This window comes from Salvelinus namaycush, chromosome 13 (assembly GCF_016432855.1).
Source record: "Salvelinus namaycush isolate Seneca chromosome 13, SaNama_1.0, whole genome shotgun sequence".
In the NCBI taxonomy this organism is placed as follows: Eukaryota; Metazoa; Chordata; class Actinopteri; order Salmoniformes; family Salmonidae; genus Salvelinus; species Salvelinus namaycush.
The window spans coordinates 36,583,827-36,655,915 of NC_052319.1; the positions used below are offsets into that span (position 1 = coordinate 36,583,827).

General features: G+C 45.0%; 3 protein-coding genes across 3 annotated transcripts in view; 2 read left to right on the plus strand and 1 right to left on the minus strand.

Annotated features, from left to right (window-relative positions):
• LOC120058485 (SPRY domain-containing protein 7) overlaps positions 1-3,433 on the plus strand; it is a 10,035-nt gene extending 6,602 nt beyond the window's left edge. Inside the window, exons 4-5 of the mRNA XM_039007178.1 lie at positions 748-850; positions 2,082-3,433. Of these exons, the coding sequence (XP_038863106.1) occupies positions 748-850; positions 2,082-2,179 (201 nt within the window). The 3' untranslated portion in view covers positions 2,180-3,433. The remainder of the gene's footprint in view (positions 1-747; positions 851-2,081) is intronic.
• An 18,788-nt stretch (positions 3,434-22,221) lies between these two features.
• On the plus strand, positions 22,222-52,727 carry LOC120058486 (importin subunit alpha-4-like). Its single transcript, XM_039007179.1, has 17 exons — positions 22,222-22,340; positions 24,562-24,606; positions 32,113-32,202; positions 34,368-34,397; positions 34,498-34,550; positions 34,854-34,949; positions 35,334-35,419; positions 38,015-38,101; positions 39,050-39,219; positions 39,410-39,454; positions 39,575-39,706; positions 41,126-41,254; positions 41,420-41,524; positions 44,851-44,922; positions 45,133-45,295; positions 45,393-45,487; positions 49,469-52,727. The coding sequence occupies exons 1-17, from the start codon at positions 22,272-22,274 to the stop codon at positions 49,562-49,564; spliced, it is 1,563 nt and encodes a 520-aa protein (XP_038863107.1). The 5' UTR covers positions 22,222-22,271; the 3' UTR covers positions 49,565-52,727.
• Positions 52,728-55,417: 2,690 nt separating this feature from the next.
• Positions 55,418-55,951, minus strand: LOC120058116 (ADP-ribosylation factor-like protein 11). The gene has a single exon (XM_039006590.1). The coding sequence runs from the start codon at positions 55,949-55,951 to the stop codon at positions 55,418-55,420; it is 534 nt and encodes a 177-aa protein (XP_038862518.1).
• Positions 55,952-72,089: the final 16,138 nt, after the last annotated feature.

Here is a 72,089-nt window from a genome sequence, read left to right on the forward strand (position 1 = left end):
GGTCGGAGATGAGACCATCTCAATTATATATTAATTAGTATCTCTGTTCCAATCCATTAGGTTGTCACACTTATGGCTACTTAAGGTGTTTTGGAGGAAGTCCCACCTCTATAGAGGTAGATTGGATTGGGCTAGGCCAGAGATCAAATAAAATTGTATTAGTCACATGCGTTGAATAGAACAGTGAATGCTTACTTACGAGCCCCAACAATGCAGTTAAAAAAAATACGGCTAAGAATAACAAATAAAAGTAACAAGTAATTAAAGAGCAGTAGTAAAATAACAATAGGGAGACTATATACAGGAGGCACCAGTACAGAGTCAATGTGCGGGGGCACCAGATAGTTGAGGTAATATGTACATGTTGGTAGAGTTATTAAAGTGACTATGCATAGATGATAACAGAGAGTAGCAGCGGTGTAAAAGAGGAGGAGAGGGGGGACAATGTAAATAGTCTGGGTAGCCATTTGATTAGGAGTCTTATTGCTTGGGGATAGAAGCTGTTTAGAAGCCTCTTGGACCTGTACATAATGAAGAGATGCTCATGTCTCTGCCCAGTGGGAGTCGCTGTCCCAAAGTCAGGAAGGCAGGCGACAAGCTTAGGTCCAAAATAAACCCATAGAAACACATTGGGCTTATTTTGGCAAGAGTGAAATCTTTCGATTTACCTCTTCCTCTCTGCACAGGCTAAGGGGAAATTCAGTCAGAAGGTGTACAGGGAATCTAATCAGTTCTTTTTCATCTCAGGGCATCACATACGACCACGTGGAGCTGAATCTCTATCTCAATGGGAAGAATATGCACTGTCCAGCTTCAGGGATCAGAGGCACCGTGTTCCCGGTGGTTTATGGTGAGTGTGTGTGTGTGTGTGTGTGTGTGTGTGTGTGTGTGTGTGTGTGTGTACACAGCTGCATGCACAGGGACATTCATGGTCCAAACATGCCAAGACAGTCGTGAAGAGGGCACGACAAAACCTTTTCCCCCCTCAGGAGACTGAAAAGATTTGGCATGGGTCTCCAGATCCTTAAAAGGTTCTACAGCTGCACCATCGAGAGCGTCCTGACCGGTTGCATCACCGCCTGGTATGGCAACTGCTCGGCATCTGACCGTAAGGCGCTACAGAGGGTAGTGTGAACAGCCAAGTACATCACTGGGGCCAACCGTCCTGCCATCCAGGACCTATATAATAGACAGTGTCAGAGGAAAGCCCATAAAATTGTCAGAGACTTCAGTCACCCAAGTTATAGATTGTTTTCTCTGCTACCGCACAGCAAGTGGTACTGGAGTGCCAAGTCCAAAAGGCTCCTCAACAGCTTCTACCCCCAAGTCATAAGACTGCTGAACAATTAATCAAATCACCACTGGACAATTTACATTGACCCTCCCCATCTCTTTTGTACACTGCTGCTACTCGCTGTTTATTATCTGTGCATGGTCACTTCACCCCTACCTACATGTACACATTACCTCAACTAACCTGTAGCCTCGTTATTCTTATTGTGTTACTTTTTATTAATACTTTTTACTTCAGTCTACTTGGTAAATATTTTCTTAACTCTTCCTGACCTGCACTGTTGGTTAAGGGCTTGTAAGTCAGCATTTCACGGTCAAGTCTACACTTGTATTCAGCGCATGTGACATGTTGATTTGATTCTTACTTTCTCAGGAGGGAAAACCACCAATATCAAAGTTTTATTCATATTTTATTATTTCTCTTAACTTGTATTAACATAATATATATTAACACTTGCTCTCCATTTTGTTAATGCCCTGTGGGAAAAAAACAGGCTCAAACGCCTAGTAAATCTGCCCCAAAATGATTTATGGTGGTTCTATTTTTCTGCCACAAGAGGGCAGTAAGTACAAAGCTGAAACTGACAGCCTTCCTTTTTGTAGCATACGATGTTAAGGTAATTTAATACTACTGTTTATTTGTTGTTGCTTGCACACAGGATTTCCCATGTGGTTACTAACGATGAAGTGCTAAATTGAGATCCAGTCAGTGAGTTATACCTGCTAAAGTATCCTCATGAAACCCTGACTTGAACCCATGTTGATTTGATCTTTCTCTTCTGTCCCAGTGGATGACAGCGCCATCTTAGACTGCCAGTTCAGTGACTTCTACCATACGGCGCCGCAAGGCTTTGAGAAGATTCTGTTTGAGCAGCAGATTTTCTGACCAGCACCTCCTTATACCTCCAGGCCTTTACACACACACACACACACACACACACACACAACCCTCAGCGCTCCTTGTTGCTCCGCAGAGATCTGTGACCCCCACCCTCGTTCCATCTGGTTTGAGTGTCCCTCTGTATGTGTTCTGGTTACTCTGCTTTAAAGCTGTTCTGGGTCCAGTTGGTTTAGCTCTTGGTTGATGCCAACACTGGAGCAGTAAGAAAATGGATCCCAAGTCAGCAGTGAAGGGCATTGAGTAGCCAAAGTGGTGTGTGTGTGTGTGTGTGTGTGTGTGTGTGTGTGTGTGTGTGCGCATTTGCAGCTGAAAGACAGTCAAGTTAGTCAATATTGCTTTGCTTCAGTTGTAATCATCCTGCATTGCCACAATTTGTTATGGTTGCTGCTTCTTTCTGAAAAGAGTTTAAACAATGTTTAGGTGTTGAGTCTGACAGTATTGTTGTGCAATCACTACACATGTCCATTGGTCTGGACCAGAAGCCATGTTGAGTGTTCTTTACTGCTACCTATGTATGGTTTGATTATGGAATCTCAATGAACTCTTAATGCCATATTGATATGTGGGGGCATACACACCCCAAAATATATATACACATTTTATTTGTTTATAGCTGACACTAATGTTCAATGTTTTGTTTCCCTAACAATTGATATTGATTTAATTATTCGTATTTAGAGTTTTCATATTTTGACCATGATCTGTCTTTAAAAGTAATTTGTCACGGCTCTGATGGTTATTCCAAATTGGGGTTGGGTAGGTTACTTTTTGAATGTAATCCTTTACAGTTACTAGTTACCCGTCAAATTCTAATCAGAGTTATAACTTTTGGATTGCCCAAACTCCGTAACGTATTCTGATTACTTTTGGATTACATTCCACTTAAGAGGTGTTAGAAAATGTGAAAGTAATCCAAGAAGTAATCTAGTTTTTCTAAATTTTCTGTGATCTTATGACAATTTTGCTGTTAATGTAACTGATTAGTATTTTTGGGGCGGTTATCAGATTACATGTAATCAGTTACTCCCCAACCCTGTATTTGTGGATGTGACATTGTCCTACCCTATTTTATTTCAACCATCAGATGAACACATTTCTCCTTTTGAAGTGTGAAAACTGTCTGAAATGTTAAAGGCTTGTTTTAGTTTGCACTAATGAGATGTATGTTGAATATTAACCCACATCTGAATACTTATTGTTGATTACAATAAAGAAACTGTTGTCTCTAGAAGCATTAACTATTTTGGAACTCATTGGTTTAATAGTATGTGGGGGGGTATTGTGTTTGTTTTAGAGAAGGTTAAAAACATTCAGCTTAAACAAATTGTGGCTAAGCTTTTGGCACAACACCTAAGGGTGCTTTCACACTTGGTCACTTTCTGACAATTTTTGTGAACTCAGTGCGGTTCGCTTATTTCTTTGTACAGCTTGAACACTCCAAAGGAACTCAGACCCCTCAAAAGAGCCACTGAACTGAGACCATCTAGAGATGTGGAGATGAGTTTGGTTCGCTTGAATTCCGTGGTCCGGTTCCTTTTTTAGGACAATGTGAATGCAAAGCTCCCCAGGTTCATTTGTCATTATTCCTACACTACACACTAGACTACTGCAACACCCTTTCCCCTGCCATAAACCCTGACACACTAGACTACTGCAACACCCTTTCCCCTGCCATAAACCCTGACACACTAGACTACTGTAACACCCTTTCCCCTGCCATAAACCCTGACACACTAGACTACTGCAACACCCTTTCCCCTGCCATAAACCCTGACACACTAGACTACTGCAACACCCTTTCCCCTGCCATAAACCCTGACACACTAGACTACTGCAACACCCTTTCCCCTGCTATAAACCCTGACACACTAGACTACTGCAACACCCTTTCCCCTGCCATAAACCCTGACACACTAGACTACTGCAACCCTGTTTCCCCTGCCATAAACCCTGACACACTAGACTACTGTAACACCCTTTCCCCTGCCATAAACCCTGACACACTAGACTACTGCAACACCCTTTCCCCTGCTATAAACCCTGACACACTCGACTACTGCAACACCCTTTCCCCTGCCATAAACCCTGACACACTAGACTACTGCAACCCTGTTTCCCCTGCCATAAACCCTGTCACACAAGACTACTGCAACACCCTTTCCCCTGCCATAAACCCTGACACACTAGACTACTGCAACACCCTTTCCCCTGCCATAAACCCTGACACACTAGACTACTGTAACACCCTTTCCCCTGCCATAAACCCTGACACACTAGACTACTGTAACACACTTTCCCCTGCCATAAACCCTGACACACTAGACTACTGTAACACCCTTTCCCCTGCCATAAACCCTGACACACTAGACTACTGCAACACCCTTTCCCCTGCCATAAACCCTGACACACTAGACTACTGCAACACCCTTTCCCCTGCCATAAACCCTGACACACTAGACTACTGCAACCCTGTTTCCCCTGCCATAAACCCTGACACACTAGACTACTGTAACACCCTTTCCCCTGCCATAAACCCTGACACACTAGACTACTGCAACACCCTTTCCCCTGCCATAAACCCTGACACACTAGACTACTGCAACACCCTTTCCCCTGCCATAAACCCTGAGACACTAGACTACTGCAACACCCTTTCCCCTGCCATAAACCCTGACACACTAGACTACTGAGGCACCCTTTCCCCTGCCATAAACCCTGACACACTAGACTACTGCAACACCCTTTCCCCTGCTATAAACCCTGACACACTAGACTACTGCAACACCCTTTCCCCTGCCATAAACCCTGTCACACTAGACTACTGCAACACCCTTTCCCCTGCCATAAACCCTGACACACTAGACTACTGTAACACCATTTCCCCTGCCATAAACCCTGACACACTAGACTACTGCAACACCCTTTCCCCTGCCATAAACCCTGACACACTAGATTACTGCAACACCCTTTCCCCTGCCATAAACCCTGGCACACTAGACTACTGCAACACCCTTTCCCCTGCCATAAACCCTGACACACTAGACTACTGCAACACCCTTTCCCCTGCCATAAACCCTGGCACACTAGACTACTGCAACACCCTTTCCCCTGCCATAAACCCTGTCACACTAGACTACTGCAACACCCTTTCCCCTGCCATAAACCCTGACACACTAGACTACTGCAACACCCTTTCCCCTGCCATAAACCCTGACACACTAGACTACTGCAACACCCTTTCCCCTGCTATAAACCCTGACACACTAGACTACTGCAACACCCTTTCCCCTGCCATAAACCCTGACACACTAGACTACTGCAACACCCTTTCCCCTGCCATAAACCCTGACACACTAGACTACTGCAACACCCTTTCCCCTGCCATAAACCCTGACACACTAGACTACTGCAACACCCTTTCCCCTGCCATAAACCCTGACACACTAGACTACTGCAACACCCTTTCCCCTGCCATATAACCCTGACACACTAGACTACTGCAACAACCCTTTCCCCTGCCATAAACCCTGTCACACTAGACTACTGCAACACCCTTTTACCCTGCAATAAACCCTGACACACTAGACTACTGTAACACCATTTCCCCTGCCATAAACCCTGACCCTAGACTACTGCAAACAACTTTCCCTGCCATAACCCTGACACACTAGATTACTGCAACACCCTTTCCCCTGCCATAAACCCTGCACACTAGACTACTGCAACACCCTTTCCCCTGCCATAAAACCTGACACACTAGGACTACTGCACAACCCTTTCCCTGCATAACCCCTGGCCACATGAGACTACTGCAACAACCCTTGCCCCTGCGCATAAACCCTTTCACACTAGACTACTGCACAAACCCTTTCCCCTGCCATAACCCTGACACACTAGACTACATGCGAACACCCTTTCCCTGCCTCAACCCTGACACACTAGACTACTGCAAAACCCTTTCCCCTGCTATAACCCTGACACACTATACTACTGCAACACCTTTCCCTGCCATAAACCCTGACACACTAGACTACTGCACACCCTTTCCCCTGCCATAAACCCTGACACACTAGACTACTGCAACACCCTTTCCCCTGCCATAAACCCTGACACACTGACTACTGAACACCTTTCCCCTGCCATAAACCCTGACACACTAGACTACTGTAACACCCTTTCCCTGCCATAAACCCTGACACACTAGACTACTGAAACACCCTTTCCCCTGCTATTAAACCCTGCACACTAGACTACTGCAACACCCTTTCCCCTGCCATAAACCCTGACACACTAGACTACTGCAACCCTTTTTCCCCTGCCATAAACCCTGACACACTAGACTACTGTAACACCCTTTCCCCTGCCATAAACCCTGACACACTAGACTACTGCAACACCTTTCCCCTGTAAACTGTCCACCTTCTTATAAACCCTGACACACTAGACTACTGTAACACCGTTTCCCTGCCATAACCCTGACACACTAGACTACTGACCCTTTTCCCCTGCCATAACCCTGACACACTAGACTACTGCAACACCCTTCCCCTGCCTAAACCCTGACACAATAGACTACTGCAACACCCTTTCCCCTGCCATAAACACTGCACACTAGAACTAACTGCAACAACCCTTTCCCCTGCCATAAACCCTGACACACTAGACTAACTGTACATAAACCCTTTCCCTGCCATAAACCCTGACACACTAGACTACTGTAACACCCTTTCCCCTGCCATAAACCCTGACACACTAGACTACTGCAACACCCTTTCCCCTGCCATAAACCCTGACACACTAGACTACTGCAACACCCTTTCCCCTGCCATAAAACCCTGACACACTAGACTACTGCAACACCCTTTCCCCTGCCATAAACCCTGACACACTAGACTACTGCAACACCCTTTCCCCTGCCATAAACCCTGACACACTAGACTACTGCAACACCCTTTCCCCTGCCATAAACCCTGACACACTAGACTACTGTAACACCCTTTCCCCTGCCATAAACCTTGACACACTAGACTACTGCAACACCCTTTCCCCTGCCATAAACCCTGTACACACTAGACTACTGCAACACCCTTTCCCCTGCCATAAACCCTGACACACTAGACTACTGCAACACCCTTTCCCCTGCCATAAACCCCTGTCAACACTAGACTACTACGGCAACACCCTTTCCCCTGCCATAAACCCTGACACACTAGACTACTGTAACACCCCTTTCCCCTGCCATAAACCCTGACAACACTAGACTACTGCAACACCCTTTCCCCTGCCATAAACCCTGTCACACTAGACTACGGCAACACCCTTTCCCCTGCCATAAACCCTGACACACTAGACTACTGTAACACCCTTTCCCCTGCCATAAACCCTGACGCACTAGACTATTGTAACACCCTTTCCCCTGCCATAAACCCTGACACACTAGACTACTGCAACACCCTTTCCCCTGCTATAAACCCTGACACACTAGACTACTGCAACACCCTTTCCCCTGCCATAAACCCTGACACACTAGACTACTGCAATCCCTGTTTCCACCTGCCAAAAACCCTGACACACTAGACTACTGCAACACCCTTTCCCCTGCCATAAACCCTGACACACTAGACTACTGCAACACCCTTTCCCCTGCCATAAACCCTGACATACTCGACTACTGTAACACCCTTTCCCCTGCCATAAACCCTGACACACTAGACTACTGCAACACCCTTTCCCTGCCATAAACCCTGACACACTAGACTACTGAAACACCCTTTCCCCTGCCATAAACCCTGACACACTCGACTACTGTAACACCCTTTCCCCTGCCATAAACCCTGACACACTAGACTACTGCAACACCCTTTCCCCTTCCATAAACCCTGACACACTAGACTACTGCAACACCCTTTCCCCTGCCATAAACCCTGACACACTAGGCTACTGCAACACACTTTCCCCTGCCATAAACCCTGACACACTAGACTACTGTAACACCCTTTCCCCTGACATAAACCCTGACACACTAGACTACTGCAACACTGTTTCCCCTGCCATAAACCCTGACACACTAGACTACTGTAACACCCTTTCCCCTGCCATAAACCCTGACACACTAGACTACTGTAACACCCTTTCCCCTGCCATAAACCCTGACACACTAGACTACTGTAACACCCTTTCCCCTGCCATAAACCCTGACACACTAGACTACTGAAACACCCTTTCCCCTGCCATAAACCCTGACACACTAGACTACTGCAACACCCTTTCCCCTGCCATAAACCCTGACACACTAGACTACTGCAACACCCTTTCCCCTGCCATAAACCCTGTCACACTAGACTACGGCAACACCCTTTCCCCTGCCATAAACCCTGACACACTAGACTACTGTAACACCCTTTCCCCTGCCATAAACCCTGACACACTAGACTACTGCAACACCCTTTCCCCTGCCATAAACCCTGTCACACTAGACTACTGCAACACCCTTTCCCCTGCCATAAACCCTGTCACACTAGACTACGGCAACACCCTTTCCCCTGCCATAAACCCTGACACACTAGACTACTGCAACACCCTTTCCCCTGCCATAAACCCTGTCACACTAGACTACGGCAACACCCTTTCCCCTGCCATAAACCCTGACACACTAGACTACTGTAACACCCTTTCCCCTGCCATAAACCCTGACGCACTAGACTATTGTAACACCCTTTCCCCTGCCATAAACCCTGACACACTAGACTACTGCAACACCCTTTCCCCTGCCATAAACCCTGACACACTAGACTACGGCAACACCCTTTCCCCTGCCATAAACCCTGACACACTAGACTACTGTAACACCCTTTCCCCTGCCATAAACCCTGACGCACTAGACTATTGTAACACCCTTTCCCCTGCCATAAACCCTGACACACTAGACTACTGCAACACCCTTTCCCCTGCCATAAACCCTGACACACTAGACTACTGTAACACCCTTTCCCCTGCCATAAACCCTGACACACTAGACTACTGCAACACCCTTTCCCCTGCTATAAACCCTGACACACTAGACTACTGCAACACCCTTTCCCCTGCCATAAACCCTGACACACTAGACTACTGCAACCCTGTTTCCACCTGCCAAAAACCCTGACACACTAGACTACTGCAACACCCTTTCCCCTGCCATAAACCCTGACACACTAGACTACTGCAACACCCTTTCCCCTGCCATAAACCCTGACACACTCGACTACTGTAACACCCTTTCCCCTGCCATAAACCCTGACACACTAGACTACTGCAACACCCTTTCCCCTGCCATAAACCCTGACACACTAGACTACTGAAACACCCTTTCCCCTGCCATAAACCCTGACACACTCGACTACTGTAACACCCTTTCCCCTGCCATAAACCCTGACACACTAGACTACTGCAACACCCTTTCCCCTTCCATAAACCCTGACACACTAGACTACTGCAACACCCTTTCCCCTGCCATAAACCCTGACACACTAGGCTACTGCAACACACTTTCCCCTGCCATAAACCCTGACACACTAGACTACTGTAACACCCTTTCCCCTGCCATAAACCCTGACACACTAGACTACTGCAACACTGTTTCCCCTGCCATAAACCCTGACACACTAGACTACTGTAACACCCTTTCCCCTGCCATAAACCCTGACACACTAGACTACTGTAACACCCTTTCCCCTGCCATAAACCCTGACACACTAGACTACTGTAACACCCTTTCCCCTGCCATAAACCCTGACACACTAGACTACTGAAACACCCTTTCCCCTGCCATAAACCCTGACACACTAGACTACTGCAACACCCTTTCCCCTGCCATAAACCCTGACACACTAGACTACTGCAACACCCTTTCCCCTGCCATAAACCCTGACACACTAGACTACTGCAACACCCTTTCCCCTGCCATAAACCCTGACACACTAGACTACTGCAACACCCTTTCCCCTGCCATAAACCCTGTCACACTAGACTACTGTAACACCCTTTCCCCTGCCATAAACCCTGACACACTAGACTACTGCAACACCCTTTCCCCTGCCATAAACCCTGACACACTAGACTACTGCAACACCCTTTTCCCTGCCATAAACCCTGACACACTAGACTACTGCAACACTGTTTCCCCTGCCATAAACACTGACACACTAGACTACTGCAACACCCTTTCCCCTGCCATAAACCCTGACACACTAGACTACTGCAACACCCTTTCCCCTGCCATAAACACTGACACACTAGACTACTGCAACACCCTTTCCCCTGCCATAAACCCTGACACACTAGACTACTGTAACACCCTTTCCCCTGCCATAAACCCTGACACACTAGACTACTGAAACACCCTTTCCCCTGCCATAAACCCTGACACACTAGACTACTGCAACACCCTTTCCCCTGCCATAAACCCTGACACACTAGACTACTGCAACACCCTTTCCCCTGCCATAAACCCTGGCACACTAGACTACTGTAACACCCTTTCCCCTGCCATAAACCCTGACACACTAGACTACTGCAACACCCTTTCCCCTGCCATAAACCCTGACACACTCGACTACTGTAACACCCTTTCCCCTGCCATAAACCCTGACACACTAGACTACTGCAACACCCTTTCCCCTGCCATAAACCCTGACACACTAGACTACTGAAACACCCTTTCCCCTGCCATAAACCCTGACACACTCGACTACTGTAACACCCTTTCCCCTGCCATAAACCCTGACACACTAGACTACTGCAACACCCTTTCCCCTTCCATAAACCCTGACACACTAGACTACTGCAACACCCTTTCCCCTGCCATAAACCCTGACACACTAGGCTACTGCAACACACTTTCCCCTGCCATAAACCCTGACACACTAGACTACTGTAACACCCTTTCCCCTGCCATAAACCCTGACACACTAGACTACTGCAACACTGTTTCCCCTGCCATAAACCCTGACACACTAGACTACTGTAACACCCTTTCCCCTGCCATAAACCCTGACACACTAGACTACTGTAACACCCTTTCCCCTGCCATAAACCCTGACACACTAGACTACTGTAACACCCTTTCCCCTGCCATAAACCCTGACACACTAGACTACTGAAACACCCTTTCCCCTGCCATAAACCCTGACACACTAGACTACTGCAACACCCTTTCCCCTGCCATAAACCCTGACACACTAGACTACTGCAACACCCTTTCCCCTGCCATAAACCCTGACACACTAGACTACTGCAACACCCTTTCCCCTGCCATAAACCCTGACACACTAGACTACTGCAACACCCTTTCCCCTGCCATAAACCCTGTCACACTAGACTACTGTAACACCCTTTCCCCTGCCATAAACCCTGACACACTAGACTACTGCAACACCCTTTCCCCTGCCATAAACCCTGACACACTAGACTACTGCAACACCCTTTCCCCTGCCATAAACCCTGACACACTAGACTACTGCAACACTGTTTCCCCTGCCATACACCCTGACACACTAGACTACTGCAACACCCTTTCCCCTGCCATAAACCCTGTCACACTAGACTACTGCAACACCCTTTCCCCTGCCATAAACCCTGACACACTAGACTACTGCAACACCCTTTCCCCTGCCATAAACCCTGACACACTAGACTACTGCAACACCCTTTCCCCTGCCATAAACCCTGACACACTAGACTACTGTAACACCCTTTCCCCTGCCATAAACCCTGACACACTAGACTACTGAAACACCCTTTCCCCTGCCATAAACCCTGACACACTAGACTACTGCAACACCCTTTCCCCTGCCATAAACCCTGACACACTAGACTACTGCAACACCCTTTCCCCTGCCATAAACCCTGACACACTAGACTACTGTAACACCCTTTCCCCTGCCATAAACCCTGACACACTAGACTACTGTAACACCCTTTCCCCTGCCATAAACCCTGACACACTAGACTACTGCAACACCCTTTCCCCTGCCATAAACCCTGACACACTAGACTACTGTAACACCCTTTCCCCTGCTATAAACCCTGACACACTAGACTACTGTAACACCCTTTCCCCTGCTATAAACCCTGACACACTAGACTACTGCAACACTGCTTCCCCTGCCATAAACCCTGACACACTAGACTACTGCAACACCCTTTCCCCTGCCATAAACCCTGACACACTAGACTACTGTAACACCCTTTCCCCTGCCATAAACCCTGACACACTAGACTACTGTAACACCCTTTCCCCTGCCATAAACCCTGTCACACTAGACTACTGCAACACCCTTTCCCCTGCCATAAACCCTGACACACTAGACTACTGCAACACCCTTTCCCCTGCCATAAACCCTGACACACTAGACTACTGCAACACCCTTTCCCCTGCCATAAACCCTGACACTAGACTACTGTAACACCCTTTCCCCTGCCATAAACCCTGACACACTAGACTACTGCAACATCCTTTCCCCTGCCATAAACCCTGACACACTAGACTACTGCACCACCCTTTCCCCTGCCATAAACCCTGTCACACTAGACTACTGCAACCCTGTTTCCCCTGCCATAAACCCTGACACACTAGACTACTGTAACAGCCTTTCCCCTGCCATAAACCCTGACACACTAGACTACTGAAACACCCTTTCCCCTGCCATAAACCCTGACACACTAGACTACTGCAACACCCTTTCCCCTGCCATAAACCCTGACACACTAGACTACTGCAACACTGTTTCCCCTGCCATAAACCCTGACACACTAGACTACTGTAACAGCCTTTCCCTGCCATAAACCCTGACACACTAGACTACTGAAACACCCTTTCCCCTGCCATAAACCCTGACACACTAGACTACTGCAACACCCTTTCCCCTGCCATAAACCCTGACACACTAGACTACTGCAACACCCTTTCCCCTGCCATAAACCCTGACACACTAGACTACTGCAACACCCTTTCCCCTGCTATAAACCCTGACACACTAGACTACTGCAACACCCTTTCCCCTGCCATAAACCCTGACACACTAGACTACTGCAACACCCTTTCCCCTGCTATAAACCCTGACACACTAGACTACTGCAACACCCTTTCCCCTGCCATAAACCCTGACACACTAGACTACTGTAACACCCTTTCCCCTGCCATAAACCCTGACACACTAGACTACTGCAACACCCTTTCCCCTGCCATAAACCCTGACACACTAGACTACTGCAACACCCTTTCCCCTGCCATAAACCCTGACACACTAGACTACTGTAACACCATTTCCCCTGCCATAAACCCTGTCACACTAGACTACTGCAACACCGTTTCCCCTGCCATAAACCCTGACACACTAGACTACTGCAACACCCTTTCCCCTGCCATAAACCCTGACACACTAGACTACTGCAAAACCCTTTCCCTGCCATAAACACTGACACACTAGACTACTGTAACACCCTTTCCCCTGCCATAAACCCTGACACACTAGACTACTGCAACACCCTTTCCCCTGCCATAAACCCTGACACACTAGACTACTGCAACACCCTTTCCCCTGCCATAAACCCTGACACACCAGACTACTGTAACACCCTTTCCCCTGCCATAAACCCTGACACACTAGACTACTGCAACACCCTTTCCCCTGCTATAAACCCTGACACACTAGACTACTGCAACACTGTTTCCCCTGCCATAAACCCTGACACACTAAACTACTGCAACACCCTTTCCCCTGCCATAAACCCTGACACACTAGACTACTGCAACACCCTTTCCCCTGCCATAAACCCTGACACACTAGACTACTGCAACACCCTTTCCCCTGCCATAAACCCTGACACACTAGACTACTGCAACACCCTTTCCCCTGCCATAAACCCTGACACACTAGACTACTGCAACACCCTTTCCCCTGCCATAAACCCTGACACACTAGACTACTGTAACACCCTTTCCCCTGCCATAAACCCTGACACACTAGACTACTGCAACACCCTTTCCCCTACCATAAACCCTGACACACTAGACTACTGCAACACCCTTTCCCCTGCCATAAACCCTGACACACTAGACTACTGTAATACCCTTTCCCCTGCCATAAACCCTGACACACTAGACTACTGTAACACCCTTTCCCCTGCCATAAACCCTGACACACTAGACTACTGTAACACCCTTTCCCCTGCCATAAACCCTGACACACTAGACTACTGCAACACCCTTTCCCCTGCCATAAACCCTGACACACTAGACTACTGCAACACCCTTTCCCCTGCTATAAACCCTGACACACTAGACTACTGCAACACTGTTTCCCCTGCCATAAACCCTGACACACTAGACTACTGCAACACCCTTTCCCCTGCCATAAACCCTGACACACTAGACTACTGCAACACCCTTTCCCCTGCCATAAACCCTGACACACTAGACTACTGCAACACCCTTTCCCCTGCCATAAACCCTGACACACTAGACTACTGAAACACCCTTTCCCCTGCCATAAACCCTGACACACTCGACTACTGTAACACCCTTTCCCCTGCCATAAACCCTGACACACTAGACTACTGCAACACCCTTTCCCCTTCCATAAACCCTGACACACTAGACTACTGTAACACCCTTTCCCCTGCCATAAACCCTGACACACTAGACTACTGTAACACCCTTTCCCCTGCCATAAACCCTGACACACTAGACTACTGCAACACTGTTTCCCCTGCCATAAACCCTGACACACTAGACTACTGCAACACCCTTTCCCCTGCCATAAACCCTGTCACACTAGACTACTGTAACACCCTTTCCCCTGCCATAAACCCTGACACACTAGACTACTGCAACACCCTTTCCCCTGCCATAAACCCTGACACACTAGACTACTGCAACACCCTTTCCCCTGCCATAAACCCTGACACACTAGACTACTGCAACACCCTTTCCCCTGCCATAAACCCTGACACACTAGACTACTGCAACACTGTTTCCCCTGCCATAAACCCTGACACACTAGACTACTGCAACACCCTTTCCCCTGCCATAAACCCTGACACACTAGACTACTGTAACACCCTTTCCCCTGCTATAAACCCTGACACACTAGACTACTGTAACACCCTTTCCCCTGCTATAAACCCTGACACACTAGACTACTGCAACACTGTTTCCCCTGCCATAAACCCTGACACACTAGACTACTGCAACACCCTTTCCCCTGCCATAAACCCTGACACACTAGACTACTGCAACACCCTTTCCCCTGCCATAAACCCTGACACACTAGACTACTGCAACACCCTTTCCCCTGCCATAAACCCTGACACACTAGACTACTGCAACACCCTTTCCCCTGCCATAAACCCTGACACACTAGACTACTGAAACACCCTTTCCCCTGCCATAAACCCTGACACACTAGACTACTGCAACACCCTTTCCCCTGCCATAAACCCTGACACACTAGACTACTGCAACACCCTTTCCCCTGCCATAAACCCTGACACACTAGACTACTGTAACACCCTTTCCCCTGCCATAAACCCTGACACACTAGACTACTGCAACACCCTTTCCCCTACCATAAACCCTGACACACTAGACTACTGCAACACCCTTTCCCCTGCCATAAACCCTGACACACTAGACTACTGTAATACCCTTTCCCCTGCCATAAACCCTGACACACTAGACTACTGTAACACCCTTTCCCCTGCCATAAACCCTGACACACTAGACTACTGTAACACCCTTTCCCCTGCCATAAACCCTGACACACTAGACTACTGCAACACCCTTTCCCCTGCCATAAACCCTGACACACTAGACTACTGCAACACCCTTTCCCCTGCTATAAACCCTGACACACTAGACTACTGCAACACTGTTTCCCCTGCCATAAACCCTGACACACTAGACTACTGCAACACCCTTTCCCCTGCCATAAACCCTGACACACTAGACTACTGCAACACCCTTTCCCCTGCCATAAACCCTGACACACTAGACTACTGCAACACCCTTTCCCCTGCCATAAACCCTGACACACTAGACTACTGAAACACCCTTTCCCCTGCCATAAACCCTGACACACTCGACTACTGTAACACCCTTTCCCCTGCCATAAACCCTGACACACTAGACTACTGCAACACCCTTTCCCCTTCCATAAACCCTGACACACTAGACTACTGTAACACCCTTTCCCCTGCCATAAACCCTGACACACTAGACTACTGTAACACCCTTTCCCCTGCCATAAACCCTGACACACTAGACTACTGCAACACTGTTTCCCCTGCCATAAACCCTGACACACTAGACTACTGCAACACCCTTTCCCCTGCCATAAACCCTGTCACACTAGACTACTGTAACACCCTTTCCCCTGCCATAAACCCTGACACACTAGACTACTGCAACACCCTTTCCCCTGCCATAAACCCTGACACACTAGACTACTGCAACACCCTTTCCCCTGCCATAAACCCTGACACACTAGACTACTGCAACACCCTTTCCCCTGCCATAAACCCTGACACACTAGACTACTGCAACACTGTTTCCCCTGCCATAAACCCTGACACACTAGACTACTGCAACACTGTTTCCCCTACCATAAACCCTGACACACTAGACTACTGTAACACCCTTTCCCCTGCCATAAACCCTGACACACTAGACTACTGTAACACCCTTTCCCCTGCCATAAACCCTGACACACTAGACTACTGCAACACCCTTTCCCCTGCCATAAACCCTGACACACTAGACTACTGCAAAACCCTTTCCCCTGCCATAAACCCTGACACACTAGACTACTGCAACACCCTTTCCCCTGCCATAAACCCTGACACACTAGACTACTGCAACACCCTTTCCCCTGCCATAAACCCTGACACACTAGACTACTGTAACACCCTTTCCCCTGCCATAAACCCTGACACACTAGACTACTGTAACACCCTTTCCCCTGCCATAAACCCTGACACACTAGACTACTGTAACACCCTTTCCCCTGCCATAAACCCTGACACACTAGACTACTGTAACACCCTTTCCCCTGCCATAAACCCTGACACACTAGACTACTGTAACACCCTTTCCCCTGCCATAAACCCTGACACACTAGACTACTGCAACACCCTTTCCCCTGCCATAAACCCTGACACACTAGACTACTGCAACACCCTTTCCCCTGCCATAAACCCTGACACACTAGACTACTGTAACACCATTTCCCCTGCCATAAACCCTGTCACACTAGACTACTGTAACACCCTTTCCCCTGCCATAAACCCTGACACACTAGACTACTGCAACACCGTTTCCCCTGCCATAAACCCTGACACACTAGACTACTGCAACACCCTTTCCCCTGCCATAAACCCTGACACACTAGACTACTGCAAAACCCTTTCCCCTGCCATAAACCCTGACACACTAGACTACTGTAACACCCTTTCCCCTGCCATAAACCCTGACACACTAGACTACTGCAACACCCTTTCCCCTGCCATAAACCCTGACACACTAGACTACTGCAAAACCCTTTCCCCTGCCATAAACCCTGACACACTAGACTACTGCAACACCCTTTCCCCTGCCATAAACCCTGACACACTAGACTACTGCAACACCCTTTCCCCTGCCATAAACCCTGACACACTAGACTACTGTAACACCCTTTCCCCTGCCATAAACCCTGACACACTAGACTACTGTAACACCCTTTCCCCTGCCATAAACCCTGACACACTAGACTACTGTAACACCCTTTCCCCTGCCATAAACCCTGACACACTAGACTACTGTAACACCCTTTCCCCTGCCATAAACCCTGACACACTAGACTACTGCAACACCCTTTCCCCTGCCATAAACCCTGACACACTAGACTACTGTAACACCCTTTCCCCTGCCATAAACCCTGACACACTAGACTACTGCAACACCCTTTCCCCTGCCATAAACCCTGACACACTAGACTACTGCAACACCATTTCCCCTGCCATAAACCCTGACACACTAGACTACTGCAACACCCTTTCCCCTGCCATAAACCCTGACACACTAGACTACTGCAACACCCTTTCCCCTTCCATAAACCCTGACACACTAGACTACTGCAACACCCTTTCCCCTGCCATAAACCCTGACACACTAGACTACTGCAACACCCTTTCCCCTGCCATAAACCCTGACACACTAGACTACTGCAACACCCTTTCCCCTGCCATAAACCCTGACACACTAGACTACTGCAACACCCTTTCCCCTGCCATAAACCCTGACACACTAGACTACTGCAACACCCTTTCCCCTGCTATAAACCCTGACACACTAGACTACTGCAACACCCTTTCCCCTGCCATAAACCCTGACACACTAGACTACTGCAACACCCTTTCCCCTGCTATAAACCCTGACACACTAGACTACTGCAACACCCTTTCCCCTGCCATAAACCCTGTCACACTAGACTACTGCAACACCCTTTCCCCTGCCATAAACCCTGACACACTAGACTACTGCAACACCCTTTCCCCTGCCATAAACCCTGACACACTAGACTACTGCAACACCCTTTCCCCTGCCATAAACCCTGACACACTAGACTACTGCAACACCCTTTCCCCTGCCATAAACCCTGACACACTAGACTACTGCAACACCCTTTCCCCTGCCATAAACCCTGACACACTAGACTACTGTAACACCCTTTCCCCTGCCATAAACCCTGACACACTAGACTACTGTAACACCCTTTCCCCTGCCATAAACCCTGACACACTAGACTACTGTAACACCCTTTCCCCTGCCATAAACCCTGACACACTAGACTACTGTAACACCCTTTCCCCTGCCATAAACCCTGACACACTAGACTACTGCAACACCCTTTCCCCTGCCATAAACCCTGACACACTAGACTACTGCAACACCCTTTCCCCTGCCATAAACCCTGACACACTAGACTACTGCAACACCCTTTCCCCTGCCATAAACCCTGACACACTAGACTACTGAAACACCCTTTCCCCTGCCATAAACCCTGACACACTCGACTACTGTAACACCCTTTCCCCTGCCATAAACCCTGACACACTAGACTACTGCAACACCCTTTCCCCTTCCATAAACCCTGACACACTAGACTACTGTAACACCCTTTCCCCTGCCATAAACCCTGACACACTAGACTACTGTAACACCCTTTCCCCTGCCATAAACCCTGACACACTAGACTACTGCAACACTGTTTCCCCTGCCATAAACCCTGACACACTAGACTACTGCAACACCCTTTCCCCTGCCATAAACCCTGTCACACTAGACTACTGTAACACCCTTTCCCCTGCCATAAACCCTGACACACTAGACTACTGCAACACCCTTTCCCCTGCCATAAACCCTGACACACTAGACTACTGAAACACCCTTTCCCCTGCCATAAACCCTGACACACTCGACTACTGCAAAACCCTTTCCCCTGCCATAAACCCTGACACACTAGACTACTGCAACACCCTTTCCCCTGCCATAAACCCTGACATTGTTGCCACAAAAGAGAAGCTGATCTGCAGTTTTGCAGATTTTTTGTTGTTGCTGTTTTTGGATATTGATTAGTGATTGTCAAGGATGTTTTTAGTTCAGATTATTTGTTTGCAATATGTGATATAAAGGCTAAGAGAGCTTTAAGCTATTATTTGATTGTGGGGTTTGAATAGTGTGAGTAGACAACAGATTTGGTGAGAATCACAACAGGGCACAATATCTATTCTAGCTCTTAAAGGAGCAGTAGCCTACCTTGGGTGTACAATTTTCAATTACAGCATTATTTATTTTGCAGTTATTCTATTGGTTACAGAATAAATAGCAATCAAATGTTAATAGTATCTACGGATTACAATTATTATGTCTCATATTTAACTAAATGCAGTCTATTAGCTTCCAAAATGTAAGTAGGTATATCTAGCTGTCCGATAATGCATTCTGATTGAATGGCTTGTCCTACACTTTGTTAAAACACAGAGTGCATGTTGGAAAAAGATATTGGTTCCTTTATAAATAGTTGAAGTGAACTGGCAAAAGAGTTGAGTCCTCATTTAAAGGCAAGGGCAGTATGAATACAAAGAGAACTGAGTTATTTAGCTTTTTCTTTACCCCAGAGTTCACTATATCCCTGTGGCGCTAGGCTATGCTAGTCAGCTTTTTTGATGAGGATGATCCGGGATGGGTAGTCCAGAAAGGTTAAAGAGGACTGACAATGTGAAAACACCATAAGGCATGCTTTGATAAAGGAATCATACAAACCTTGCCATGCATTTCATAATGGAGATGGTTTTTTATAGAAACTACATATAGTAGACAAATATTTTTTATTGTTTTCCCCTTTTCACAATTTGATGTGAATAGTAAGCACACAAACGAACACTGTTTTGTTAGCACAGACTGGAATATGTTCCGGGATTCATCCAATGTCATTGAGGAGTATACCACCTCAGTCATCGGCTTCATAAATAAGTGTGTCGACGACGTCGTCCCCACAGTGACTGTACGTACATATCCCAACCAGAAGCCATGGATTACAGGCAACATCCACATCAAGCTAAAGGCTAGAGCTGCCGCTTTCAAGGAGCGGGACACTAATCCGAACGCTTATAAGAAATCCCGCTATGCCCTCAGACGAACCATCAAACAAGCAAAGCGTCAATACAGGATTAAGATTGAATCCTACTACACCAGCTCTGACGCTCGTCGGATGTGGCAGGGCTTGAAAACTACTACGGACTACAAAGGGAAACCCAGACGCGAGCTGCCCAGTGACGCGAACCTACCAGACGAGCTAAATGCCTTTTATGCGTGGACCAACTGGCAAGTGTCTTCACTGACATTTTCAACCTCTCCCTGACCCAATCTGTAATAGCTACATGTTTCAAGCAGACCAGCATAGTCCCTGTGCCCAAGGAAGCGAAGGTAACCTGCCTAAATGATTACCGCCCCGTAGCACTCACGTCTGTAGCTATGAAGTGCTTTGAAAGGCTGGTCATGGCTGACATCAACAGCATCCTCCCGAATACCCTAGACCCACTCCAATTGCGATCTTAATCGCACTCCACACTGCCCTTTCCCACCTGGACAAAAGGAACACCTATGTGAGAATGCTGCTCATTGACTACAACTCAGCGTTCAACACCATAGTGTCGATGAAGCTCATCACTAAGCTAAGGACCCTGGGACTAATCACCTTCTTCTGCAACTGGATCCTGGACTTCCGCCCCCAGGTGGTAAGGGTAGGCAACAACATGTCTGCCACGCTGATCCTCAACACTGGGGCCCCTCAGGGGTATGTACTTAGTCCCCTCCTGTACTCCCTGTTCACCCACGGCGGGGTGGCCAAACACGACTCCAACACCATCATTACGTTTGCTGACGACCGACAACGATGAGACAGCCTATAGGGAAGAGCTCAGAGAACTGGCAGTGTGGTGCCAGGACAACAACCTCTCCCTCAATGTGAGCAAGACAAATGAGCTGATCGTGGACTACAGGAAAAGGTGGGCCAAACAGGCCTCCATTAACATTGACTGGGCCGTAGTGGAGCAGGTCGAGAGTTTCAAGTTCCTTGGTGTCCACATCACTAACAAACTATCATGGTCCAAACACAAGTTTGATTTGATTTTGATTTGATTCACAGGCCTCTCTTACTGATGCCTTTATGACACTGTGTACCATGTAGTGAATAGGTCAAAATCCTGATGGGAAAATATTTATTGGCTAAGCCAAGGTACATGATTTACTGAGGTGTCTGCAGATTTTCAAAATGTTTTAAATTAATGATATTTTAAAAATAACCATGGTGATGGCCTTGGGAGCCATTTCTAAAACATCCCATCAAAAATAGGATAGCCCGTCACCGAGCTCCTCCCTCATACTACCGATCTGAATTACGTCTAGTCGCCTCTCTGTACTCAGCAGTATATTTACAGTGCTCTGCCTTTCACTGGAGATCAAACGCCGGAGTACTCACGAACCAAGCAAACAGACATGGCAGAAAACGCCGACTTGGATAACCACCGTATCAAGAGCTTCAAAAACAAGGGACGCGATGTCGAGGTATGATGCATTTGGATAGAGCGGTTTACCAGTGATTCGTGTTGGATTTTACTTTAGACACCGGCTATCTTCACCGGCCTTGTCTGACAAGCTGTTGATGAAGCCTTGTTAGCAAACTAGCTAGCTTGCAAGCAAAGATTGTAACGTAAGCTAGCAATGTGCTCAGACGGCTTCGCTAACGACGAACTATTACGTAGCTGATTACCTAAGCAGTTAACTTAGCTACCACCTGTTTTGAAAGCAGAATATAGTTGACAGCCCAACTCGCCAAATCCAAAGACGGTAGTTAGCAAAAGCATGTATTAGCTACATAGACTAACTAACTGAACCCTGTTCAGAACTTACAGTAGCTCGATATCTTTTTTGGTTAGTACCATTGCCTTGTCGAACAATAATGAGCTAGCTAACGTTAACTGTGACCAGCTAAAATAGGCATTTTTGAACGACTGCCTGTGCAGTAAATGATCTTATAGTTGTTTATATAAGCTAATTAGCTAGCTCGGTTAATATGTCGATTGAATTATTATGTTAGGACTGCATGCTAACGTTAACTTGAATCGGTTTACTTGCTAGTTCCACCACACACCAACTTTTTATTCCCATAATGTTAGGTCGGTATCTTATGGCCGAGCTGTCAATGTTAACTATGGCATACTGACTTCACGTATTTATATTGGCTAGCTATGGTATCTTTGACAATAACGCACACACTCTGTTCTATATCTTTACAGAGTTATACAAATAGTCATCTTTCAGACATCCCCAGTGTATGAAGGTTCCCATTGGAACGAGTTTTCTAAATAGTAGATGAAGTTAGGAGTTGATTTGTCTTTGGGAGCCATCTAAAACCATGGGATGTGGACCAGTCCCATAAGTGGTTGTTTTGAAACCGCAAGCTAACGCTACAAACACATGGCTACTATGATGGACAGGCAGACATTGCAAAGTGCGTCACTAGGGCTATTTTTGGCATCCTAGATGTCTAGCTTGGGTTCTCCCAGGAGGTACAACCTGATCTGGGGCCTAGTGGAGGGGCCAGGAGGTAGAATAAGCCCTAAGAAGCACTGATCTGGGACCAGAGAGTTGTGTGTTCCTGCAATGGTTGATTACTGAAACAATTTGGCACACACTCTCTAGTAGTGGGGTGGGCAGTGGGAAAATAATTCATTGGGGTTTGGTCGAGGTTAAAGTTTCCCATAGCCACAGATCTAGGATGAGTTTGGTTAACCCAAATCCTGACCTTAACCACTAGGATGATCTGACCCTGCTCTAGCAGAAGGGTAAACTTTGGCCAATTCCTCCCAGTTCAACTGTCTCTCACTAAACAGCCTTATGGGACATCATGTGAGATGCAGCCAGCATTACTTATCAAATATCTGCTTTGCTCTGTAAAGTCTAACATGTTTGGACTTGCTCATTCAGTGTTGTGGCCTTGGACTTAATTGTTCATCCCAGGTCACTGTATCCAGGGGGGAACACTCACCATTGGCTCAGGACACTGCCCGCTGGTCAAGCTATGTTTAGTCTACAGCCTAATATATGTATAAACTAATCATTGTCTTTAATCTGAATCAGATGTGTTAGTGCTTGGCTAGAACAAAAGCCTGCATCGACCCACTACATCTGCTGATGTAGTCGATGCTCACACCGATGCCCTGACTGGGACACTGTCTGGTTGTTAGAGAGAGGAGAAGGTGTCTCACTCAGGTTCTCTGCACCTCAGCCTCCCTAGACAGGGGTAAGACCAGACCAAGGCAGTGTATGATGTTACTGACCCACGTGACGTAAGGGGCTATTTAGGATGGCAATATGAACCGCATCGAAAGTCACAAGATCTGAGACCAGCTCACAGCAATGAGTGGACTACGAACACACCGGTTAGGGCTCGGAATTGGCAGGGACCTCACGATACGATATTATCATGATACTTAGGTGCCGATGCGATTCTATTCCGATTCAATGTTTCAAACACATTTCTCACCATATCTCTGCTGCAGAGGGACACGCTCACTAATACTGGTACACAAACACATTGATTAACCTGAACCGTAACCACATCCAGTGGTGTTACTGTTATGGTGTTAGCCTATAGTTTACATATTAGTCCCCTCAATTCCTATGTTCTGACCTGAGTCCAGAGAGATGTTATGAATAACTCTCCTTAAAAATGTTTTTATAAATGAATGATTCTCTTTCTCATATTGCTTCGTTTGTGTTCCAGACTATGAGAAGACATCGAAATGACGTGACAGTGGAACTGAGAAAGGTGAGTGAAGAAGCCTGATTTTTGTATTTTTGGTGACGCACGACTCTGTGCTTCTACTGCTCCCTATATTAATGTATTAGTATTCACCTCTCTGCTTACACAGACCTTTAAACAGGCTGTTTCTTTCTCACCCTGTGTCTTGCCCCAGACAGACTGGTATTCCTCTCCGTCCATACATATGTCATGCAAAAAAATGCAAATTAATTACTTAAAAATCATACAATGTGATTTTCTGGATTTTTGTTTTCGATTCCGTCTCTCACAGTTGAAGTGTACCTATGATACAAATTACAGACCTCTACATGCTTTGTAAGTAGGAAAACCTGCAAAATCGGCAGTGTATCAAATACTTGTTCTCCCCACTGTATATAGTCAAAAATAATATCCAGATATGTAACTGTATAAATTCCCCCCCCCACCCATCACTAACTCCCGGGGATCTCATGGGAATCCCAGTTTGGATGGAGCCCTTGACCATAACTGACCCCTGAAACTGTTAGCCCAATTCTTATTCACCTTAGTCATTTAGCCACTCCCTCCACATCACCTTGATCTGCAGACCTGTGTACTGTATCTGTATACTCTATCAGACTTAGTGATGAGCACTAACACACTACATCCTAGGGATTAACAGAGATTTAAAATGATTTTCAGATGTAATCTATCCTGAGATGCTTGGTGTGCTTGCCTGTTAAAAGGCGCTACATGGTCAATCTGACGCCTGCATTGGCCTTGCAGCATTTACAGTGATACGGCTTCTGCAGAAGTCAGGGCATTCGTACACTACATGATCAAAATTATGTGGACACCTGCTCTTCGAACATCTCATTCCAAAATCACAGGCATTAGTATGGAGTTTCTCCCCCCTTTGCTGCTATAACAGCCTCTACTCTTCTGGGAAGGCTTTCCACGAGATGTTGGAACATTGCTGCAGGGACTTGCTTCCATTCAGCCACAGATGTTGTGAGATTAGTCCTGGCTCGCAGTTGGCGTTCCAATTCATCCCAAAGGTATTTGATGTGATTGAGGTCAGGGCTCTGTGCAGACCAGTCAAGTTCTTCCACACTGATCTCGACAAACCTTCCCCAAACTGTTGCCACAAAGTTGGAAGCACAGAATCATCTAGAATGTCATTGTATACTGTAGCATTAAGATTTCCCTTCACTGGAACTAAGGAGCCAAGCCCTAACCATGGAAAACAGCCCCAGACCATTATTCCTCCTCCACCAAACTTTACAGTTGGCACTATGCATTCGGGCAGGTAATGCTCTCCTGGCATCCGCCAAACCCAGATCAAATCAAATCAAGTTTATTTTATATAGCCCTTCGTACATCAGCTAATATCTCGAAGTGCTGTACAGAAACCCAGCCTAAAACCCCAAACAGCAAGCAATGCAGGTGTAGAAGCACGGTGGCTAGGAAAAACTCCCTAGAAAGATTCGTCCATCAGACTGCCAGATGGGGAAGTGTGATTCATCACTCCAGAGAACCTGTTTCCATTGCTCCAGAGTCCAATGGCGGCGAGCTTTACACCATTCCAGCCAACGCTTGGCATTGCACATGGTGATCTTAGGCTTGTGTGCAGCTGCTCGGCCATGGAAACCCATTTCATAAAGCTCCCGATAAACAGTTCTTGTGCTGACGTTGCTTCCAGAGGCAGTTTGGAACTCAGTAGTGAGTGTTACAACAGAGGACAGACAATTTTTACGCGCTTCAGCACTCGGTGGTCCCGTTCTGAGCTTGTGTGGCCTACCACTTAGAGGCTGAGCCGTTGTTGCTCCTAGACGTTTCCACTTCACAATAACAGCACTTACAGTTAACCGGGCAGCTCTAGCAGGGCAGAAATTTGACAAACTGACTTGTTGGAAAGGTGGCATCCTATTACACTGCCACGTTGAAAGTCACTGAGCTCTTCAGTAAAGCCATTCTACTGCCAGTGTTTGTCTATGGAGGTTGCTTGGCTCTGTGCACAATTGTATATACCTGTCAGCAACGGGTGTGGCTGAAATAGCCCAATCCACTAATTTGAAGGGGTGTCCACATACTTTTGTATATACAGTACCAGTCAAACGTATGGACACCTACTCATTCAAGGGTTTTTCTTTATTTTTACTATTTGCAGAATGGAATAATAGTGAAGACATAACTATGAAATAACACACGGAATCATGTAGTAACTAAAACAAAATATATTTTGTATTTGAGATTCTTCAAAGTAGCCACCCTTTGCCTTGATGACAGCTTTGCACACTCTTGGCATTCTCTCAAACAGCTTCACGAGGAATACTTTTCCAACAGTCTTGAAGGAGTTCCCACATATTCTGAGCACTTGTTGGCTGATTTTCCTTCACTCCAACATATCCCAAACCATCTCAATTGGGTTGAGGTTGGCTGATTGTGGAGGCCAGGTCATCTGATGCAGCACTCCATTACTCTCCTTCTTGGTCAAATAGCCCTTACACAGCCTGGAGGTGTTTTGGGTCATTGTCCTGTTGAGAAACAAATGATAGTCCCACTAAGCTCAAATCAGATGTGATGGCGTATCGCTGCAGAATGCTGTGGTAGCCATGCTGGTTAAGTGTGCCTTGAATTCTAAATAAATCACCTACAGTGTCACCAGCGAAGCGTCATCACACCTCCTCCTCCATGCTTCACGGTGAGAACTACACATTTAGAGATCATCCGTTCACCTACTCTGCGTTTCACAAAGACACGGCAGATGGAACCAAAAATCTCACATTTGGACTCATCAGACCAAAGAACAGACATCCACCGGTCTAATGTCCATTGCTCACGTTTCTTGGCCCAAGCAAGTCTCTTCTTCTTATTGGTGTCCTTTAGTAGTGGTTTCTATGCAGCAATTTGAACACGAAGGCCTGATTCACGCAGTCTCCTCTGAACAGTTGATGTTGAGATGTGTCTTACTTAAACCCTGAAGCATTTATTTGGCCTGCAATCTGAGGTGCAGTTAATTTAATTGAACTGCAGCGGAGGTAATTCTGTGTCCTTTCCTGTGGCTGTCCTCATGAGAGCCAGTTTCATCATAGCGCTCAATGGTTTTTGTGACAGCACTTGAAGAAACTTGTCTTAAAGTAATGATTGACTGTCGTTTCTTTTTGCTTATTTGAGCTGTTCTTGCCATAATATGGACTTGGTATTTTACCAAATAGGGCTATCTTCTGTATACCACCCCTACCTTGTCAAAACACAACTGATTGCCTCAAACGCATTAATTTGTGGAATTTCTTATCTTCTTTTAACAAGGCATACCTGTTAATTGAATTGCATTCCAGGTGACTACCTCATGAAGCTGGTTGAGAGAATGCCAAGAGTGTGCAAAGCTATCATCAAAGCAAAGGGTGGCTACTTTGAAGAATCTCAAATATAAAATATATGTTGTGGTTACTACATGAATCCATGTGTTATTGCATAGTTTTGATGTCTTCACTATTCTATGTAGAAAAAATAAAATAAAAACCCCTGAATGAGTAGGTGTGTCCACTTTCAACTGGTACTGTATATAGTGTACTTGTGTTTCGCAGAGCTGTTGTGAAGGAAGTTCTCAAGGAAGTGAGTTTGTTTATACAGGACCTCCCTGCCCCCACCTACCCGTCAACCAATCATGTCAATGCGGAGCTATACAGAGCCCTCCGCATTTGTTTAAACATTTGGTACAGAGCTCAATTTGGCCTCTGCATTCCTCCAGAGGCTCCAAAATTGCATCACACCCTCCATACGGAGCTTCCGACCACATTTTCAGATCAAGCAAAAATTGGCTTTAGTCTGAATACTTTAATATACAGGTTGTACTGTGTTGGATACAATACACCCAATTAGTATGGTAGTCATGCAGCTGCTCTGTTTACACCTTTGTAAAGAGCCAGAGACTGAAGGGTTGCTCTGACCCCCCTCCTGTAATACGTAGCTATCTCTGTCACTCATATGTCTGACAAACCGCTGCTCTCATGTTGACTCTGTGATCTCTCTGATGCAAAAGCGTACCCTGTTCATGGCTTTGAATCTTACTTCCTCCCCCCTACTATCTTCCTCTGCTAGACCCCCCCTCTGGGCTTTGACACACTCTTAACTCTCCTTCCACTTCCTGTTTTTTTTCTCAGACGTTGAAACAATCCCCCTCGTCAAGGCTTCTGAGTCTGTCGCTCACTCTTTTTAATTCATGATGCTGATTGGGATTTGCTGAGTCACTTGGTTGAGGAAGGGAAATTGAGTGAAATTACCACTGATACAGAGAGTGAGACATAGCCGTTGATGGGTGATAGCGGGTGAGGGAGAATAGGGTCTGTTGGTGCTGCCTGCCGGAGCAGAGAGCAGCACAGGGCTGGTTAGTCGCCAGCAGTGATGCATGGCCCGGCACTGCAGCACACTGGAATGTAGGCCAAGGGAATATCCCTCCTACCACTGACTCACATGCCGAGCGGCTGTGTGTCTTTCACACTCTTTTCAACACCAGTGTGTCTGTCTGCTCATCTTTGTTGCATCTGCATTTGTTTTTTTGTGTGTTTCACTGTACCCTAGGAGCCTTGCAGTTGGTGTGTGTGTTTCACTGTACCCTAGGAGCCTTGCAGTTGGTGTGTGTGTTTCACTGTACCCTAGGAGCCTTGCAGTTGGTGTGTGTGTTTCACTGTACCCTAGGAGCCTTGCAGTTGGTGTGTGTGTTTCACTGTACCCTAGGAGCCTTGCAGTTGGTGTGTGTGTTTCACTGTACCCTAGGAGCCTTACAGTTGGTGTGTGTTTCACTGTACCCTAGGAGACTTGCAGTTGGTGTGTGTTTCACTGTACCCTAGGAGACTTGCAGTTGGTGTGTGTTTCACTGTACCCTAGGAGCCTTACAGTTGGTGTGTGTATTTCACTGTACCCTAGGAGCCTTGCAGTTGGTGTGTGTGTTTCACTGTACCCTAGGAGCCTTGCAGTTGGTGTGTGTGTTTCACTGTACCCTAGGAGCCTTGCAGTTGGTGTGTGTGTTTCACTGTACCCTAGGAGCCTTGCAGTTGGTGTGTGTCTCTTAGTGCTTTTTAAGGTTAGTTCGGTTATGATTTTTTTCAACATTTTAAATATGCTATGCATCATGTGGGTTGAATACCCTAACACAGTCCCATGATGGTGACTGCCCATTACTGGTTATCACTTACCTGTCATTCACTTTACTTTAATAAAATATTTTGGTTGTTGTGTATATTGAATTTGACTATTTCATTCCAAGTCATCTCTATAGAGCTGCTGTCTGACAAAATCACTTTTCTAGTTCTTCAAAGTAAATAAGACTTACTTTTATGACTGCTGAATACCAACTATCAATCATTTAGATAATGTATTTTCAGGTAGAGATATCTCGCGATGCAACAGCTCTCTATTCCTCTCGATCACACGTTCTTCTCTCTCTGTTTGCCCCACACTAAAATAACATGGCCGGCATAAAATAAGTAAATAATTGAACCGACATGTTACAGAAAGCCTAAATGCTCATATATACATACTTTTGTATGTATGTATGTATGTATGTGGACACACCTTCAAATTAGTAGATTCGATTGTTTCAGCCACACCCGTTGCTGACAGGTGTATAAAATCGAGCACACAGCCATGCAATCTCCATAGACATACATTGGCAGTAGAATGGCCTGACTGAAGAGCTCTGCAACAAAGGCTCAGCCGCAAAGTGGTAGACTACACAAGCTCAAAGAACGGGACCGGTGTAGCGCGTAAAAATCGTCTGTCCTCGGTTTCAACACTCACTACCGAGTTCCAAATTGCCTCTGGAAGCAACGTCAGCACAAAAACTTTTCGTTGGGTGCTTCATGAAATGGGTTTCCATGGCTGAGCAGCCGCATACAAACCTAAGATCACCAATGCCAAGCGTCGGCTGGAGTGGTATAAAGCTCGCCGCCATTGGACTCTGGAGCAGTGGAAATGCGTTCTCTGGAGTGATGAATCACGCTTCACCATCTGGCAGTCCAACGGACGAATCTGGGGTTGACAGATGCCAGGAGAACGCTACCTGCCTCAATGCATAGTGCCAACTGTACAGTTTGGAGGAATAATGGTCTGGAGCTGTTTTTCATGGTTCGGACTAGGCCCCTTAGTTCCAGTGAAGGGAAATCTTAATGCTACAGCATACAATGACATTCTAGGTGATTCTGTGCTTCTAACTTTGTGGCAACAGTTTGGGGAAAACCCTTTCCTGTGTCAGCAGAACTCCCCCGTGCACAAAGCCAGGCCCATACAGAAATGTTTTTTTCGGTGTGTAAGAACTTGACTGGCCTGCACAGAGCCCCGACCTCAACCCCATCGAACACGTTTGGGATGAGTTGGGACTGCGAGCCAGGTCAAATCGCCCAAAATCATTGCCCGACCTCTCTCTAATGCTCTTGTGGCTGAATGGAAGCAAGTCCCTGCAGCAATGTTCCAACATCTAGTGGAAAGCCTTCCCAGGAGAGTAGAGGCTGTTATAGCAGCAAAGGGAGGACCAACTCGATGATTTTGGAATGAGTTGTTCAACGAGCAGGAACCACATACTTTTGGTTACGTAGTTTAAGTTCAGGAGTAAATATGTGCTTAACAAGTCACATAAGTTGCATGGACTCACTCTGTGTTGTATAATAGTGTTTACCTTGATTTTTAAATGTCTACCTCATCTCTGTACCCCACACAATTATCTGTAAGGTCGCAGTGAATTTTAAGCACAGATTCAACAACAAAGACCAGGGAGTTTTTCCAATGGTTCGCAAAGAAGGCCACCTATTCGTAGATATCTTTTAAAAAAGACATTGAATATCCCATTGAGCATGGTGCAGTTATTAATTACACTTTGCATGGTGTATCGATACACCCAGTAACTAGAAAAATACAGGCGCCCTTCCTAACTCAATTAGAGGAAAGGAAGGCAACAGCTCTGGGATTTCACCATGGCTGTGATTGAACTGAGGATGGATCAACAACATTGTAGTTAATCCACAATATTAACCTAAATGACAGAGTGAAAAGGAAGCCTGCACAGAATAAACATATTCCCCAACTGCTCAAGGTGACTCTAACGTGTATTGACTCAGAGGGTTGAATACTGATCTAAACAAGATGTATTGTGTTTTATAAAAATGTAATCCACTTTGACATTCTAGTATTTTGTGTAGGTAGTTGACGACAATAAAATAACATCCATTTTAATCTCACTTTGTAACACAAGATGTGGAAAAGGTCAATGGGTGTGATTACTTTCTGAAAGCACTGTATCTAAAGTTGAGTAATCTTATAGAGGACATCCCCATAGCGACACAGGGTTTGTACTTTGTCCCCAACTGTACCCCAGATGTCTCTGGGGTACAGTTGGACGACACACATCCTAGGGATGCGAGGGTCAGTTGTTTTTCGACCGTTATCCAGCTTGCACTTAAGTGTTGGTGCTGTAGAAGTTAGTGTTGCTACTCTCATATATTTCAGTATTAATCAATGTGTTGGTTTGTTCTTTAATCTCTCCCTCTCTTCGGTCAGAACAAACGAGACAAGCATCTACTGAAGAAGAGGAACGTCCCACAGGAGGACAGTCTTGAGGACTCCGACATAGACTCTGACTTCAAAGGGGTGGGTGTGATGTCACTAGCGACCCATTTGCTATTGCGCTGGGCTGGCTATCTCTAAGACGAGAGACTTGTTACAGATGGAAATGTACTGCCTAGATTATCTGTCAGGTAGTACCAGCCGGACAGATGTGGCCAACCCTCCTGGAGATCAAATGCCATTAGACATTGTGTTCGTGCTATACAATCCATTTCTATGTGTGACATTGTGATCTAGACATGGGTCTTAAACCCCCTGGTCTCTTTATGGTTTGTATGATGTACAGTGCATCGAAAGTATTCAGTCCTTTCCCTTTTTCCACATTTTTGTTACGTTACAGCATTATTCAGCTTTTTTTTTAATCCTCATTAATATACACACAATACCTCATAATAAAAAAGCGAAAACAGGTTTTTAGAAATGTTTGAAAATGTATTAGAAATGTAAAAACATCTTGTTAATGAGTTTTCAGACCCTTTGAGACTCGAAATGTAACTCATGTGCATCCTGTTTCCATTGATCATCCTTGAGATGTTTCTTCAACTTGACCGGAGTCCACCTGTGGTAAATTCAATTGATTGGACATGATTTGGAAAGGCACACACCTGTCTATATAAGGGCCCACTGACAGTGCATGTCAGAGCAAACACCAAGCCATGAGTTCGAAGGAATTGTCCATAGAGCTCAGAGACAGTATTGTGTCGAGGCACAGATCTGGGGAAGGGTACCGAAAAAATTGCCGGTCCCCAAGAACACAGTGGCCTCCATCATTCTTCCATTTAAGAAGTTTACAAACATCTAAACTTTTCCTAAAACTGGCCACCCGGCCAAACTGAGCAATCGGGAGAGAAGGGCCTTGGTCAGGGAGGTGACCAAGAACCTAATGGGCACTCTGACAGAGCTCAAGAGTTCCTCTGGTGATGAGAGAACCTTCCGGAAGGACAACCATCTCTGCAGCACTCCACCAATCAGGTCTTAATGGTAGAATGGCTAGACGGAAGGCACTCCTCAGTAAAAGTCATGACAGCCTGCTTGGATTTTGCCAAAAGGCACCTAAAGCCTCAGACCATGAGAAACAAGATTCTCTGGTCTTTTGTAACCATGATTCAACTCTTTGGCCTGAATGCCAAGCGTCACGTCTCGAGGAAACCTGGCACCATCCCTATGGTGAAGCATGGTGGTGGCAGCATCATGCTGTGGGGTTGTTTTTTAGCAACAGGGACTGGTAGACTAGTCAGAATTGAGCAAATGATGAACAGAGGAAAGTACAGAGAGATACTTGATGAAAAAACTGCTCCAGAACACTCAGGACCTCAGACTGGGAGGAAGATTCACCTTCCAACAACCAAAGCCCACAGCCAAGACAATGCAGGAGTGGCTTCGGGACAAGTCTCTGAATTGCCTTGAGTGGCCCAGTCAGAGGCCAGACTTGAACCAGATCGAACATCTCTGGAGAGACCTGAAAATAGCTGTGCAGCAACGCTCCCCATCCAACCTGACAGAGCTTGAGAGGATCTGCCAAGAAGAATGGGAAAAACTCCCCAAATACATGTGCCAAGCTTGTAGCATCATACCCAAGGCTGCCAAAGATGCTTCAACAAAGTACTGAGTAAAGGATCTGAATACTTATGTAAATGTGATATTTCAGTTTACTTTTTTTTTTTTTTTAATCTAAAAACCTGGTTTTGCTTTGTCATTATGGGGCATTGTGTGTAGATTGAGAACAATAAAAATATGTATTACACAAAAATGTCAATTTTAGAATAAGGCTGTAATGTAACAATGTGGAAAAAGTCAAGGGCTCTGAATAGTTTTTGAATGCACTGTATGGGGATCCACAGGGGGATGTAATGGTAAATTCAGAGAAGCTTTTTCATCCTGCTGACTGGAGACCTGTCACTAAGCTAATGAAATGAGGAATAGGCCCTGGTCTGGCCTGGTTTAGCTGCTACAAGGTGAAGTGTGGTGAAGTCTATTGTAGTGATAGGCTAGCATGACATTCTCAGCCTGTGAGCTCACACGGCCTCAACTGGCCGGTCAACACACCAACTCAGCAGCAGCCACAGGGAAAACAGCACTGTGTCTCCTCAGAATGATCTGTTAAATGGATGTTTATGTGAATTGTATCCCCTCCCCCCATGTTGTTGCTCTGTAACCTGGTACTGATGTTGTCCCTTCTGTCTTTACAGCAAAACATCACACTAGAAGTCATGTTGCAGGTCAGCCTCAACTTCATGTACACACGTCTACTTGTTAACTAAAAAACATCCTCTGAGTGTGGTGCTGTAACGTGTTTTCTCATTCTCTTTATCGCTGAAGAACGCCACCAGTGATAACGCTGTGCTCCAGCTCAGTGCCGTACAGGCTGCCAGGTAAAAGTGTGTGTACAAGTTTTACTATACTTGTGAGTATCAGAAGTCTTCACAAGAATAGTAAACCAACTACAATTCTGAGAAGTGAGGACATTTTGCCGGTCCTCAATTGTAAAATGTCTATTTTTAGGTTTAGGGGTTAAGTTTATTGTTAGAATTGGGGTGCTGGTTAGGGAAAATATTATTTTTACAAGTATAGTAAGACGTGTGATCACCTTGTCCTTCTCTCTGCTTTGTATCTCTCAAACCCTGTTTTCTATTCCATGACTCAAACATAACACTTCCTGTTTTTGTGTCCGTCAGAAAACTCCTCTCCAGTGACAGAAACCCTCCCATTGATGACTTGATAAAGTCGGGCGTCCTGCCCATCCTAGTCAAATGTCTCGAGAGAGACGACAAGTGAGTCTGCTGCTGCCTCAGACCAATGTCCTCCCTTTGACTGTCTCTACTAATGCACTGTTGGGACATTTGCTGGGAGGTAACCCTGTAGTCTGACAGGATTCATGTCTAGGAGATATGATGCAGATAAGGTGTGTGTGTGTCAGGCACAGGACAGTCCCTTGGCCCATTTCTCTGGAGCCAACCCAAACAAAATATTTCCCCATTCCCAGGAACTTGTGTTCAGGACAACACACACACACAGAGGACCTTGTGGTCAGGAATGGAGACACACCCAGGACAATAGGGGTGTGTGTGTGTGGGGGGTTAGGATGAAGATAGGTTGATATTAGTGGAAGGCCTCTCATTCTTTCTCTCACTCTTTCCTTCCTTTCTCTGCGCTAGTCCGTCTCTCCAGTTCGAGGCAGCCTGGGCCCTGACCAACATAGCGTCTGGTACTTCACAACAGACCCAGGCTGTGGTCAAATCCAGTAAGTTCAGCATCTCACTCTGCCCTGCTCTTATTCTGACTGTCTGTCTGGACTCGGTCTCTCTGCCCTGCTCTTATTCTGACTGTCTGTCTGGGCTCGGTCTCTCTGCCCTGCTCTTATTCTGACTGTCTGTCTGGGCTCGGTCTCTCTGCCCTGCTCTTATTCTGACTGTCTGTCTGGGCTTCACTAATGCTTCTGTTTTGTTATCGTTGTGTGTGAAATAGAGGTCGACCGACTATGATTTTTCAACGCCGATACCGATTATTGGGGGACAAAAAAGCCGATACCGATGTAATCGGCCGCTTTAAAAATAAATAAATAAATATTTTTCATTTTATTTGTAATAATGACAATTACAACAATACTGAATGAACACTTAACTTAATATAATACATCAATAAAATCAATTTAGCCTCAAATAAATAATGAAACATGTTCAATTTGGTTTAAATAATGCAATAACAAAGTGTTGGAGAAGAAAGTAAAAGTGCAATATGTGCCATGTAAGAAAGCTAACGTTTAAGTTCCTTGCTCTGAACATGAGAACATATGAAAGCTGCTGGTTTCTTTTAACATGAGTCTTCAATATTCCCAGGTAAGAAGTTTTAGGTTGTAGTTATTATAGGAATTATAGGACTATTTCTCTCTACGATTTGTATTTCATATACCTTTGACTATTGGATGTTCTTATAGGCACTTTAGTATTGCCAGTGTAATAGTATAGCTTCCGTCCCTCTCCTCGCTGGGCTCGAACCAGGAACACATCGACAACAGCCACCCTCGAAGCAGCGTTACCCATGCAGAGCAAGGGGAACAACTACTCCAAGTCTCAGAGCGAGTGACGTTTGAAACGCTATTAGCGCGCACCCCGCTAACTAGCTAGCCATTTCACATCAGTTACACCAGCCTAATCTCGGGAGTTGATAGTCATAAACAGCGCAATGCTTGAAGCATTGCGAAGAGCTGCTGGCAAACATACGAAAGTGCTGTTTGAATGAATGCTTACGAGCCTGCTGGTGCCTACTATCGCTCAGTCAGACTGCTCTATCAAATCATAGACTTAATTATAACATAATAACACACAGAAATACGAGCCTTTGGTCATTAATATGGTCGAATCCGGAAACTATCATTTAGAAAACAAAACGTTTATTCTTTCAGTGAAATACGGAACCGTTCTGTATTTTATCTAACGGATGGCATCCCTAAGTCTAAATATTCCTGTTACATTGTACAACCTTCAATATTATGTCATAATTACGTAAAGTTCTGGCAAATTAATTACGACCTTTGTTAGGAATAAATGGACTTCACACAGTTCGCAATGAGCCAGGCGGCCCAAACAGCTGCATATACCCTGACTGCTTGCACGGAACGCAAGAGAAGTGACAATTTCCCTAGTTATAAGAAATTCATGTTAGCAGGCAATATTAACTAAATATGCAGGTTTAAAAATATATACTTGTGTATTGATTTTAAAGAAAGGCGTTGATGTTTATGGTTAGGTACATTGGTGCAATGACAGTGCTTTTTTCGCAAATGCGCTTGTTAAATCACCCGTTTGTTGAAGTAGGCCGTGATTCAATGAGAAATTAACAGGCACCGCATTGATTATATGCAACGCAGGACACGCTAGATAAACTAGTAATATCATCAACCATGTGTAGTTAACTAGTGATTATGTTAAGATTTGTTTTTTATAAGATAAGTTTAATGCTAGCTAGCAACTTACCTTGGCTTCTTGCTGCCCTCAAGTAACAGGTAGTCAGCCTGCCATGCAGGCTCCTCGTGGAGTGCAAGTTCTCCTCGTGGAGTTCACCGGACGTGCTACCTGTCCCAGACCTGCTGTTTTCAACTCTCTAGAGACAGCAGGAGCGGTAGAGAGACTCTCAATGATCGGCTATGAAAAGCCAACTGACATTTACTCCTGAGGTGCTGACTTTTTGCACCCTCGACAACTACTGTGATTATTATTTGACCATGCTGGTCATATTTGAACATCTTGGCCATGTTCTGTTATAATCTCCACCCGGCACAGCCAGAAGAGGACTGGCCACCCCTCATAGCCTGGTTCCTCTCTAGGTTTCTTCCTAGGTTCTGGCCTTTCTAGGGAGTTTTTCCTAGCCACCGTGCTTCTACACCTGCATTGCTTGCTGTTTGGGGTTTTAGGCTGGGTTTCTGTACAGCACTTTGAGATATCAGCTGATGTAAGAAGGGCTATATAAATACATTTGATTTGATTTGAATGTAAGGCAGGTGGTTAGAGCGTTGGACTAGTAACCGGAAGGTTGCAAAAACGAATCCCCGAGCTGACAATGAAAAATCTGTCGTTCTGCCCCTGAACAAGGCAATTAACCCTTCGTTCCCAGGCCGTCATTGAAAATAAGAATGTGTTCTTAACTGACTTGTCTAGTTAAATAAAAGTGTACAAAAAAAAATTCTCGGCAAATCGGTGTACAAAAATACCGATTACCGATTGTTATGAAAACTTGAAATCGGGCCCTAATTAATTGGCCATTCTGATTTAATTGGTCGACCTCTAGTGTGAAATTGTGATATGTCAATTCCTAACTCTCTCTGTGTGTGTACGAACAGATGCTGTTCCCCTGTTCCTGCGACTGCTCCACTCTCCCCATCAGAATGTGTGTGAACAGGCTGTGTGGGCACTAGGCAACATCATAGGTGAGTAAAGATACATACATGCTGACTATACATGCTGGCATGCGCATGTTGATTTTTGTCCAATCACACCAGATGAGGATCCTCAGGTTGAAATGTCCAAACTAACTCTGAACCAACTATGTTCATTTTGGGACAGGTCAAAACACATGAAACATTCATGGACATTTAGCTAGCTACCTTGCTGTTGCTAGCTAATTTGTCCTGTGATATAAACATTTGAGTTGTTATTTTACCTGAAATGCGCAGTGTCTTTGTAGAATTTTTACCCATTTGAGTCACACAATCATGTGTTCTCTACTCTGACAATTAATCCACAGATAAAAGTTTCTAGTAATCTCTCCTTCAGTTGTCTGTGGACTTTATATCGCTGTTGGCAACCAATTTTAAGGTGCATTACCACCACTGACTGGATTGTGGACCTCAGTTCATCTTTCAGTCACCCATGTGGGTATATGCTCCCAAAAACCAATGAGGAGCTGGTAGAGGTGGGACTTGCATCGCGTCCAGCGTCAAATGGAACCAAGTTCTATTTTAGCGCCTGGCTATGCAGATGCTAGTTTGGATGAAATGATTGAATAACATGTATGTGTACATTTATTTTGCCGTGCGAGCATAACGAATGGGGTGGTCAGCATATCAGCGAATTGACGTTGCCACGAGCAGCACCGCAGATATTGGACTTTGCCTTCACACAGTCACACGCAGTGTCTGCGCATGTGCACGGGTTCGCGTCACGCTGTTCACAGCGTAGTAGCCAGGGCACCAAAACAGTGGAGAACTTGCGCTTCAACGTGCTGTTGTTGTTGAGAAAACTAACTGACTTTCTGCATCTACTTCATATTGCTGAGTCTTCATTTAACTTAATTGTATTTGTCATAGCTCACTACCTAACCAGGAAAAACGCTGTGCCCAAATGATGACCCCTGACCTGTGATGCTTCTCCCCCAGGCGACGGGCCACAGTGCAGGGATTACGTCATATCCCTGGGCGTGGTCAAGCCCCTGCTGTCCTTCATTAACCCCTCCATCCCCATCTCCTTCCTCCGCAACGTCACCTGGGTCATCGTCAACCTCTGTCGCAACAAGGAGCCACCTCCCCTCATGCAGACTGTACAGGAGGTATGTACATGTGGGTACCGTGTGTGTTTCAATGTGTGAGCAGTGTTATAGTGAGTTTCTCCAGCCAGTCAGCCAAATGACTCATCACTAGGAGGAATGTTTAGCGACATACCTTACATGACCACATTTCTAGTCTGCTTTTCACACCATCTTTTCCTCTCTCTATCTCAAACTGTTTTCTCTTTTCCAGATTCTTCCAGCTCTGTGTGTTCTTCTATACCACACAGATATAAATGTAAGTGTGGAAGTGTATTTTCATTACCCCTAAATGGTACAATTCGCATACCATAATTTTGACATCAGCAGCCCCATTAAAACAACACTTATTGGACTCGTTGATGACATAATTTTGTAGATCCTGGTGGACACGGTGTGGGCTCTGTCCTATCTGACTGATGGTGGGAACGAGCAGATTCAGATGGTGATAGACTCTGGCGTAGTCCCCTTCCTCGTTCCTCTGCTCAGCCACCAGGAGGTCAAAGTTCAGGTAAGATGGCTCAACAGGGGACAGCCATAGAATTGGGAACAATTACCATGGTAACTGATAACATTCAGACTTAGACCCAAACACACTGTGGTATAGATCAAATCAAATGTATTTATATAGCCCTTCTTACATCAGCTGATATCTCAAAGTGCTGTACAGAAACCTAGCCTAAAACCCCAAACAGCAAGCAATGCAGGTGTAGAAGCACGGTGGCTAGGAAAAACTCCCTAGAAAGGCCAGAAACCTAGAGAGGAACCAGGCTATGAGGGGTGGCCAGTCCTCTTCTGGCTGTGCCGGGTGGAGATTATAACAGAACATGGCCAAGATGTTCATAAATGACCAGCATGGTCAAATAATAATAATCACAGTAGTTGTCGAGGGTGCAACAAGTCAGCACCTCAGGAGTAAATGTCAGTTGGCTTTTCATTGCCGATCATTGAGAGTATCTCTACCGCTCCTGCTGTCTCTAGAGAGTTGAAAACAGCAGGTCTGGGACAGGTAGCACGTCCGGTGAACAGGTCAGGGTTCCATAGCCGCAGGCAGAACAGTTGAAACTGGAGCAGCAGCATGACCAGGTGGACTGGGGACAGCAAGGAGTCATCATGCCAGATAGTCCTGAGGCATGGTCCTAGGGCTCAGGTCCTCCGAAAGAGAGAATTAGAGAGAGCATACTTAAATTCACACAGGACACTGGATAAGACAGGAGAAGTACTCCAGATATAACAAACTGACCCTAGCCCCCCAACACAAACTACTGCAGCATAAATACTGGAGGCTGAGACAGGAGGGGTCAGGAGACACTGTGGCCCCATCCGATGATACCCCCGGACAGGGCCAAGCAGGAAGGATATAACCCCACCCACTTTGCCGAAGCACAGCCCCCACACCACTAGAGGGATATCTTCAACCACCAACTCACCATCCTGAGACAAGGCCGAGTATAGCCCACAAAGATCTCCGCCACGGCACAACCCAAGGGGGGTGCCAACCCAGACGGGAAGATCACGTCAGTGACTCAACCCACTCAAGTGATGCACCCCTCCTAGGGACGGCATGAAAGATGGTGTGCTTATAAAATGAATCATTGATTGGAATGGCACTGTTGGAGCTAGAAACACAAGCATTTCGCTACACTTACACATATTTAGCAGATGTTATTGCATGTGACCAATAACATTTTATTTAAAAGCAACAAGTATGAAAACCTTGGCTTTACTGATCATGAGGGTTAGGTGTATTTTAGTAAAACTGCAGCCATATGTTGAAGAAACTCCTAGCTTTCCTTACAACATACAGTGATCATTTCAAGGAAGGGAGGAAACAATGCGTTTTATAAGTAATAAATCAGGGTGTGTTTCTTGTCTTTTCTGACGTGCTGACATTGTGGGTGTTGACCTGCTGTGATGTCACTTCCTGTAGACTGCTACGCTGAGGGCAGTAGGCAACATCGTGACAGGGACAGACGAGCAGACGCAGATGGTTCTCAACTGTGACGTCCTCTCCCACTTCCCCAACCTGCTCACACACCCCAAAGAGAAGATCAACAAGGTAGAGCACACACACTCCCCCGAGAGAGGGAACGGAAACGGGGAGGGGAGAAGCCAATGTCCATGATTAGCAGGCCAACAGGAAATTATTTGGTGTGACTGTGTGAAATTGGACCGTTAATAGGAAGTGTTGTGGCATAACTGTCTGTGATTGGTTCGTCTACAGGAAGCAGTGTGGTTCCTGTCCAATATCACGGCTGGGAACCAGCAGCAGGTTCAGGCTGTGATCGACGCAGGACTCATCCCCTTGATTATCCACCAACTGGCCAAGGTGAGAGATCTGTGGTCTGCGTCTGTCAGTAGCGTAGCCTGAAATGTGTTATTTGGGTGTGCCCAAAAAAACTTTGCAATTCTACACATTTTGCCATGAAGTACTCGTGCCTGTTATAAAATGTTTATTAAATCAGTTTTGTTTATAAATTCAGTTGTATTTAAGCAACATCAACAAGTCTCTTGTATGCGCCAGTCCAATAATGTCTGCATATCACGTGTGGCATCTGTAATCAGCCAGCCGTATCCAAATCCAGCCACCACTCACCTGCTTCTCTCTGTCCGCTCTTCCTGCATCAGTATTTTAAATATAATTTAGCTGTGATGGCGGGGGGGTGCAGACCCTAGTCAGTCTTCTGTTACATGTGATACATTGGAGCAGCGTGCAGAGTGAGAAAAGTTGATACATTGTATAATTTCATCCCTTGTATAACCAACAGTACAGGCCAGTCTGATAGGCTTTGCAAATTCACCGTCACGCAGCAGTGCCAGAGAGGAAACCCCATTTTACAAGAGGCATGTCTGCAGCCTTACAGGAAAGAAAACGTCTCGTCTCGATCTCAAACGGTTAAAAATATGACCCATATTACCAGAGATACTTTTTGTTGTTTCTGTGCGACGCCGCGTGCATTTGATATTTCACACACCATGTCGAGGGCCGTTTTTAAACTAATCCCGGACACTAATTATTGGTTTGATAACAATCAACTTTGTTCAGTCATGTTACCTAGCTAGCTAACAACATGGTAACTTGACAGTAGTTCTAAGAAAATTTCATTGGCACAGGATTCTTATAGGCCTAATGGAAGCCTAAAGTGTAAAAATATATATATTTTTGGTGCTCCTTACATTCTGTTTGGTGCCTAACGCTTTTAAAGGTGGGAACAGTGTGTGTATGTGTTTGTGGGAGAGAGAGGTGTGTGTTTATGAGTGAGGGAGGGAGTCTTAACTGAAGAGTAAAGGTGGTTTCATACAGTGTTTTCTGCTTACTGCCACAATGACATTCCAATCATTATGCACGTGTAGTCATTCCTCCAGCCACATCATAGGTAGGCCTTCTCAGTATTCTATTATATGGTGAACAATGTGAACTTTAAATTAAATATGTTGTATTAGGGTGAACAGGATGCTAGGCCACGGAAGTTTTCCCCCCTGGTATCATGATACTTGGCCTGGTATCGTGACAACACAATCTCATGCTGTTCTACACATTTTGCCATGAGGCTGAGAGAGAATTTTGCATTTTTAAAGCTAATTAAAGTTAACAAAAATTGTTTTTATGATCCCATTAGCTGTTGCAAAAGCAGCAGCTACTCTTCCTGGGGTCCACACAAAACATGAAACATAATACAGAACATCATTGGACAAGAACAGCTGAAGGACAGAACTACATACATAATTTTTTTTAAAGGCACACGTAGCGTTATTGCAACGTTCCTTGCAATAAGGGCTCTATATTATGCTGTAAGCTTTCTTGAATTTGTTCTGGGTTTGGGGACTGTGAAAAAACCCCTGGTGGCATGTCTGGTGGGGTAGGTGTGTGTGTGTCAGAGCTGTGTGTAAGTTGACTATGCAAACAATTTGGGATTTTCAATACATTTTCTTATGAAAAGAAGTAATGCAGTCAGTCTCTCCTCAACTCTTAGCTAAGAGAGACTGACATGTATAGTATTTATATCAGCCCTCTGATTACAGTGAAGAGCAAGACGTGCCACTCTGTTCTGGGCCAGCTGCAGCTTAACTAGGTCTCTCCTTGCAGCACTGGACCACACGACTGGACAATAATCAAGATAAGACAAAACTAGAGCCTGCAGGACTTGCTATTTGGAGTGTGGTGTCAAGAAAGCAGAGCATCTCTTTATTACGGACATACCTCTCACCATCTTTATAACCATTGAACCTGTATGTTTTGACCCGTTTTTACAATCTAAGGTAACACCAAGTAATTTTGTCTCCTCAGCTTGTTCAACAGCCACACTGTTCATCACCAGATTCATCTGAGGTCTAGAACTTAGGGAATGATTTGTACCAAATACAATGCTCATTGTGCATCTGAAGGTCATGCCAGTGCATCTGAAGGTCATGCCAGTGCATCTGAAGGTCATGCCAGTTCACAGCTTGCTATGAATTCTATCTGATGGTATTTGCATGTTTAGGTAAAAATACAAATAATGTCCCGTTTGCAGAGGTGGGTAGAGTACCTAAAATATAAGTAAATGTACTGTTACCTACAGTAGATTGTGATTTACTCAAGTAAACGTAGCTCTTAAACTACTCAAGTAAGAGTAAAAAAATATTTTTAAAGGGGGTGGTGGATGGGTTAATAAAAAAAATAGTAAAAAAGTTTCCGGTCACAACTTTTTCAGTACTAGTTACATATTTTGTGTGGTATCATTTTTTTTTTTAACACCTAATGGTAAACTGTGACAGCAAGAAGAAAAACAACTTAATGCAATTTATTTGACATAAATGTATTATTTAAGCCTGCCAGCACCATCTTGTGGCGACTGTGTTAGCAGCAGCTAACGGGATCCAAATAAAAATGCTAAATTGCAGATGTCCTCCAGCACAGGTAGTCTCCAATGAAGACTGACATCAAAGAAAATCCGTAGACTGTACAGTTTAAATTAGTCTTATTCAAAGTTGTTTTAATATCTATCAATGTGCTCAAGTTCATAAAAAGGTGAATGGTACTCGAGACATCTGAATAATTTCACAATTTCAATAGCATTCATGAGAGAAATATTTCATATTACAAGTACATGTGATGGTGAATGTGTACTAAACATTTTACTCCAAGTGTGATGACATTTAATTCTGAGTAAAAAATTTAACAAGGAAGATCAGGTAAGTGTTACAACAATCCATATCGAAATGTCACTAGTCTAGTATGCAAATCACACCGATTTCAGCATGGGATAAAACATCAAGATTGGTATTCGGGTAATAAATAAACAGTGCAGATATCAATTGCCATAGTGAACTCAAATCATCTTTTTCTTGCCATGGTAGGATTTACCCTCTTCCAAACCTCTCCACTTTGAAGGATCTTTTCTTGGCTGGCTGGGCATTTCTCCTTCCCCTCAGTTGTGCCGCTACAAGCAAAAATGTACTTTAGTACATGTTACTTTTACTGTGTTACTACCTACCTCTGCCTGTTTGGAACACTGTCTAGTAGAGATGATAAAACAGGATATATCTGATTGGGTGGGCCTGGCTCCCCCGTGCCTAGATGGCTGGTGTCTGTGTGAGCCTGAGAGAGATGATTTTCCTGTCATTGCTGTGTAGTGATATGTTACGTAGTGCTGACAGCCCGTGTGTCTCCAGGGGGACTTTGGGACTCAGAAGGAGGCAGCGTGGACCATCAGCAACCTCACCATCAGTGGCCGGAAAGACCAGGTCAGTCTGTCACACACATTGCAACCTCTATCAGATAGACTATTGACTTAGACATGGACAGGTACGGGGCTGCATTGTCATGCCAGGGCCTCTGGAGCGTTCAGACCAGTGAGTTTATGATCTAGTCTAATGCCAGTGACTGTGTAAGCAGGTTCAATCATGAGTGTCAGCAGTGATTTGTCAGAATTGCTTACTGCTGTGTTTGTGTAGGTGGAGTACTTGGTACAGCAGAATGTAGTCCCTCCTTTCTGCAGCCTGCTTTCAGTGAAGGACTCCCAGGTGGTCCAGGTGCTCCTAGACGGCCTCAAGAACGTCCTCATCATGGCCGGGGACGAGGCTAGCACCGTCACTGAGATCATAGAGGAGTGTGGAGGTGTGTGTGTGTGTGTGCCTGCATGTTCTCATGATGGCTAGAGGAGGTACTGTGTGTCTGAGGTGAATTGTTGCTTTCTGATCTGCTTTCCGCTCAGGTCTGGAGAAGATTGAGAATCTGCAGCAACATGAGAATGAAGAGATCTACAAACTAGCCTTCGAGATTATTGACCAGTACTTCTCAGGCGACGATGTGAGTTATAAATCACACACACAGTCCAGGGCTTCTGTTAGGAAAATGTGGCGCCAGACATTTGACCTGCAGCATTTTCATTAACCGGACCCATATGCATTGGGTGCGTAACCTGATTAGGGTGTCTACCCACGGTGCTCAGAAATACAGATCACATTTTGATTAAGGTAATTAATCTTAACGGAACATGCAACGGCGTGCATCCTTCTTACTGAATTCCGTTGCAAACTTTGAAGATGTTAGAATAACTGTCCACATGTACTTTTCCTCAGACAACAAGACCAGTAACAAACAGCAGAATCACTAGCCTGTCAATCTACTATCCACCAGAGTAGAAAAGTTGACCTTTTCTATTGATCAGCTTGTCGTTCGCTACGAGAAATAAATATCCTTTTCTAAACAGACTCTGGGACTGTTGTGAGACGATAGATCACAAATTCATACAACCAGTAGGTGTCGTGACTATCATTAATCTGATGACTGTGTCTAAAGTATGTTTAATTGTTACTCGATTGAAATTAATCATGTAACAATTAACTCATTAGACATTTGGTGCACCACAGGAAAAGTTGTTTAGCGAGTTGCTGTCTCTCGACTTTAAACTCTAAAGATATACAGATATCTCTTACATCAATAACAGTCAATTATGAATTTATTATTACCTCATATCAGTCTCATTCTGAACGTCGCATACTCCTTGATATCTGAAAGAACACTAACCTCATTGATGAATCAGCAATACACAAATTGGCTTAATAAATAATAACACAGAATACCCGTACACACTTACATGAGATAAAAGTCCCTAGTGAACTGACACCGTATGACGGCTTGTTACATAAGGGGGAGGGGAAAGAGAGGGAGAGAGTCAACTTACTGTACATACATTTTGGAAGCTGCGCTCACGGAAATACGTATACTTAGCACCCTAACCACTGCTCATTCAGATTAGAAATGCAATATATATTTACGGTAGGTGTGTTTCTCTGTTGTCTCTCTGAAACCAATCGATCCCTCTATGGGTAGTGGCTCAATGTAAGGCTCTGATTAACCACCAGAGGTCACAATGTCCTTAGTTGTAGAGCTTCTCTGGTCTTGGAGTGTTCGTTAGAATAGATACTTCAGACGTACCAAATGTTGTATGGGAGGGATTCTTCCTTCCCACCTCGTGTCTTTTAGTCAAAGTTCTAGGACCACTTTTTACATGCACAGCTGCAGACTGTGGGTGTTTCTGGTCTCCTAGGTGAGGTAATCTTCTTCTGTAGAGATTGAGAGTTTCATAGTTTCTAACCATTTCGTGTCGGCTGGTCTGTGGAGTTTAAACCATTTTCAGCCATGTAGCCACCGCTCCACGCTGTCTGGTCTCAGTACAACGTTTCTAACCATTTCAACGTGTGGACCGCGACCTCACGTCTTTTTGGTCTTGTAGTTTTAACCATTCATGACATCCGGTTTATACCGTCCCGTCTGCTTGGTCTGTATGTTTATTCTTAGCGAGTCCTTTTAAGCACTCTGGCCAAAGGGGCGTTACGTCATGCTGACGCTCACTTGGGCCTGGCTACTGACTGGGCACAAGTTTATATGAAAAGAAAAACTATTCTCATTTAGAAGGTTAAAACCACGTTGCTATCTTCACAAATGTAGTCTCATATTTAGTCATTTTATACCACATTTAGATGTAAGCTTGATACATAGGACGTGTGCACTTTCAGAGTAAGTTACTTTGTCATACCATCCTTCACAACACAAAATAATAAACCATATGACAGGATTATTCTTTCGATCCTGTCTTACCATTAATAACATTCCTATCTAATGAATATTGTTCCGAAGTTCATTCTTTGGCCGTTTTAGAGTTTTTGCCAGCAAAAGTCTCTCTGAAACTCCTTAGTTAGTCTTCCAATACTGCAGGGTAAGAAAGAGTTTTTGCAAACTATTTATGACCGGCTGTTAAGTCATAACCACTAGATGTGGGGACTTAATTATATTCAGCCACGTGCATTCGTAAGGTCGGGCAATGATGTTTGGCGATTAGACCTGGCTCGCATTCTGCGTTTAAATTCATCCCAAAGTTGTTTTATGGGGTTGAGGTCAGTACTCTGTGCAGGCCAGTCAAGTTCTTCCACACTGATCTCGACAAACCGTTTCCGTATGGACCTTGCTTTGTGCAGAGAGGTGATGTCATGTTAAAACAGGAAAGGACCTTCCACAAAGTTGGAAGCAAAGACGTGTCTAGAATGTCGTTGTGTGCTGTAACGTTAAGAATTCCCTTCACTGGAACTAAGGGGCCTGAACCATGAAAAACAGCCCCAGACCATTAATCCTGAAACCGAGGACAGACATTTTTACGCGCTTCACCGCCTGCCTACCGTTACCAATCGACATGAATTGGAAGCGTGCTTCATTTACCAGTTGAATTATACTGAACAAAAATATAAACGCAACATCCAGCAATTTTAAAGATTTTACTGAGTTACAGTTCATATGAGGAAATCAGTCAATTGAAATAAATTGATTAGGCCCTAATCTATGGATTTCACATGACAGGGAATACAGATATGCATCTGTACTCACAGATACCTTTAAAAAAAAGTCGGTATCTGGTGTGATCACCATTTGCTGCATGCAGCGCGACACATCAACCTTTGTATTGAGTTGATCAGGCTGTTGACTGTGGCCTGTTGTCCCAATCCTCTTCAATAGTTGTGCAAAGTTGCTGGATATTGGTGAGAACTGGAACATGCTATAACACGTATGATCCAGAGCATCCCAAACATGATCAATGGTATGGCTTATGGTAAAGAAATTAACATTAAGTTATCTGGCAACGGCTCTGGTGGACATGCCAATTGCACGCTCCCACAAAACGAGACATCTGTGGCATTGTGTGAGACGACTGCACATTTTAGTGGCCCGAGCACAAGGTGCACCTGTGTAATGATCATGCTTCTTGATGTGCCACACCTGTCAGGTGGATGGATTATCTTTGCAAAGAAGAAATGCTCACTAACATGGATATAAACAAATTTGTGTGAAATTCCGAGAGAAATAAGCTTTTTGTGCATATAGAACATTTCTGGGATCTTTTATTTCAGCTCATGAAACATGGGACCAATACTTTACATGTTGCATTTATATTTTTGTTCAGTGTAAAATTGTTGCGCAATGATTGGACTCCAGCAGCAATGAATGAGCTTGTCGTGGAAATTCTACACCAGGGACAAAGTCAAACTTAAAGGAATCTTTGTTTTGTTAATTGGAGAGGTTCCAACCAACTCAATGCACCAAGTACACATGTTGATTAGGAGCTCCTCCGGGGCAGTCCCGTTAGATCTCTTTTAAATACAGACAAGTTATATTTGCATGATTTAGCTTATTCATAATTAATGTCTGCGTCATTCATGTGACAGACCAATACCTTACAAGGCTTCTTCTCTCTAAGCTGAATTGCAGATACTGCCAAATTGCAGATACTGATAGTGAGGACTCGTTCAGTCACTTGCATGAACACAGAAAACGGTTATTAGAAAAGCACAAACACAGAACACAGAAATTCATAAATAGAAAAGCACCAACATAAAATGTTCCATCACATGCTCTTTGAAGAGCTGTAGCAGCAGCCCTCTTGTTGTCTGACAGAGTTCCCCCTTAAACTAGCCTCTGTATCTGTATGCTGTGCGCGTGTGATAAATATTAGGATACATAACGACTAACACAAATACACACGTGCCAATTTAATCCCACTAAATTTAGCAAATTAACCTAGATCGATTTTTAAGCATGACCAGTCGAATGTATTTACATAAAACTTGTATTTCCATAAATGAATAGGCTAAAAAGCATTGTTTTGCAATGGGATTCTACCTTTTCTCCTGGACAATTGGTCGGCACCCATGTTTATTTATCGTCTTTTACCAGCTAACAGAAACGCTGACACACACACATCCCTCACCATTCCTCTTCTTTGTCTCTCCTTCTTAGATTGATGAGGATCCCAGTTTGATTCCTGAAGCCACCCAAGGAGGGACCTTCAACTTTGACTCCACCTCCAGCCTGCAGAAGGAGTTCAAGTTCTAGGAGCCGGTCCATCCAGCTTCACTAGTACTGTCTAACCCACCCCAGACATTCATCCATCTATCTCTCCTCCTATCTGGCAACCTAATACAGAAGGATTGAACCCACCTACTAGCATCACTATTACTCCAACATGGCAACCCACCTTGCGATTGAAGGATTCACCCACCAACTCCACAATACACCACCTCTGCACTGAAGGGTTACTTAAAACTACCACCTGCCACCACAACCTGGCAACCCAATACAAACGGGTCCAGGTAATTCATCCAGCACCAGTACAATCTGGCCACCCGTGTGGGGAGGATCTCAGGCAATCTTAGCAAATGCTTTGAAATGTCACGTGAAAATCACAAAGGAAGAAAAAGCCTTTTGAGGCAATATTTTTGAATTGCCAAATGTCACAACTACACACATGCACACACGCACAAAACACACAGTTGAAGACACTTGGGAATAATTACTGTGCATATTTGTAAAAGAAAACAATATCACAGACTGGGAAAGGATACTGCTGTTTATTTGCGGTTTATTTTTGTGCTTCACCTCTGGATTGTCCCCTGGTCGTGGACACGCTCGCTCGCTCGCTCTCCCTCTCCCTTGATGTCCGAGTGCCCCCAATTAAAGATGTTGACCACAGAGCGAAACAATGAACAGGCATGGACCCTGTCCCCCTCCCCAAAGTCCTAGGACAGGAAGAGGCGGGATTTAGGCAGGAAGAGGTTTTTAGGCAGACTGACTGACAAGACATTTTGACTCACTTTATTTTTATTTTTTATTTTTGCTTTTGACTTCTCTTGAATCATGAGTTATGGATTTTTATTTATAAAAAAAATACATGTAATTAAAAATATATATAATGCTGCAAAACTGGTTCATATAAGTATATAATTGTTTTGCAATTTTGCTCTAATTCAGGGGAGAGCAAAATAAAAAAGCTTCATTTTTTTCAGGTCTGGCAACCTGAGGTTGGAGGAAAACCACAGAGAATGGTAGAGGACTCTAGGGCCCAAAAGCTAATTTTAACATGGGCAACTCCATTGAAGACTTTCACCATTTTAAACCAAGATGGTGGATAAATAAAAATGGGTCACTCAGGCTGTTTACCATTGGAAAAAATTTAATGGGGTGGCTCTCCCATAGACACCAGTGCGTAGCAGCTGAGTCTGGTCTACTTAGTTCATTGACTACCATTGGAAAAAGAGAGAGTGGGATGTCTCGCTTCTAGTCAACTGGGTGGGACTTCTTATGGGTTAAGGAAGGCTCACATAATTCCATCTAGGTCATCAGCCAATGAATTATACTCGTGAGTAAACATTTCATAACTGCAGGTGGCAGCCAACCTTGGCTTAATACCTGTTCAAACAACACACTACAGGTGTCAGTATGCACCCTTTTAGTTTGTTTACAAACTCATAGAAGTATTAGAAAATGTACTACTTCAAAATGGAGATGGCCTCAATGGCGCTGCCCATTCTCTCACAGATGCCATAATGGGACCGGTACAATGATGCAATGTCCATGAGGAAAACACTGTAGCCCTGTTTCCCAGAGGACATGAAATCCTGCTGCAGAAATGATGTCACTTCCTGTGTAGAGCAGGTAGTGATGTCATAGGTCTCGCAGACATTCCTTGCATTAACTAATGGTTGTGTGCCACGTCATCGACTGACAGATTGCTGTAACACATGAGTTGGTTAGCTGATATGTAAAATACCTGTCCAGACTTTGTAAGATCCAGAATGCATCAAACACCTTGTCAGAACTCCAACAGAAGAGTTGACTGTGAAAATTAAAACAAACTTATATTTGGCAACAACAACAAAAAGTATTACCCCATTCTTATAAAAAATGTGTATTTTATGTTGAAATAGAAAATATTGCAAGGTTTGTCTTTTTCTGGTCCAGGTATAGAACATGACTGAGGCCTCTAGTGGCTAAATGTCATATTAGAATGAGCAGAGCCATTGAGGGCTTCCACAATTTTAATGTAGTCAACTGGGTGGAACTTCCAAATTCATTGGCTTAGCCCTCCTGGTGACCCTGTTGGAGTAATGTCCAACTGGGTCATCAGGAGGGAACAGCCAATATTGACTACTTTTTAAAATGGAGATAGCAGGGGTGGCGCCATTGAGGCAATCACAGAAATGGCACAGAAACAAAGAGGAGTCCTCTATCTCTCTAGGTCAAGTATGTGGAGCCTCCAGGTTTACTATTTTTACTTTTAGATTTTCTTCTGTCTTATGCACATGTCTGAGTATACATTTTTTCTCTCTTCCTGCGGAAAGAAGACAGGACTAACAGAGGATAGAACATGACCTCTGACCTATACAGAACTTTATTTTAATTTTTTTAAATGAGGTCACAGTTCATAAGCATCCTGAATAATGTGTATCTCTCTTAAACTCGTCTTTTGAGAATATATATATTTCCATAAAGCCTGTACAAAGCTGCTGCAGCTGAACAGTCATTGTTGAAACGGACTCACTCTGCAGAACGATAACATTGGCTACTTATTGTCAGAGATGGACGGGGAGGTTGTTCCTATGACGTTTTGGGTTTTTTGTTTTTGATTTTCATTCATTTTTTTTTTAACATTCATAATGTGTTGTGATGACATGCTGATGAACCTGAGAACAGTTATGTCTGTCTGTAGGGACAGACTGTGTCTTTGTACCGTCCAAGAGCCAGTCCCAGTTTGTTTCCAGGATCTAGGAAGTGTGAGGGCTAACGCTAACCCAAACCCCTGGTCCCTTGTCTGAACTTATGTTCCTCTGTTATGGCCCGTTCAAACAGCGCACAGCAAAAGCCGGGAAGGATTTGTAAGGAGTGGGTTTGGAATAGGGGGGTGTTCAAAGCAGCCCAGGCTTGTTTGGGAACCAATAGTTTATTACTGATGAACAAAACCCTAGAGGGTGTCGTGAACTGTCCCTAGACGGACCGAGCCACTTTAACGGATTACAATTTCTTTGTCTTGTATCAGAAAACGATACAAGCTTATGTTTGTTGCAAGATTCTTACTTGCCAGAGAAAAGTTGTTTTTAAAGAACTTAATAAAATGTCAAGTGTTTTTCATTTATACATTTTAGATTGAATTCTTCTCTTTTAAGGTGGCTCGCTAATGCTTTCAACTCTTGTGCACATTAAAGACGTGAGTGGAAATTCATTGTGCCTTTTTTTGTTTTAATTTCTACGAAACAAAAAAATTCTCAACGACAAATGTACTAATGAGAAAAGAAACAAAATGCTAGAAGCTGTTGGAGCATCCAGAATGGGAGATGTTCGTGTGGTGTCTCATATTGCTGGAGTCTGCCACTGGAGTAGTCAATGCTGTGCTCTGCTGAAGAGAGCGATTTGTTCTACTCCTATTTTGTTGTTTGATAATTGTAACCCATTTTGACATATCACCCCTCCTTCTTCCTATAACTACAGTGTCTTGAGAAAGGTTTCAAAAAACATTAAATCAACAACAAATTCTCACCCATCTACACACAATACCCCGTAATGACCAAGACAAGGAAATACTATGATCTAATTTACAGAAATATTCACACCCCTGAGTTGATATGTAGAATCACCTTTGGCAGCGATTACAGCTGTGAGTCTTTCTGGGTAAGTCTCTAAAGAGATTTGCACACCTGGGAAGTGCGACATTTGCTCATTATGCTTTTAAAAATTCTTCATTCTGTCATTGTTTGTTGATCATTGCTAAACCGCCATTTTCAAGTCTTGCCATAGATTTTCTAGCTGATAAGTCAACTGTAAGTAGGTCACTCAGGAACATTCAATGTTGTCTTGGTAAGCTACTGCAGTGTATATTTGGCCTTGTGTTTTGGGTTATTGTCCTGCTGACAGGTGAATTTGTCTCAGTATCAGCTGTAAAGCAGACTGAACCAGATTTTCCTCAATGATTTTGCCTGTGCTTACAGTAGCTCTATTCTGTTTCTTTTTATCCCTCCCCAAAAAACTCCCTAGTCCTTGCTGATGACAAGCATACCATAACATGATGCAGCCACCACCATGCTCAGTGACGTTGGATTTGCCCCAAACACAACTTTTATTCAGGACATAAAGTTAATTTCTTTGCCACATTTTTCACAGTTTTACTTTAGTGCCTTATTGCAAACAGGATGCATAATTTGGAATATTTTTATTCTGTACAGGCTTACTTCTTTTCACTGTCATTTAGGTTAGTAATGTCGAGTAACTGCAATGTTGATCCATCCTCAGTTTTCTCTTATCACAGCCATTGAACTCTGTTTTATAGTCCTCATTGGCCTCATGGTGAAATCCTTGAGCGGTTTCCTTCCTCTCTGGCAATGGAGTTAGGAAGGACGCCTGTATCTTTGGTTGTGACTGAGTGCATTGATCCACCATCCAAAGTGTAATAACTTCAACATGCTCAAAGGGATATTCAATGTCTGCTTCTTTTTTTTACCATTCTTGCAATAGGTGCCCTTCTTTGCGAGGCATTGGAAAACCTCCCTGGTCTTTGTGTTTGAATCTGTTTGAAATTCACTGCCAGACTGAGGGACCTTACAATTATCTGTATGTGTGGGGTACAGAGATGAGGTTGTCATTCAAAAATCAAGTTAAACACCATTATTGCACACACAGTGAGTCCATGCAACTTATGTGACTTGTTAAGCACATTTTTACTCCTGGGCTTACTGAGGCTTGAAATAACAAAAGGTTTGAACACTTATTGACTTGACATTTCAGCTTTTAAGTTTTAATGAATTTGTAAGAATGTCCAAACAATTCCACTTTGACATTATGGGGTATTGTGTCTAGGCCAGTGTCACAAAATCAACATTTTAATCTGTTTTATATTCAGGCTGTAACACAACAAAATCTGTAAAATTCCAAGGGGTGTAAATACTTTGAAGACACTGTACATTCACCTCACCACAAACAAACCCATCAACGCCACATTCTGCTAATCAGGGGATTATGACATCACTTCCTCTCATCTCATCCTTAGGACATGTTCTCTGTACTACTGATCCTAACCAAAATAAACGTGCTGCAAGCTTTCTGATTGATACAGTAACATCAAGGTGTATTGTCTGTGTCTGGAAAAATTGGTGAGATTCTTATTCTGAAAGAAGGTACAAGGTGACTGTATGCTCTTATGTATGTGATTTAGAGTTGCTGTACATGGTACCTGGATAAATATACCTGACACATTTGCTCTTAAATACTTAAGACCAATGAAAGTAATCGGCTTTACTGAATATACGACTAAAGGTTCTATTTTAATGTAACTGTATATCACCAATCCCTTCAGTCTGGTAGTGTCAACACTTCAATCTGTAGTAGTAACCATTGATTTAACTTCCAGGGAGAAACTATGACCAGCAGGACTAAGTTGTGGCTAAATAAGGAGACCACCTTGTGGTGTAGAAGGATACTGCATCTTCTGTAAATTGTAAAAATGAGTGGCACTTGTGACATTGCTGTGGGGAGATTAGTTGAATGTAAGATATATGTCATTGTTACAGTGAGTGTAAAAACAGGTGGATGATCCCGTTGGGTTTTGTCCTTTTGATAAAAGTAGCCATTTAATTCCAATCTGCGATTCTCTAGTCCCATTAAATAGTTTCCTTCATAGTGAATGTCACAACTGTTTCTATATTCAAATAACCTACTAGCATGATACATACTGTGCGACATGGGGCTAGTTAGTGATAGGAGCACAGTTAGCTTATGAAAAGTTTCACAGGTTCCCTTTTGTCCAAATGTGTGTGTGCCTATTCTTTACCTGCTTGTATGAGAGCCCATGCCTTGTCCATTGATCTGTGTATTTGCCAAAGTTTTCCATATATCCTCGTGTGTGTGTGTCTGAGTTACCCCTCAGCGTTTTCTGATCAGTGTGGCCAGAGAGTCCAGGGCCTCTTGGAGCCCCAGCCCGTTGTGAGTGCTGCACCCCTGCACCTCCCAGTCTCTGTCCCAGCACTGCTCCAGCCCCAGCCCACCCGTCACCTCCTGGAGCCCCATCGCCTCTGGGAGGTCCATCTTATTAACCAGCACCATTAGAGGGACTCCCCTCACCCTCTCATCCCCCAGCACTTGCCCCAACGCCGCCCTTGCCTCCCTGATCCGTACCCGGTCTACCCCGTCCACCATAAACAGCAGGGCATCGCATTCCTCCATGTGGTCTCCCCACTGGGCGCGCATGCCCCCCTGGCCCCCTATGTCCCACATGGTCAGCACCGGGCCAGAGTCCAGCTCCAGCGAGCCCACGTTGAAGCCTACGGTGGGGGTGGTGTGCGCCAGCTCGCCCCTCTGAAGGCGGTGGAGAAGGGTGGACTTCCCCGCCCCGTCCAGGCCCACTAGAACCACTTTGGCCGTGTGGCTGTGAGACTGTCTGCACAGGGCCAGGCCCATGTCAGACAGGACTTTGAGGTTTTTATGAAAGATGAAGGTTTCTGCAGATCTGGTTGGAGTCCATCCAAGCTTGTCCTTTAATAGTCCAATGAGTGGAGCAGATCAGTTAGTTAGAAATGAATCATCACGTCTTCAGTTATCAGCAAGGTCCTGATTCCTCTTTATCGTGTTGGTCTGTGAGTATGTAATCCAGCTGCTTGCCATTACACCTTTTGTGCTGAAATGGAGGCTCCTACAGCACAGCTGAATGTCACTGAACAGTCATAACCAAGTGAGATAGCATCTAGTTATTTTCATGTGTTTGCATGCAGCTTTCTAAGCCGGCGCTAGCTCCCATTGGACTAATCAACCCAGCTGACTGGGATCTCAATCCCTGGGGATGGTAACCATGGCATTGGCTTCATCTGGGTTACACCTATGGCAGTTAAATAATTCAAGTAGTTGATGAGAAATTGATTGTGGGTAGTTTATTTTCAGAGCTACTAAAATCAGAAATGGGCGATGGAGGTGCAATTTGCTGACATGAGGGGCAACAAGATGAGTTAAACATGCTTGTTATCAAACAAATAGACAAACAGAAGGGCACAGCCAATCTGACCAAGGATCTGTATTAAATGTACTTCTGTTCTGACCCTAGATGAGAGTGAATAAAACAGGAAACACCCACTGAATCAACTGGGTTGCGTTCAGTACGTTTTTACATTCTGGTGCGGAAACTGCTGTACTGCCACGGATCACTCCGGAACTTTCATTACGCACACCTGTCCCCTATTCCCACTGATTGTACTTGTATAAGTGTGCCCTTTGGTTTCCATTGGGCTGTCCATCATTGTTACATTGTCCGTTAGTGCGTGTGAGTACCCGTGTTTTGGGCTTTCGTGCCCTTGTGGATTGCGCAGGTTATTACGGGTCTCGTCCCGTGTGTTAATCATTGTGCGTGCGTGTATTGATTCGAGGTACTCCTCGCTCTTTTGTTTGGGTTTCAACCCTGTGTTTTGTGTACGTGTTTGTTTGGTCTTCGTCCCTGTACCTTTACACGGCTCGCAGTAATTTGGGCTAAATAAAAACCCTATTACGCATTCCTGTGCCTGTCTCCCGAATCTCTTCATACGAACGTGACATGTACTTAACGAACAGTTGAAAAACAGGGAGGTTGGGGAACGCTGTTAACATGGCCACTGCCCTTTAATTACGTCACTCATCGCTTCAACCCACACCTTGCCACAGCCACCAAACGGGAGCAAACGTATCTTAAAGTCTGTTCGAGTACACAAGAGAATGTTTTGAGGAGACGTGTTGTTCAGTACAAAACATTCCACAATGTAGAAAATGTTCAAGCACACTGAACAAACCTCTGATAACCCCCCATGATTAACTGAGTGATCAGGAGAGAGATCAGGCTTCTTGCAAAACCTGACTTATGAGGATTATGGCATCATTCATGTTTGGGGGGTGTTTATTTTATGGTCGCTGCGCGGCTGTGCACAACTCCAACACCGTCATTGTTTGCTGACGACTCGACGGTGGTAGGCCTGATCACCGACTACAATGAGACAGCCTATAAGGAGGAGGTCAGAGACCTCTCCCTCAAAGTCAGCAAGGCAAAGGAGCTGATTGTAGACTACAGAAAACGTAAAGGACGTTCACATCGACGGGGCTGTAGTGGAGCAGGTTGAGAGCTTCAATTTCCTCGGAGTCAACATCATTTAGGATCGGTCATGGTCCACACACACCAACACAGTCGTGAAGAGGGTACGACAGCGCCTCTTCCCCCTCTGGAGCACAGGAGGATGGTGGCACCTTAATTGGGGAGGGCGGGCTCGTGGTAATGACGAGAGCGGAATAAGTGGAACATCAAACATGTTTTGAATGTGTTTGATGCCATTCGCTCCGTTCCAGCCATTTATTATGAGCCGTCCTCCCCTCAGCAGCCTCCACTGCCCAGGAGGCTGAAAAGATTTGGCATGGGCTCTCGAGATCCTCAAAACGTTCTACATTTGCACCATTGAGAGCATCTTGACTGGCTGCATCACCGCTTGGTATAGTAACTGCTTGGCATCCGACCGCAAGGCGTTACAGAGGGTAGTGCGTACGGCCCAGTACATCACTGGGGCCGAGCTCCCTGTCATCCAGGACCTCTATACCATGCGGTGTCAGAGGAAGACCCTAAAAATGTTCAGACTCCAGCTAGTCAAGTCATAAACTGTTTTGTCTGCTACAACACGGCAAGCCGTACCGATGTACCAAGTCTAGAACCAACAAGACCCTGAACAGCTTCTACCCCCAAAAACATAAGACTGCTAAATAGTACGTCTGGGTAGCTAATGGTTAACTATTTAACTATCTGCATTGACCCTTTATGCTGCTGCTACAGTTTTATTGCCTATCCTGTTGCCTAGTCACGTTATCCCTACCTATACAGTATGTACATATCAACTACCTCGTAGCACTGCACATCTACTAGGTACAGGTACCCTGTGTATATTGCCAAGGTAACACTTTTATTGTTGCGTGTTAATACTTTTGTATTATTCCTCTATTTTCGCTCTCTCTGCATTTTTGGGAAGGACCGTAAGTAAACATTTCACTGTTAGTCTACACACCTGTTGTTTACCAAGCATCTGACTATATGTGTGTTTTTGTTGATGTTCTTGAAAAAATGATTCAATTTCGATTTCTGTGCATGTTATGCCAAAATGATCTAGACTTGTGTCTAGTGTTTGTCAGGCCAGACAGTGCTCTAGTGACCTTCGCCCTATTTATTTCATAGGAAAGTGACCGCCTCTGCAGCTCTGAATTCAATTGATCTTGCTGAATGTTGACAAGTCACATCATTTGTTGTCTCTCACTTCCGGACACTCTGCATTAAAGCAGTATCACATTTTTTTTTACCTATGTCTCAGGTCACCTGATTTTAGAATTGACCACAGGTAAGGTCAGTGTTTCACAATCCATTCCTCAGGTTGCACATATTTGTTCCAGCCCAACACTAACCCACCTGATTCAAATAGGACTTGATGATTAGTTGGGTTTGTGCTAGGTTAGAATGAAAATATAGACAAATTGGACATATTGCCCTAGGATGAGCTACTTCTGTACTGCTTAGCACACTTGCCAAATATCAGAACTGAAAATCAAACTGATCATGCAATGTAATATGCTTTTGATGTATTTTGAACACTTTTTGAGGGACCAAATTTGGTATATAGCAGCTATAGTTGCACATTTTCATACAATATATTTTCCAAGACTCTTGCTCAAAACAATATGGCCGCTAGGAGCTTGCATGAATGATTTTTCCTATCCAACAGTGCCACCATACGACCAAACTGAATCATACTTTACAGGTTAACTAGACTCATCCCTGAGCATGTGTGCCAAATTGCATCACTCTGAGTACAACAGATCAAGAGATATAAGCATGTGTCAATTATAGCGCCACTGTTGTAATGTGTACTGCCCAGTACATCACTGGTGCCAAGCTTCCTGCAATCCAGGACCTACAGTTGAAGTCGGAAGTTTACATACACTTAGGTTAGAGTCATTAAAACTCATTTTTCAAACCCTCCACAAATTTCTTGTTAACTAACTAGTTTTGGCAAGTCAGTTAGGACATCTACTTTGTCCATGACACAAGTAAGTTTTCCAACAGTTGTTTACAGACAGATTATTTCACTTAAAATTCACTGTATCACAATTCCAGTGGGTCAGAAGTTTACATACACTAAGTTGACTGTACCTTTAAACACCTTGGAAAATTCCGGAAAATTATGTCATGGCTTTAGAAGCTTCTGAGAGATTAATTGACATAATTTTAGTCAATTGGAGGTGTACCTGTGGATGTATTTCAAGGCCTACCTTCAAACTCAGTGCCTCTTTTCTTGACATCATGGGAAAATCAAAAGAAATCAGCCAAGAGCTCATAAAAAAATTGTAGACCTCCACAAGTCTGGTTCATCCTTGGGAGCAATTTACAAATGCCTGAAGGTACCACATTCATCTGTACAAATAATAGTACGCAAGTATAAACACCATGGGACCACGCAGCTGTCATACCACTCAGGAAGGAGACGTGTTCTGTCTCCTAGAGATGAACATACTTTGGTGCGAAAAGTGCAAACCAATCTCAGAACAACAGCAAAGGACCTTGTGCAGATGCTGGAGGAAACAGGTACAAAAGTATCTATATCCACAGTAAAACGAGTCCTATATTGTCATAACCTGAAAGGCCGCTCAGCAAGGAAGAAGCCACTGCTCCAAAACCGCCGTAAAAAAGCCAGACTACGGTTTGCAACCGCACATGGGGACAAAGCTTGTTATTTTTGGAGAAATATCCTCTGGTCTGATGAAACAAAAATAGAACTGTTTGGCCATAATGACCATTGTTATGTTTGGAGGATAAAGGGGGATGCTTGCAAGCCAAAGAACACCATTCCAACCGTGAAGCATGGGGGTGGCAGCATCATGTTGTGGGGGTGCTTTGCTGCAGGAGGGACTGGTGCATTTCACAAAATAGATGGCATCATGAGGTAGGAAAATTATGTGGATATATGGAAGTAACATCTCAAAGCATCAGTCAGGATGTTAAAGCTTGGTCGCAAATGGGTCTTCCAAATGGACAATGACCCCAAGCATACTTCCAAAGTTGTGGTTAAATGGCTTAAGGACAACAAAGTCAAGGTATTGGAGTGGCCATCACAAAGACCTGACCTCAATCCTATATACAATTTGTGGGCAGAACTGAAAAAGTGTATGCGAGCAAGGAGGCCTACAAACCTGTCACAGTTACACCAGCTCTGTCAGGAGGAATGGGCCAAAATTCACCCAACTTATTGTGGGAAGCTTGTGGAAGGCTACCTGAAAACACTTGACCCAAGTTAAACAATTTAAAGGCAATGCTACCAAATACTAATTGAGTGTATTTAAACTTCTGACCCACTGGGAATGTGATGAAAGAAATAAAAGCTGAAATAAATAATTCTCTCTACTATTATTCTGACATTTCACATTCTTAAAACAAAGTGGTGATCCTAACTGACCTAAAAGGGAATTTTGACTAGGATTAAATGTCAGGAATTGTGAAAAACTGAGTTTAAATGTATTTGGCTAAGGTGTATGTAAACTTCTGACTTCAACTGTATATAATAGCCGGTGTCAGTGGAAAGCCCATAAAATTGTCAGTGACTCCATTCACCCTAGTCATAGATTGTTCTCTCTGCTACCGCACGTCAAGCAGTCCCGGAGCTCCAAGTCTAGGACCAAAAGGCTCCTTAACAGCTTCTACCCCCAAGCCATAAGACTGCTGAACAATTAATCAAATGGCCACCAGACTATTACATTGACCCCCCCCCCCCCCCCCCCCCCCTCCCCATTTGTTTTGTACACTGCTGCCACTTGCTGTTTATTATCTATGCATCGTCACTTTACCCCAATCTACATGTACAAATGACATCAACTAACCTGTACCCCCGCACACTGACTTGGTATATAGCCTTGTGTATATAGCCTCGTTATTGTGTTTCTTTTTATGATTATTTACTTTACTTTAGGGGGAGAAGCTCTTGTCCATACGGCAGGCCTGTGCGTTTGGAACCTCTGCCAACGAGGTCATCTGTACTGAACAAAAATATAAACTCAACATGCAACAATTTCAAAGATTTTACTGAGTTACAGTTCATAGAAGGAAATCAGTCAATTTAATAAATTCATTAGGCCCAAATCTATGGATTTCACATGACTGGGCAGATGTGCAGCCATGGGTGGGCCTGGGAGGGCATAGGTCCACTCACTGGGGAGCCAGGCCCAGCCTATCAGAATGAGTTTTTCCCCACAAAATAACTTTATTACAGACAGAAATACTCGTTAGCACCCCCCCTCCCCCTTCTCAGACAATCCTACAGGTGAAGAAGCCAGATGTGGAGGTCCTGTCCTGGTGTGGTTACACGTGGTCTGCGGTTGTGAGGCCGGTTGGATGAACTGCCAAATTCTCTAAAATGATGTTGGAGGCGGCTTATGGTAGAGAAATTAACATTAAATTCTGGCAACAGCTCTGTTGGACTTCATGCAGTCAGCATGCCAATTGCACACATTTGTGGCATTGTGTAGTGTGACGAAACTGCACATTTTAGAGTGGCCTTTTATTGTCCCCAGCACAAGTGCACCTGTGTAATGAACATGCTGTTTAATCAGCTTCTTGATAAGCCACACCTGTCAGGAGGATGGATTATCTTGGCAAAGGAGAAATGCTCATTAACAGGGATGTAAACACATTTCTGCACAAAATGAGAGAAATAAGCTTTTGGGATATTTTATTTCAGCTCATGAAACATGGGACAAACACTTTACATGTTGCGTTTTATAATTTTGTTCAGTATACATCACCGTTGACGACAATGTGAGTAATCAGATGATTGGAGTAGTCGCTGTGTGTGTGCGCGCTACAAGCCTTTAACCAACAATGCAGTTCAAGAAATAGAGTAAAGAAAATATTTTCTCTCTCTCTCTCTCATATATATGTATATGTGTATGTGTTTGGTATGAATTGCAGTAACTGTCTGGGAGTAGGGGACAGCCAGAGCACCATCCTACCTAAGAAGCTGGACTTAATTTTCCTCCCACTCAGGGTCAGCCTCAGTCCTGGCCACTGAGGATACTACAGCGCATAGATAACAGGGCCACAATGTTCAAGAGGATGTCACAGAATGTTGGACATGGAAATGTCTTCCATAGAGCTGACGTCTGTTCTAAGTGTTTCTACCACTAGTTTGGGTTTCTGACCCACCGTTTCCCCCATTGTGTGTCTCAGAGGGCGAGCTGTTTGCCTGGGCCCACAATAGCTACAGCTAGCTGGGGAACGGGACCATTAACCAGGGGGGGTGTCCACTGCTCAACAAGAGCAGGTTGGCAGACACTATGATCACTCGGCTACGCATGCCTCTCCCTAATGTCAATATGCCTTGTCCATTGCTGTTTTGATGAGTGATTATTGTCTTATTTCACTGTGGAGCACTGTCTAGCCCTGCTCAATATGCCTCAGTATTCACACCCTACCATACCTTTGTCTGTACATTATGCATTGAATCTATTCTACCGCGCCCAGAAACCTGCTCCTTTTACTCTCTGTTCCGAACGTACTAGACGGCCAGTTCTGACAGCCTTTAGCCGTACCCTTATCCTACTCCTCCTCTGCTCCTCTGGTGATGTAGAGGTGAATCCAGGCCCTGCAGTGCCTAGCTCCACTCCCATTCCCCAGGCGCTCTCATTTGTTGACTTCTGTAACCGTAAAAGCATTGGTTTCATGCATGTTAACATTAGAAGCCTCCTCCCTAAGTTTGTTTTATTCACTGCTTTAGCACACTCTGCCAACCTGGATGTCTCAACCTAGCCGTGTCTGAATCCTGGCTTAGGAAGACCACCAAAAACCCTGAAATTTCCATCCCTAACTATAACATTTTCCGACAAGATAGAACTGCCAAAGGGGGCTGAGTTGCAATCTACTGCAGAGACAGCCTGCAGAGTTCTGTCATACATACCAGGTCTATGCCCAAACAGTTCAAGCTTCTACTTTTAAAAATCCACCTTTCCAGAAACAAGTCTCTCACTGTTGCCGCTTACTATAGACCACCTTCTGCCCCCAGCTGTGCCCTGGACACCATACGTGAATTGATTGCCCCCCATCTATCTTCAGAGCTCGTGCTGTTAGGTGACCTAAACTGGGACATGCGTAACACCCCGGCCATCCTACAATCTAAGCTTGAGGCCCTCAATCTCACACAAATGATCAATGAACCTACCAGGTACAACCCCAAATCCGTAAACACAGGCACCCTCATAGATATCATCCTAACCAACCTGCCCTCCAAATACACCTCTGCTGTCTTCAACCAGGATCTCAGCGATCACTGCCTCATTGCTTGCGTCTGTAATGGGTCTGCGGTCAAACGACCACCCCTCATCACTGTCCAACGCTCCCTAAAACACTTCAGTGAGCAGGCCTTTCTAATCGACCTGGCCCGGGTATCTTGGAAGGATACTGACCTGATCCCGTCAGTAGAGGATGCCTGGTTGTTCTTTAAAAGTGCCTTCCTCACCATCTTAAATAAGCATGCCCCATTCAAAAAATGTAGAACTAAGAACAGATATAGCCCTTGGTTCACTCCAGACCTGACTGCCCTTGACCAGCACAAAACATCCTGTGGCGTACTGCATTAGCATCGAATAGCCCCCGCGATATGCAACTTTACATGGAAGTTAGGAACCAATAAACACAGGCAGTTAGGAAAGCAAAGGCTAGCTTTTTCAAACAGAAATTTACATCCTGCAGCACAAACTCCAAAAAGTTCTGGAACACTGTAAAGTCCATGGAGAATAAGAGCACCTCCTCCAAGCTGCACACTGCACTGAGGCAAGGAAACACTGTCACCACCGATAAATCCACAATAATTGAGAATTTCAAGCAATTTTAAGCAATTTTCTACGGCTGGCCATGCTTTCCACCTGGCCACCCTACCCTGGTCAACAACCCTGCACCCCCCACAGCAACTTGCCCAAGCCTCCCCATTTCTCCTTCACCCAAACCCAGATAGCTGATGTTCTGAAAGAGCTGCAAAATCTGGATCCCTACAAATCAGCAGGGCCAGACAATCTGGACCCTCTTTCTAAAATGATCAGCCGGAAATTGTTGCAACCCCTATTACTAGCCTGTTCAACCTCTCTTTAATATCATCTGAGATCCCCAACGATTGGAAAGCTGCTGCGGTCATCCCCCTCTTCAAAGGGAGAGACACTCTAGACCCAAACTGCTACAGACCTATATCTATCCCACCCTGCCTTTCTAAAGTCTTCAAAAGCCAAGTTAACAAACAGATCACAGACCATTTCAAATCCCACCGTACCTTCTCTGCTATGCAATCTGGTTTCCGATCTGGTGTTGGGTGCACCTCAGCCACGCTCAAGGTACTAAACGATATCATAACCGCCATCGATAAGAGACAATACTGTGCAGCTGTATTCATCGACTTGGCCAAGGCTTTCGACTCTGTCAATCACAACATTCTTATTGGCAGACTCAACAGCCTTGGTTTCTCAAATGATTGCCTCGCCTGGTTCACCAACTACTTCTCAGACAGAGTTCAGTGTGTCAAATCGGAGGACCTGTTGTCCGGACCTCTGGCAGTCTCTATGGGGGTGCCACAGGGTTCAATTCTCGGGCCGACTCTTTTCTCTGTATACATCAATGATGTCTCTCTTGCTGCTGGTGTTTCTCTGATTCACCTCTACGCATACGACACCATTCTGTACACTTCTGGCCCTTCTATGGACACTGTGTTAACAAACCTCCAGACGAGCTTCAATGCCATACAACTCTCCTTCCCTGGCCTCCAACTGCTCTTAAATGCAAGTAAAACTAAATGCATGCTCTTCAACCAATCGCTGCCCGCACCTGCCCGCCCGTCCAGCATGGACGCATACTCTGGACGGTTCTGACTTAGAATATGTGGACAATTACGAATACCTAGGTGTCTGGTTAGACTGTAAACTCTCCTTCCAGACTCACATTAAGCATCTCCAATCGAAAATTAAGTCTAGAATCGGCTTCCTATTTCGCAACAAAGCATCCTTCACTCATGCTGACAAACATACCCTCTTAAACTGACTATCCTGCCGATCCTTGACTTCGGCGATGTCATTTACAAAATAGCCTCCAACACTCTACTCAGAAAATTGGATATAGTCTATCACAGTGCCATCCATTTTGTCACCAAAGCCCCATATACCAGCCACCACTGTGACCTGTATGCTCTCGTTGGGAGGGACAAGGTGCCCTGACCGACACTGGAGAGGTGAGGGGTGGAGGGACAAGGTGGCCCTGACCGACATTGGAGAAGTGAGGGGTGGAGGGACAAGGTGACCCTGACCGACACTGGAGAGATGAGGGGTGGAGGCACAAGATAAAGGAGATGGAGAGAGAGAGATTGGGAGATGAAAGGATAGAGAGATGGATGGATGGATGGTGAGGTCCCGAGTGGCGCAGCGGTCTAAGGCACTGCATCGCAGTGCTGAGGCGCCACTACAGCCTGGGTTTTGGCCGGGGGGCTTTATTTGGCTCATCGCACTCTAGCGACTCCTTGTGGCGGGCCGGGTACCTGAAAGCTGACTTCGGTCGTCCACTCCTGCGGGGAGTGTGTTAAGAAGTAGGGGCTAGGTAAATCATGTTTCGGAGGATGCATGTCTCGACCTTCGACTCTCCCAAGCCCATTTAAGGAGTTGCAGCGATGAGACAAGGTTCCAACTGGGAAGAAAATGGGGTAGATTTTTTAAATATATTTTTTAAATTGGATGGATTAGAAAGCAGGGAAAGACAGGGTGAAAGAGGAAATCTACCCTATATTTCTTTCTCCATGGAGGACTGCTTATATTCTAAATAACACTTGTGTCTGTCAGATAACCATCTGAGGGGCTTCCCAACAACATTCCACAGACCATGGGTTGAGATTGAGAAACAGTGCAGTCTAAACCCCTTACCATTGTGCCCTGGTCTAAACTCACTTACTGTGAACCTATAAACCTAAGCTCTAATATAAAGGCCCTATTGTTAACATCTGTATAGTCACCTTTATGTCACAGTGATCCAGTGACTATTAACATCTGTTGAGTCACCTTTATGTCACAGTGATCCAGTGACTATTAACATCTGTTGAGTCACCTTTATGTCACAGTGATCCAGTGACTATTAACATCTGTTGAGTCAGCTTTATGTCACAGTGATCCAGCGCCTGACACCATTCTAGAATGAACCTGTTGTATTGTCAGGGTATTGCTGTTAGATCTGTACTATTACACCTGAAGAAAATCAAGTTAATCAGTTGAATGGGACTTTCTGGCTCTCCTGTATGCAGCCCTTCCTGTGTATCCCTCCTGTATGCGTGGGGCTACAATAACTGCCAGGTGGGGTCAGGGTCCACGGCCAACCAGCCCAACCACAGGAGTTTGTCCAACTGTCTGCAGAACAAGGTGGCTGTTAGCGTCCCCTGCGGTCAAACCTCCTCTGGCTGTGGTTGAGAATGGAGAGTTGAGTGAGAGTGGCCACTGTTTGAACGTGGGTTTGATATTAAATGTGTTTAATATTTGTATTTAATCAGCCTGTGTGTGTTTCTCTCAGTTGTACTGCTGGGCAACAACAGGAATCAACTGACACCTTTAATTACTCATGATATACAGTATTCTGCCAGGGAAGCCTACTTCGCAGGTAACATTTAATTGAGAAGGAGTGGGGAAAGTATTTCTAACCCACAAGATGGTTACCTCATCAACTGGCAACACACAGAGTGATAGACAAACGTGCACACCAAAGACAGACATGCAATATTGCTGGAAATGTATTGGCAGATATTGTGTTAGGTTTGACTTTTTAAAACTTCTTAGGGCTATGCCCCTTTTTTCTCCATTTCCTGCCTGAATGATGTGCCCAAAGTAAATTGCCTGTAGCTCAGGACCTGAAGACAGGATATGCATATAATTATTACCATTGGAAAGAAAACACTTTGAAGTTTGTAGAAATGTTAAAATAATGTAGGAGAATATAACACAATAGATGTGGTAGGAGAAAATCCAAAGAAAAACAAACTGGAATACATTTTTTTGAGAGAGACCATCCTCTTAGAAATGCAAGAGAAAGGTCATATTGAAAATTAGCTTCCTGGATGCAATTCCTATGGCTTCCACAGGGTGTCAGCAATTTGTGGTCAAGGTTTCAGGTTTGCAACTTCAAAAACAAATAAGAAATAACAGTTTTAGTAGAAGGACCAAGACTTGAAATTCGTGTTTGTGCGCTCCATGAAGAAATTACGCACCTGCTAAAATCGGTTTCCTATTGAACATACTTCTTTCCGAAATAAATATTATAGTTTGTTTACATTTTAGGGTATCTGAGGAGTAAATATAAACGTATTTTGACTTGTTGAAACAAAGTTTAGGGGTAGATTTTCAGATTACTTTCTCTGCAAGTTGAACGAGTGGATTACTCAAATCGATGGCACCAACTAAACAGACTTTTTGTGATATAAAGAAGGAATTTATCTAACAAAACGACAATACAAATTATAGCTGGGACCCTTTGGATGACAAATCAGAGGAAGATTTTCAAAAGCAAGTGAATATTTAATCTTTATATGAGAATGTATGAAACCTGTGCCAGTGGAAAAATATTTTGATGTGGGGTGCCGTCCTCAAACAATCGCATGGCATGTTTTCGCTGTAATAGTTACTGTAAATCGGACAGTGCAGTTAGATTAACAGGAATTTAACCTTTCAGCCGATATAAGACACTTATATGTACCTAAATGCCATAATAATATTTATGATTATTTATTTGAATTGTGCGCCCTCCAGTTTCACTGGAAGTTGTCCCGCTAGCAGGACACCGATCCTTTTAAGCCAATAGTGGTTAACCAGGGGTGGAATTATGTCAATGTTGAGTAGATTTCTTGTGAGATTTGTTTATGACAGTTTGTAGTGGAACATGTATACTTTCAGCTACTTACTCATAGGTGGGCTGCGACCTGTTGGACACCCCTGTTCTACACAGACAAAATAGACCTACCCTCAGAGGACGCTATTGGTCAGCCCCATACACAGCCACACCCACCAAGACTTACTGACAAGGGGATTGATCAATATAGGGAAGGGTTAAAGACTCAGTGAGAGCTTGACTGCTACCAGTCAATCTCGTATATTGGGGTATAACTCCTCTATAGACCAAGGGTCATTGAGTTATAAAGGTCCAGAAACATGCAATACATACACATAACCAAGCAAACATCCAAAGTCAACAGTGATCCAGGCTGTCTATCCTGTATCATTGTGTTAGGTCTGCTGGACCTGGCCACGGCCTACTGTGACAACCAGGCTGTCTATGCTGTATCGTTGTGTTAGGTCTGCTGGACCTGGCCACGGCCTACTGTGACAACCAGGCTGTCTATGCTGTATCGTTGTGTTAGGTCTGCTGGACCTGGCCACGGCCTACTGTGACAACCAGGCTGTCTATCCTGTATCGTTGTGTTAGGTCTGCTGGACCTGGCCACGCCCAACTGTGACAACCAGGCTGTCTATCCTGTATCGTTGTGTTAGGTCTGCTGGACCTGGCCACGGCCTACTGTGACAACCAGGCTGTCTATCCTGTATCGTTGTGTTAGGTCTGCTGGACCTGGCCACGGCCTACTGTGACAACCAGGCTGTCTATCCTGTATCGTTGTGTTAGGTCTGCTGGACCTGGCCACGCCCAACTGTGACAACCAGGCTGTCTATGCTGTATCGTTGTGTTAGGTCTGCTGGACCTGGCCACGGCCTACTGTGACAACCAGGCTGTCTATCCTGTATCGTTGTGTTAGGTCTGCTGGACCTGGCCACGGCCTACTGTGACAACCAGGCTGTCTATCCTGTATCGTTGTGTTAGGTCTGCTGGACCTGGCCACGGCCTACTGTGACAACCAGGCTGTCTATCCTGTATCGTTGTGTTAGGTCTGCTGGACCTGGCCACGGCCTACTGTGACAACCAGGCTGTCTATCCTGTATCGTTGTGTTAGGTCTGCTGGACCTGGCCACGGCCTACTGTGACAACCAGGCTGTCTATCCTGTATCGTTGTGTTAGGTCTGCTGGACCTGGCCACGGCCTACTGTGACAACCAGGCTGTCTATCCTGTATCGTTGTGTTAGGTCTGCTGGACCTGGCCACGGCCTACTGTGACAACCAGGCTGTCTATCCTGTATCGTTGTGTTAGGTCTGCTGGACCTGGCCACGGCCTACTGTGACAACCAGGCTGTCTATCCTGTATCGTTGTGTTAGGTCTGCTGGACCTGGCCACGGCCTACTGTGACAACCAGGCTGTCTATCCTGTATCGTTGTGTTAGGTCTGCTGGACCTGGCCACGGCCTACTGTGACAACCAGGCTGTCTATCCTGTATCGTTGTGTTAGGTCTGCTGGACCTGGCCACGGCCTACTGTGACAACCAGGCTGTCTATCCTGTATCGTTGTGTTAGGTCTGCTGGACCTGGCCACGGCCTACTGTGACAACCAGGCTGTCTATCCTGTATCGTTGTGTTAGGTCTGCTGGACCTGGCCACGGCCTACTGTGACAACCAGGCTGTCTATCCTGTATCGTTGTGTTAGGTCTGCTGGACCTGGCCACGGCCTACTGTGACAACCAGGCTGTCTATCCTGTATCGTTGTGTTAGGTCTGCTGGACCTGGCCACGGCCTACTGTGACAACCAGGCTATCTATCCTGTATCGTTGTGTTAGGTCTGCTGGACCTGGCCACGGCCTACTGTGACAACCAGGCTGTCTATCCTGTATCGTTGTGTTAGGTCTGCTGGACCTGGCCACGGCCTACTGTGACAACCAGGCTGTCTATCCTGTATCGTTGTGTTAGGTCTGCTGGACCTGGCCACGGCCTACTGTGACAACCGCCTGAAGCGTCTGTCAGTACATCATCAAGAGAGTCTCACTGTTTGCCACGACGCAGAGGTCAGTCCCACCCCACACCTCACACCTAGCAACAGGTAACCCTTCATCCAATCTGCATTAACATATTTCACCCTGTAGCTGTGGTTAGGGAGCAACTTCTACCAAGCCTACTCCAGGGTTGTGTTCATTAGTGCAACTTCTACCAAGCCTACTCCAGAGACGTGTTCATTAGGGCACACCGTAGCAAAGAAGGACGAGCGTTTGTCATTGGACAGGTTTAATTAGTACCCCCCAGTTTCAGACCGTTTTCTTCCATTTCGTGCCTATTGAACACGACCCAGGAGGGTTAGGTTCAGTTGAGTTCTGGCTTAATTCCTATTCCGGTGTGATGGTTGGAGTGCTAACTTCCAATTTCCTGTTTAACCCTGTCGTGTTTCTCGGATCTGGAGGAGTTCTGCTTTAAGTTCTGTGTGTACCACCCGACGGCGGTGAACCAGACTGCGGCCTTCTGGCAGATCCAATGCATCCTGTTCAAAGAGTTAATCTGCAGAGCCAGACGCTCTGGAACCAGAACTGACCACTGAACCACGCTGATTCCCCTCCCACAGTCTCCCTCAAAGGGGGCTATGCTAAAGCTGCGCTAACAAGGTCCTGGCCTGCAGTCTGATACAGAGCCATCCAGCTGTCCCGTTAGCCTTAGTGTTAGCCACAGTGCCTGCTTCTGGTTGTGTCTACTGCACATGAGATTGGTGGCAAAGGACATTCAGAAGAAGCTACCCTAACCACTGTATTAGGGTTGTTAAAAACTTGTTTGATATAGGGGGCAGCATTTTCACTTTTGGAGGAATTGCGTGCCCATAGTGAACTGCCTCCTACTCTGTCCCAGATGCTATTGGATAGAAAACACTCTGAAGTTTCTAAAACTGTTTGAATGATGTCTGTGAGTATAACAGAACTCATATGGCAGGCAAAAACCTGAGAAAAAATCCAAGCAGGAAGTGAGAATTCTGAGACTGGTCGATGTTAAAGTCATCGCCTATTCAATTCCCTGTAATATATGGATCTGTTTGCACTTCCTACGCCTTCCACTATATGTCAACAGTCTCTAGAATGCTGAATGAAGCCTCTAGTGTGATGTGTGGCCGGATGGGAGGTGTGTCAGTCATTGGTCTGGCAGATTGCCAGTTCTTGCTCACGCGCTTTCCTCATGATATCGCCTTGCGTTCCATTACTTATACAGACATGAAGGAATGCTCCGGTTGGAACGTTATTGGATATATATGATAACAACATCCTAAAGATTGATTCTCTACTAAGTTTGACCAGTTTATTCGACTTGTAATATAACTTTTTGAAGTTTTCGTCCGACGTTTGCCTGCATCTGCGCGAGCGTTTGGACACGTGTACTACACATGCTAGCAAAAGTAGCTAATTGGACATAAGTAATGGACATTATCGAACAAAACAACGATTTATTGTGGAACTAGGACTCCTGGCAGTGCATTCTGATGAACATAATCAAAGGTAAGGGAATATTTATGATGTAATTTTGTATTTCTGATGACTCCAACATGGCGGATAAATGTTGTTAAATCTGAGCGCCGTCTCAGATTATTGCATGGTGTGCTTTTTACGTAAAGTTTTATTTAAATCTGACACAGCGGTTGCATTAAGA

Excerpts from the sequence above, each read along its gene's own strand:
- LOC120058116 (XM_039006590.1), bottom strand. The coding sequence starts at position 55,951 with ATGGGCCTGGCCCTGTGCAGACAGTCTCACAGCCACACGGCCAAAGTG.
- LOC120058486 (XM_039007179.1), top strand. The coding sequence starts at position 22,272 with ATGGCAGAAAACGCCGACTTGGATAACCACCGTATCAAGAGCTTCAAA. Across the intron at positions 24,607-32,112 it reads TGACAGTGGAACTGAGAAAG|AACAAACGAGACAAGCATCT; the intron begins GTGAGTGAAGAA and ends CTCTTCGGTCAG. Across the intron at positions 34,551-34,853 it reads AGTGCCGTACAGGCTGCCAG|AAAACTCCTCTCCAGTGACA; the intron begins GTAAAAGTGTGT and ends TGTGTCCGTCAG.